Genomic DNA, 72,089 nt, shown 5'->3' with positions numbered 1-72,089 from the left:
TGCGCCGCCTTGTGATAGCGGTGAGGCCTTGGGTATCAAAGCTCCACTAAGCTTCCCTCGCCTCTATTCAACTTACTTTGACTCGGATTGATTCCAGAGGGGTTTGCTCAAATTGCGACGAATTCCCTTTCGAAAGATAGAAGCTGGTCTATAAACAATCTAAGTGGAGCCATCATGATTTTTGTTTGCTAGAATTTATAGGTTTGATTTGGTCGAGTCATCCTTGTTTGTGATTGTGTAGAATTCCTCTGTAGTTTGTGTTTCCTCGGTGATGAATCCTTTTCAGGAGACGCCACCTGAGATGACGTTACGAGAATATATGTCTAGAAATTATCGTTATCAAGAGACGTCTTCGGAAATGACTCTTGGTGAATATATGCGTGGGCAGCGATATATGGATACTCCAACTTTTATTGAGGAATCACCTCTAACGATCTATGATAAATATTATAAACATAGACCATGTAGTTGGGAACAAAGCTTGAGAATTCGTGAATATCAAAAATTATATTGTGATGATGATGAGGAGGAGGATGGTGATGATGATTATAATGATATTTCTAGTTCAAATCCAAATAATTTTAATAATTATTTACCTATTCAAAAGGACGAGGATTTGACTATAAATACCCCCGTTTTAGACGATGATTACGAAACCGATGATGGTTTAGAGAAACCAGTTTATCTTAAGAGTATTGTTTTCGAGTCAAACGATTTAGAAACAATAGTCTTAGATGAACTCGTAGAGATTAGCGGGGATGAACCTGACTTAGAAAAATCAATCGCCCACTTTCAGGAATCTGATGACCTATAAATTAGGGAGATTATGACCAGTCTACCTAGAGACGCCGAAAACTCTAAGTTTGGGGGTGATTATCATTCTCCATGTTCTTTAACTCTTACAAAAATCCCTCACGTGGGACTTGACATCAATGCCTCAACCATCTTACAAGACTATCTTCGTACTCGTTTTCCCGAACTTAATAATATTCAACACGAGTCTCAACTGTTAGAAACCCATCCTCTGGTTGATGAGGTTAGCCCAGGCAATAATACCAAGATTGACTTTGTCTTCCCACCAAAAAATTTTCTACCAATTGTGGGAACATATAAATTTCAGATGTGCCAATTATTAAGTTTTGAGACTAAACCTAATTACTTTAGGAGATTAGGTTCGACACATCTGTTTAAGGAAGACCACTACTCTCATTGTGGTCAATTATGTAAGTTAAATCTTATTGACTTAGAGGATCCTCAGTTATTTAGGTTATTATTTTGCGCTTCTAAGATCATATTTGAGTTTTTCCAGACTCTAGGACCTAATGATTCGGATCCCACCTATGAAGAAACGCAGCCAATGAAAATTTTCTATTTAGACCCTTTCATAGAACCTGAACCACAATTAGATATAAATTTCTTAATCAGGAAACTAGGTAAGGGGTTGCTAGTCTTGTTCATTTTCTTGGTTTATTGCAGTTTCCTTTGGTCATCTCTATTTGGTTTTGAAGACCCACAGTTATTTCGACTGTTACTATATGATTCGAGGTGACTAATCTTTCCTAAGTCTGGCTGAAGACATTAAACTTAGCACTTCTTGGGAGGTAACCCTATCTCATGCAACACGGTAATATCTTTCCTTATCTCTTTTGCTTCAAATGGTAACAGTTTCTCCTTGTTCATGCTTTTAATTTCATCTTTAGAACATTGAGGACAATGTTAGATTTAAGTTTGGGGGTATGGGAGAAACTTTTTAGTTGCAGTATGAATAAATAAACTCCAGAGCCTAGAAATTTATGCGTATTTAGGATGGCACTAACCAATCTAAGTGGATGGAAGCATTTTGGTTGTAGAAGTTGAGGAACCAATCTGAATAGATGGAAACATCTAAAGAGTCTATTCATAAAAGCACAGAGCTCAGGTGTTAGAAATAACATGATAGTTTCACCATATCTCGTTGAGTCCTTTTCACTTCTATTCTTATTTTATTTTATTTTTAAACCATGTTTCTCTAAGTGATAGGTGGGGCCCACGATTCAAGTTGTTACCAATGCTAGGATGAATTAGAGTGATTGACTTACAAAAAAAAAGTTGAAAAAAAAAAGTTGAAAAAAAAAAATTGAGACCAAACCATTTGACCAAAAGGAATAAATTTAATAAAGTCGACCACTGGTACCTTTTATATGCCAGTTGTGTTGACCTAGAGTTGGGTTATCGACCACTGGTTCCCTTGTATATGTCAGTGTGTTGATATTAGCCAGACTAGTACCTCAATCCATTAGGATAGGTTCATTTTGGCGGAGGCCTTCAGACAGATATGGGAAACGCCGTTCACTTAGTAAACATCAAAACCATTTATGTTTTTCTATATCAATCTCTTAATCTTTCCATGTGATTAGTTTGACTCCGAATATGATGTTCATAGTGCAACTATCTGAGTAGAGCTCTGTCACTTATATATGAATTTTAGTATGCTTGAGTGCAAACTCGTGTACATCAATTGGAATTTCGCATCAGGGTACTTCCTCTTGTAGTCAATAAGTATGCCAACTAAGGAGATTCGTTAGTGCCTTCCAAGGTTCGTTGTAGATAGCTAGGGTCTGGAGTATTAAGGTTTCGTGGTAATATCTCTTGTAAGCCCTCCCGAGACTATAACTCGGCCACTAGGGCCACCTAGGAGTTTAAAGGCTTGTTGCATACGCTAAATGCAATCGACGATGCCTGCGACAGTGAGTTAGGATTTTATTCTCTATTTGATTTGCTCGGGACTAGCAAATAATAAGTTTGGGGGTATTTGATAGACGCATTTATGTGTCTAATATATCTCAATTGTATATAGTGTTAGTGCTCGATTTTATACTTATTTGGTTATTTTATTTATTTGTAGGTGTTTTTGGAAAAATAAGGTTTTGCGGCGAAATTGGCTAAAAAAAACGTGGCGTTTGGACCTCCGTTGATAACATACCGGAAGCGCCCCAGAAGTGTACCGGAAGTACCCCAGCAATACCCCGGAGGAACCCCGAAAAGTGCGGAAAACATCCCAGAAAAATTTCTAAAGGAATTCAAGTTTTGGTTATTTCCACCTAAGAATTTTATTTCAACCCCACTTGCTATTCGTACCCCTGAACTGGATAGGGGGCATTCCTTCTCAAATTCGAATTATGAAAATTGGCGGAAAGAACCATGCACGCAACAGATTTGGGTTTTGATTTATGGATCGATCATATTGGGCTAGAATAGCCAGACTAAGTCGAACAGGAAAGAGAGATATTTTGGAAACAGAGAGAATATCGAGTTGTGTTTTTGGAAGATACTCGAGTAAAGAGGGAATATATTGTACCTATGAGGATATATATCGATCCTAGAAGATTGAATAACAAAATATCGATTATTAACGCGTAAACAGAGTCCACAGGGAAAGAAATTTCGGACGTAGCCGTGATGAATAAAAGAAGATATTGGGAGATATTCCGTGAGATTTGGTGGGGTTGTTACGTATAAATAAGCTTCCTTTGAGTCAGAGAAAATTTTCATCAAGAGTTTGGAGAGCTTTGGTACGCAGCAGGAGCAAAGAAGAAGAACCAGCAGCAATGTCCACCTGCTGCTGTTGAAGAGGAAGAAGGAGCTTAAGAACACGAAGAACGGACCAGCCAGGTCCGTCGTTTTTCAGCAGCGTCAACAGCACAGCGAAAGTGTCGCTGTTTACAGCGCTGAGGTGGTATCGTTTGTTTGCTACACATCAGTTTTGTTTTATACAGCGAACTGTAACGCTTATAACTGTTGCGAATCTCTGTTTTAGCATTTTCTCATCTTTTAATCAACTTTTTGAGCTATAAAAATGTATTTTGAGAACATGATTAATATGAGTAGCTAAATCCCAACAATGGGATGATGGAGGAAGCCGTTCTTTACGCATACAATAATTATATTTAATTCTTTTTTTGACTACTTGCACTTTTTATAAATTGTTTTATGATTTTTCTTAATTAGTTGTGATATCGTATGATGATGTATGCTTGGTCTTAGTGCTTTTGATGCGTCATGCTAGTGATATACAATAAATCTTCTAAAAATCTACTTTGGCAAGAATAAGAGTCGATATCATTCAAGCTATAATTGTTTGGAATAAATATATGAATTGTGTGAATGATTAATGGTGGAATCCTGAGTCCTAGTGTCTCTTGACCCTGTGACAAATATTGTGTATATATTTTTATTTATAAATCTTTTCAAGTCCGAGCAACGAACTATTATTTACCGCACGAAAAATACTACAACAGTAGCGGATATCTCTTTATCTAGCAGTGTTGCGGATGTGTCTCCCCTTTTGTTTAGTCAGCCTTAGAGCTGGCACCTTTAATTTCTCTAGTATTCTAGTTACTTGGAGATAGGTTGAGAATATGTATGTCCTCATAGCTCTTTGGATACTTGTGACTAAGTAGAAGTCATGGTTTTGTGGGTACACCTCTGGTAAACCCTCCCGAGATTAACTCGGTTTTATTTTTATTAGTTTTGCTCGAGGACTAGCAAATAATAAGTTTGGGGGTATTTGATAGACGCATTTATGTGTCTAATTTGTCCTCGATGTTTCGTATTGTTAGTACTCGTTTTCGTCCTTATTATGGTGTTTTGTGTGTTTATAGGTATTTTTTGGAAATAAATATTGTTGGAAAATTCGGCTCGAAAAGTTGCTCGGAGCATCCCCAGAGGACAATCGCTATACGGACCCCCACTTTTGTTAAGGGGAACCCACGGCTATGTGTAGCCCATTTGTCTATAGCACCCACTGTTTTATCCGGCACCCTGGATGTTGGATAAGGGCACCCATCTCCTTCCTCGTTTGAATGTTGTTTTGGCGGGAAAATGATGCAGTTCACTGCGTTATTTTCTGTTGGATTTGTTTTAGGAGTTTCAACGAGACTCAACATCTGAAATCATGTGGGGAGGTTGTGTTTGGCTTAACAGGCGTGGTATAGGTGTTCGTTTCAGTCCAGCGTGGCCATATTTTCCGCGAGAAGAAAACAGAGCAAGCACGGTTCAAAGGAAATATTCACGGGATTACAACGTGGATACGTGTGTTTGGATAGAGACTGGCCGCTGCAGAAGCGTGAAGTAGTTAAAAAAGGAAGATTCATAACTATTCAGCAGTCGTTAACAGCGTGGGAAGTTAATTCAGGGAAGAATCTCGTGGCCAGCAAGAAAAATATTTCCGAGTAAATGAAGAATTTCTGAGAGTTATGACGCGTGATTCTTGTGCCTGGAGTAGTATTTATAGGCTGTTGGGATTACATGGAGGGAGGACGGATAGTTTGGGAGAGTTTTAGAGCACCATAAAGTCGAAAAAAATCAAGTTACACAGCTGCCATTTTTCTGCTGCTGCTGAAGAACACGAAGAACATAAGACGCACACCCTTGTGTCGTTTATGCTACAATGATTTGCGACTGTTACAGAACAGTCTTAAAAGCTACAGTTTCAGCGACTGTCGCAAGACAGTCTTATTTGTTACAGTGACATCGACAGTCAACATATATCGTTCTCTGTAACTTTAATTATTTTCACACTTTTATCATTTGTAAACCCATCTTTGAGCATAAATGAAATCAACTTTTGAGCGTGTTTCCAACATGATGAGAGGCTAAATTCTCCCACAACCAAGGCAATGAGGAAGCTATTTACGCATGAATAATTGGTAACTATTTTATTTTCTCTAATATTTAATTATAATTCACTCAATCACTGCTTTTGCAGAGTTTTAAATTGTTTGCTTAATTTTCCTAATCAGTTGTGATTCAATTAGATAGGTTATGCTTTGTTTAGATAATATATGCTTAAGGGATACAATTGATGTTTGAGAATTTGCTTGATTATTAGTGAGTTAAGATATAAAGGACTTAAAAGATAATTAGAGTTTTGGATTATTTACCATCATTAATTCATGTGTAATAGTGGGATCAGTGTCTTGGTTATTTTCTCATATCTTGAAGTCAATTTTGTAATAAGTTTTGTTTGTTTTTAAATTTTTATTAAGTCTAAAAATCCATTGCTTTCACAAGCCTCAACGAACCTTTTTACTACAACATTATTGAGATCACATCAGATCTCTTTCTGATCTTTGCTCTTTCTATTGGGAACCTTCTTCGACTTCGGTTATCTTTTGAAGGGGAACAAGCCCAAATAAGATAGGTACAACATCTGGTGAATTCAGGGCCGTTACCAGACGGAATGGATCTAGGAACAAGAGGACCTTATAGGAGAGGCCTTCCCTTCTATCTCTGTCCAAGCATCCAAATTTGGAGATGCAGCAAAAGATGGACAGGGCCCTAACTCGCCTTGACTAGTTTTGTATTATTAGGATCCCTTTGTATCTGACAGCGGCGCCTTGGGAGACGAGTGGCACTTGAAATAACGGAGATTCCTTGGCTCTTACTGGGCGGCGCTTATAATAGAAGCGGCAAGACAGAAGATTTTGGAGTTAAGTCCAACCTGTCTCTCTTTAGGATTGATTTCTCCATGAAATTATCATCAAAGAGACCGCCCATACCAAAATGGAATATCAAGTTTGGTCACTTTGAACCAGTTTCGTTACATAGATTGGCTTGTTCAGGCGATCTAACATCGGGATAAGAGCAAAGAAGGGTTTGAGATGGGTAGAGAGATGTATAGCCCCGCTCTAACCGCTGATTCAAGTAGGTTCTTAGTCTAAAGTCGAGAACATAAAACGAAGCATAGACCGACCCTTTTTTGGTCGAGTTGGGTTCCTGAGCCCTCAATATTAACACGAAGGAAACAGGGCTGCTAACCGCACCGAATGAACTTTTTCATTTTCTTTTATTCCACCATTTATCTTGTTGGATTCGTGCAGATAAATGTTTTCCCGGGGAGATTGGTGCTCCTTGAGGTATGCCTTTCCCGATGGGTTTTTCTCTTATCTGTCTTTTCTATCCAGTTCCTGCCATATGGAGAATACAGTCAGAAAAATCTGCGTCTTCGCAACGCAATAAAGAAGTTTCATAATTTATCTCGTCTCATGTGGTCATTGATTCAGTCAGGGAGGGGGTTGCGTTCACTATTAAGCCTACGCCCTCATTCCTCTTGATCTCGCCCCTCGTTACGGTATTCGGGGATGTAGGTCGGAATCCGGTTCGAGAAAGAGATCTTTTTAGATACAAGTCATCGCCAGGAAACTTTTCTTATCCTTGGTGTAAAAGGGAGAGTTCCTTTTTGGTCTTGCCCAAAGTCTTAATTCTCATTTGAGATCTCCCGCGACAAAAGTGAAAGCAGCTGCTTTCTTTATCTCGCTTGTCGTTAGTCCGTCTAGCGCTTTTTGGTTGGGGTCCATTAAACCGCTTAGATAATATTTGATAGTCTCGAAGGCAGCCAACGTTTCCGCTATTCTTTCCATTAGACTTATTTGTAAATCCTTTGCTCTTTTTTCCTCTCTCTTCCAGTTCTCTCCCTCTACTTTATTTGAAAGGGGCGGAGAAGACTACTATATAAATAATAAAAAAAAACAATTAACTTTGAAAGGGTTTGAGCTCGGAAGCAACCTGTTATCTATCAATAGGAGAGAAAAGACTGTTATTGGATGCTTCGCTTATATATTCTATTATGGCCGGCTTGGAGACATCAGAGGTTCATAGCTTCATTCATTCGTTGAACCTTGGGAGATAACCATTAGCATTAAGATCAATTACCACGCCACCTCTATCATACATATGACATTGCACGACGCGAGAGTGGATGGTCAATACACCGCCTACGTTGCGCTTGCAGCCAACACAACCACAACCGGTACTTGCACGAGATTCAACAAACGAAACTACTGGTAGTCCCGAGGGGACGACATCCTCCTAGCAAAGTTAGCAGTACTGAACAACCGATGACTCGGTTGTTCAGAACTCGGAGATGACATTATAGACTTTTTGAAGAGAAAAGTATTATATTGCTATCCATGCACCAATGTCAAAATAGGAAATTTCCTTTTCTATATAATAAGGTTAGTCATTCAAAAGGCTGTCAGTGCCCAGCTAGTGGCCAAACTCCCGGTAAACTTCTTGTAATTTTTTTTTATTAACTAAAAATAAAAATTCAAGACTTACATGGGTTTTAAAAAAAAAAAAATTCAAATCCATCAGTATCTCTGGTCAACGCTTTGTTTTGAAACCAAATGAATCAAAAAAGAAAAAGACGAAGTAAATTGATTAAACCAGTGGATATTCACATGGATGCATATGGAGGAGTTTTACTTAATTAAATCAATGAAAACAAACCAAAATTAGTATTTTTCTTAGCAATTAAACAAAGATAACTCACTGAAGACATGATAAAAAAAAATTCACAAAAATTTAACAAGTAACAACGTATTATATGAAAATCAATCGGTAGACACAAAGTCAATTTTTAATAAGAGAAGAAAAATCCCTACCTTAATAGCAGCTAGTATTTCAAGAATGGATCAACAACAACAAAAGGGGGCGTTTCTTGCGATGGTCTTGATAATCATTAGTATAAGTTGGATTGGAAAAGAAGGAATGCCGGAAACAGCAAGGAAAAGAGTTGGTATCTCTGTTAAATTTGGTTTAGAATGAAAAAGGACTAAAATACCCTTGGCTGCTCTCATGTTAGACTCGTGGAACCATGCTCAAAATCTCTAGAATTTTCCATAGATCATACTAACCAATCATCCTAATTCTACTAAGGGATATTTTATTTATTTAAAAACACCCACGTTGGATTAAAGGCACTCGTCATGGCTATACGCATCGAATACTCGTATACTATAAAATTCTAGCTTTTCGGCCCATATGAGTCGAATTTGGGCTAAACAACGAACATAAATTTAGTGGTGTTTTCAACCCCTAAAAAAAAGAATTTATTCCAAAATTCCAATACAAACAAAAGAGCAATGAAGATTACCATCGATCACAACGTCCTTCGTTTTTTCTTTAGTCTCGATGAATTGGTTCAACTTCCCTTGCACAATCCCTTGTATATTAGATTGACGTTGTCCTTGCTGGAATGGTGTAGCATTTCCTCGTGGATGATGTTGCTGCTTCCCATCGAGGTTCTGCCTTTGAGCATGTTGGTTGTGAAGCTGGTTCACATTTTGCGGCTTTGAATCTGTTGATAGAGGGCAATCTCTAACATAATGACCATATGCTCTGCAAAGATAACATTAAGTCCACGTGCCTCTCCTGGAAGCGCTATAATTTCATAGGCATTTCCTTTATCGTGGCGAATTTATATCTTGCTCCTTCATCTTCTACATATCAAGCTAGCCTCAACATCTAACGCAGAATCAAGAACCTATGCACATGTCATGTGTCTAAGTGCGACAACTCTATCAAGAATCATAGCCTTCAAAGAACCCCTCGGGTTTTCGAGCCTCTAACTCTTTTGTTTCGAATAAATGCCTCGTAACGTTCTAACTGACTAAATTCCTTACAACTGTAATCGATATATTACCTTTCTCCAACTTTGCAACCTTGGCACACTTCAGGGATCTTGTTGTAGGCGGAAAATACTTATTAAGAAACAACGTTTCAAACTGCTTCAGCGACATACCGGCCACGTTTCCCATTCACTTGACTGAATTCCACCAATAGCTCACAACTGGATTCTTAGGTCATTTTCACAAACACGTGATAGGGTAGTTTAGTACAAATCAATTCAAGACTTACATACGTTTTAAAAAAAAAATGCAAATCCATCAGTATCTCTAGTCAATGCTTTGTTTTGAAACCAAAAGAATCAAAGGAGAAAAATACGAAGTAGATTGATTAAACCAGCGGATATTCACATGGATGCATATGGAGAAGTTTTACTTAATTAAATCAATGTAAACAAACCAAGAGTAGTATTTTTCTTAGCAATTAAACAGAGATAACTAACTGAAGAAATGATAAAACAATCCACATAAATTTAACAAATAACAACGTATGATATGAAAATCAATCAGTAGACACAAAATCAGTTTTTAATAAGAGAAGAAAAACCTGTTACCTCAATCACAGCTAGTATTCCAATAATGGATCAGCAAAAGCAAAAAGGGTCGTATGAAATTGTTCTTCTTTTCTTGCGATGGTCTTGATAATAATAATATAAGTTGGATGGGAAAAGAAGGAATGCCGGAAACAACAAGGAAAAGAGTTGGTCTCTCTGTTAAATTTGGCTTAGAATGAAAAAGGACTAAAACACCCTTGGATGTTTTCATGTTAGACTCGTGGCAACCATGCTCAAATTCTCTAGACTTTACCATAGATCATACTAACCAAGCACCCTAATTCTACTAAAGGATATTTTATTTATTTAAAAACACTCACCTTGGATTAAAGACACTCATCATGGCTATATACATCGAATACTCGTATACTACAAAATTCTAGCTTTTCAACCCATATGAGTCGAATTCGGGCTAAAAACCAAACAAAAATTTAGTGGTGTTTTCAAGCCCTAAAATAAAAAGAATTTCTTCCAAAATTTCAATACAAACAAAAGAGCAATGAAGATTACCATTGATGTGATTTGTAGATAGTGGTAAAAAGAGATTTGATTCTCGAACTTGTGAAGGATTTTTCTATACTTAAATTCAAAAACTAAATAGAAACTCAAACAAAGATGTTATCAAGATTAAAAGAACACTGAGGCTAAGATTCCACTATTTTCCAAGTTTAAAGTGCTTTAATCCAAAATTTATATTCATGCAATTTTTTTGTTCAATTTGATTCTAAACTATTGCAACATGTAGATTTTCAAAATAACAAGTGTAAATCCGAAGCATAGAACATCAAAAACCTAGGTCCAAGTATGCTATATCAAAAGAAATAACAATTGCTTAACAAAAATCGTTCAAACAATTTTCGATCAAGGAAAATAATCATATAATAATTGCAAATAAATAGATAAAATAAAATATACCACTTTTTGTTGGGAAAATAGCTTCCTCTATCGCCTCAGCAATGGGGTTTATCTCCTCATATTAATCACTTGCTCAAAATATATGTTTATAACCCAAAAGTTGATTAAGAATGATGAAAAGGTATAAAGCAGTGTGTTTGTAACAGATATAATTGTTACGAAACCACTGTTGCAGAGCACTCTAACAGAACTGTTGCGAACTGGAATTAATTGTTACATAAATTGTGACAAATGGTATTGAGTTTGAAAGAAAAGGCCACGGGTTCTGCGACTTTCCTTAAGTGATGTTCTATGTTGTTCTTCCTCCTCTCGCCTGTGTTCTCTGCAACTCGACTGTGTCTCTCTGCAAGCTTCTAAAATCTTCCCAAAGTGTATGTAATCCCTCCTGTGACTAGACCCATCCTTTATATAGCCAACAGGGTCGAAAATACGTCGAAAATCTTGGTTTAACCTAATTTTTTCTTCCTCCATAAGTCTCGGACTTTCCTTGCCTCTGTTTCACCTCTACGCGTCTTTCTGAGCCGTACAGGTCATTCCAGTCCCTCTATTAGATTGATACAGATCTCAGGAAAGGTTATCTTGCCTTAAATATCCTGTAACCTCCAAATATAGTCAAAAGAAATACCGAGAACTTCCTTCACCTTTGTTTCGCTCCACACAGTTATACAACCCAATATGTTCGCTGCAAACACACATATCATCACTATTAAGCTCTAACAGGTCCGGCCCAGGCCAAAACAGCGATTGAATCTTCATCGGAATCTAATCCTTTAAAATCCTAACCAATGGAGCCCCCACGTTGAATGGTGAGCGTCACCGTTGAATTCCTACAATCGCTCAGAGAAGAGGGCCGCAGTCGCTTAGAGAAGAGGGTCGCGGTCGCTTAGAAAAGAGTTCTCACGTTAAACCTGGAGATGACACTTGGCGAGACCCTATTGGTCATGGGGTTAAATCCTTTTTTCCTCACGAAATTAACAAAAAAAAACAACACTTAAACCTAAAATTATTTCCGTCTCTCTTCCTCTCGGTGTTCTCCTATCGAACCCCTAACTGGCGTTCTCTCTTTTTCTTCGTTGATTTACCTTCAGGTATCACATCTATCTCATCCTAATCGATTATTTTGATTAACCAAGGTTTTTTATCTGTTGCAGGTAATAGGTTTTTAAGTTTGCTTTTTAGGGTTTAAAGCTCAGCATTCTACCGTTGCCAGAGATTGAGATTTTTTGATCAACTAAAGAGATTTTGTTCTCCTTTGTTTGATTTAATTTTGCAGGTGCGATTTTTCTTTGATAAACAAATAAGCCCATTTTGTGTGTAAACCCGAACCCTAAGGTGCGATTTTTCTTTGCTCTTGATAAATGATAAATAACAAAAATCCATTTCACAATACTCATGGAAACTGGAGTTCTGTGTCATAAATTGATTTTTCGTGTTTGTAATACTACTTTTTCAGGCAGTGATTATGATCCTATACACTCTTCAATGACTTCAGAATAAGTAGTAGTAGTTTAGGGTTCTTGGATAAATTCGTTAAACATACATTCTGGTATGTACTATAATAACCAACTCTTTTCCTATATGCAGGTGCATCAAGGTTCTTTTGCCCACACTACAGACTGGAGGTACAACCAGATGCGAATAAGTTGGTAAGTAAATTGATGTTCTTCTGATTGATGTGATGCCGTGATTTTTTTCTATTTTTGGGAGAAGCTGAAAAATTTTGTTCTTGCGTAATTGAGTTGTGGTCAAGCTTAAATTTATGATATTTAGATATAATTGTGTGGAATGGTGCTTTTCGCTGATGTACTTGGAAGGGCAGTTAGTACTGTCCTTTGTGGTCTACTAAAAGGTTTAGGGATGAATCCCATGGTACCATGTGAAGTAGGTTATCATCAGGCTCTTTTTGTATCCTTTGTTAAGTTGTGTAGCCTAGAAATGAAAGTTTATGAATCCAATTGTTAAATGTTTATTATAAAATCTTAACAGGTCGATCCGTTTTGTGGTACATGAATTATTTTCTCTTTTCAGAACCATAGTTGAGAGTTTTCTGATCTAAGTAACTAAATTTTCTCTTTTGATTGCTGCAGAGATCAGTGTGGTTCTTATCTAAGTTTTGTGCATCAAGGCGTTTGGTATATCCTAACCCTATTTTTTCATTCTATTTCATCTGCATGATTTTTTGTTATTAACAAGAATTTTTTATTAATTTAGGATTTCTACAGGATCATCATCTACTTCTGCCTGAGAGCCTATATTTGGAATAACTGATTTTTGGTTTGTCTCATTGCAGGATTGTGATCTCGATCCCTTTTCTTTTGCGGGAAGAGAAACCAAGAAGGTACATGAGTGGGCCTACTATTTTTACTTTGCAATTCATGGGATTGTGTAGGTAGCCTTATTTAACTTTTGATTGTTGTCAGTGCATGTTGCTAGGTAAGCCATTTAACAATAGGGATTATATGGTGCAGAAGAAGGCGGATTTGAAAAGAACGCCAATTAGGAAAGAAGGCTGCCACAAAGTCAAATACTCGGTGAGAGTTTAAATAGGCATATAAGTCTACAATTTTTTTTATTATCTCTTAGAAATCTTAGCCTATGAAATATGGCCTTTTCTTAGCCTATGAAGCCTGCATTCTTTTTCATTTTTTGATTGTCGGCTTGGTGCAGGATTAATGCGCGGATGTTCAATGAATATGGTTTTAGAGTCGAGGAAAGCTCACAGCAGAACTTTGTAAACAGGTTAAGTATGAGGTATTATTGTCAGGGTTGAGTCCAGGATATGCATGGGGTGATGTCTCTACTTGAAGGTTTTTCGTATTTAAATTTGCCTCCTACCTTAGCTACTCCTAACATTCATACTCTAGGGTCTGTAGTGTAAATTTCGAGAATGACTGGGACCATGAAAAAGAACTGGAAGTTGGGAAAAAAAAGGAAGTGGTTGGACCAAATATTTACAAGTTTAGCTTTGGATGAGTATTGGTGAGTTTTAATTAATTAAATGGGTTTTGTTGTTATGACATTGGTAGTTAATTGAAAGCAAGAAGGTCGAAACTTGGTAAGAGTATTGGATGACAACAGTTTAATTATTGTCAGTAATTATGTACTTCCTTTTCGTTGTTCGGTACTTACTCATGCTCTTCTGAGTAATAAGTCTTTCTTCATTGCAGGATAGGATGAGAGTCACAGTTACTAAATTAATTATATCAACATTTGACCCTAAATCTGCTGAATGGAGTGTGATGGTTAGCTACCCATTGCATGTCTCTCTATTGGTTTAGGAAATGTATGGGTTTGTGATTTACTTCTATTGAACCCCTAAGATACGACTTTTGAAACTGTCTTGCGTTTACAAATCAAAACAGGAACTCCCTGCAGAAGTGGACAATTACCCAAGTATAATCAGGTGATGCTTTTTCTGTTCTTGATTTTTCGTTAGCTTACTTAGCAAGGATAATCATGACACCTTGGAATTTTAGACCACTATTTGTGGCGCTACATCAGGGCAAGCTACAAAATTTTTGTTGTCATTCTCAGAACAATGATGGGCTGCAGACATATAATAGGATAACTTTTTCGTTAGCTACCACTTCTTGGAGAGGGTCTTTTAGTTCCGATTGTTTATGGCCTTATTCTTACTTACTAATTTAGTTTTCTCATTTGAAATAACAATCTTGGTTTTTTACCAGTCGATCACCAGTTCGCCGCTCATCTAATAGCTTCTCACCAGTTCACTGCTCAACTGTTTTCCGTACACGTTCCAATGCTGGCAGCTCACCTGTTCAGCTGTTCTTCTAGCTACTGTTTTCTGTTCCAGTTATAGTCATTCACCTGTTAGTCACTTTCTAGATGGTCGTTTTACAAATGACCGCTCCCCTGATTGAAGATCAAGGACTTGAATATTGGGTTGGAGGGTTACTGGGTTATCTATAAATTAGTTATTAGTTTTGACTTTTATATTGTTAATGTGACAGTTGCATGTCAGAATAAAAAGGACTGGATGCTTACATTTTGAAGCGAATTAAATTGTTGACATCTTTGTTAAGGGTGTTGAATGGTAGCAACTTTATGTAAGAGAATGACTCAGATTCATGAAGTAGGTGAATCCCAAGTCTTGCAGTGTACCAAGTCTGGAAGTGTTATCTACTTTCAAAAAGAAATTTGCAGTGTACCAACCTTTAATAGATTTATGTATATTATTTAAAATAAAACTTACAGGTGTAAAATTTGTATTCGGCATTCTGTCCATCCTTGCACCTCCGTTGCATGGATTCTTTGCTACACACTTTTGAATATTGTTCAACCAATTTTACAATGTTTAGTAAGTTTTTATTAATATTTGCACATTTATTAGCCCGTCCATCATTTCTATGTACGGCCAAAAGGATAAATTTTAATATAAATTAATATGAAGTAGGGTTAAGGGTGGAGGTAAAGCCCAAGCAACATGTTAGCCTATTGTGGTGAGAGCATCATACCCCTCTTGGCCTTCCGGGTCAAATATAATGGTACATCCTATTTGGGTTAAATCTTTTCTCCTATATTGAGTACTTGCTATCTTAGCTCAAATGGAAGAGTACATGGTTTTCCATCATGTAGATGTGCGGTTCGACCCCCACATATGCTATTTTTATTTAAGTAGGCTAAAACCTTACATGATTACGATAACAAAATAGAAAGCCAAAGACATCAATCCATATCAAGCATAGGGATTCTATCAATTCTGACACCTTTAGCTTCGTCGACTTAATTGTAGGACAAAAACTTGGCGGCACCAAATAAAAAAAGTATCGGGACGGGGGCGAGGCGAAGCCGAGCCACACCAAATAAAAAATGCATCAGAACGGGGGACGCGAAGCCGAGCCATACCAAATCATTAAATACATCGCTACGGGGGCGAGGCGAAGCCGAGCCACACCCAATCAAAAATGCATCGCGATGGGGCGAGGCAAAGCCGAGCCACACCATATCAAAAATGCATCGGGACGGGCGAGGCGAAGCCGAACCACACCACAAAATATGGTTAGAAAAAAAGATGAATTGGCGAAGCAAGTTTGCGGAGCCGCCCGGGCGTAGCATGGGCACAAAATCTAGTATCCCAAAAGAGTCCAAACATCGTGATAAACTATCCTCCCCTGATTGTCCTGAACCGAAGATTAATCCCTATATTTTCGAAACTAATCACCATACACTCCCTGTTTAGTCGTAACAGGTTGTATCCAACCCAAATCAGCGATTAAATCCGCCCAAAACACGTCCAAATCACAAACCCTAAATTCTGTCGTGAGAACCAAAAATTCCAGCCAGTTTGAATTTCAAACGGTGAAGATGATGGTCGCCTCTATCCAGAGTGGGGTGCGAATAGCAGCTGCCTTAGGGGTGTGCTGGGGGTGCCCCTTATCCAAACTGTGGGTTCCAATAACAACTCCTTCGGAGTGCATTTAACAACTTTTCGAGCCGATTTTTCCAAAAATGTTTGTTGGCCAAAAATACCTACACACACATAAAACACCATAATAAGTACAAAAAATGAGCACTATTAATATGTCTATCAACCATCGATCACAGCGTCCTTCGTTTCTTCTTGAGTCTCGATGAAATGGTTCAACTTCCCTTGCACAATCTCTTGTGTATTGGATTGACGTTGTCCTGGCTGGAATAGTGTAGCATTTCCTCGTGGATTATGTTGCTACTTACCATCGAGGTTCTGCCTTTGAGCATGTTGGTTGTGAAATTGGTTCACATTTTGCGGCTTTGAATCTGCTGACATGAAGCAATCTCTAACATAATGACTATGTGCTCTGCAACAATAATATTCATTCCCCTTGTCTCTCCTGGAAGGGTTGTAATTTCATAGGCATTTCCTTTATCGTGACGAATTTATATCTTGCTCCTTCGTCTTCTACAGATCAAGCTAGCCTCAACCTCTAACGCAGAATCAAGAACCTACGCACATGTCTTGTGTCGAAGTGCGATAACTCTATCAAAAATTATAGCCTTCAAAGCACCCCTCGGGTTTTCGAGCCTTTAACTCTTTCGTTTCGACTAAATGCCTCGTAACGTTCTAACTGACTAAATTCCTTACAACTCTAATCGTCACATTAGCTTTCTCCAACGTTGCAATCTCGTCACACTTCAGGGATCTTGCTGTAGGCGGAAAATACTTATTAAGAAACAACGTTTCAAACTGTTTCAATGACATACCAACCACGTTTCCCATTTACTTGACTGAATTCCACCAATAGCTCACAACTGGATTCTCGGACGTTTCGTTATAGCAGTAAGATTCTCGGCTTTATCGTTTCTCACGAAAGTAACATTTTTTAGTTTCTTAATCTTCAGAGGTATCTTCACAACAAAAAAACACTTACATAAGTTAAAAATTACTAGTAGCGTTCATTATTAACAAACGCATTAATATGTATATCACGATTTCTGGCTAGTTTTCCCCGATCCCCAAAACAAAATAACTCGCAGAAACAACAAATGTGAAAAACTCTTCATAAAATTTCCTTGGGAAAAATCATTATGGTACATCAATTAAATAAAAGTTTCATAACAAGGGCATGCTTACACAAATAAAATGAAATAGTTATCGAAATCAAACACTTAAATACAAACTCAAGTGCGACAAATCAGAAATGTAATTAAATCATTTGGAAAACCGATAATTTAGCAAACAAGAAAACTATAAGTCCCGGTAAGTCGGAACATGTGCTCTGATACCAATTGTAACCGACCAGGAAATTTCCCTTCTAATGGGTTGGATTCCAACCCAAATAGCAAGGTGAAACCTGAAAACCCCTGGGATACCAAAATACACCACCAACTTTTTCTTAGGAAATCTGTATGGACAAACATAACACAACTCCTAGAGTAAAAACTCAATCAAGGAAAGTGCCTAGAGTTATATCTCCCACTCTCTTGTTGTTAGAATGTTTACAAAATTGAATCCGTAAACCTAACTACAAAGAGAGTTCTTGGACGGTACCAAAGACTAATACCCAAGGATCAATCAAGTCTTATCTAACTAACAAGGTTGGACCTAGACATTGTGATTGATCAACACACAACATGTGATATTTTAATTATAAAGATAAACAATATAATGCGGAAAAAGAAATAACACAGACACCAGAAATTTTGTTAACGAGGAAACCGCAAATGCAGAAAAAACTCGGGACCTAGTCCAGATTAAACACCAAACTTTATTAAGCTGCTACAGACACTAGTTTACTACCAGTTAACTTCGGTCTAGAATGTGGTTGATCTCGGACTCAGTCTCCCAATGATTCATGTACAGTTGCGCTCCTTACGCCTCTTGAATCCCAGCAGAACTCCGCTCAATTGATCCCTTTAGACGGTATCACACCAACTAAGAGTTGCTTCAAATCAATTGAAGACTTTAAACCAAATCTAACTCCCACAGATTAATCCTATTATTGATTTCCTGATTTACGATCTAAACGGATGATCAGATCAAACGATAGATCCAGGTGATGTAAATCGATAGCAACTAAGGCAAAAGTATGGTTATCCTCAAAATTCGGACTTATGCAACCCGAAGTGCAGCCTAGATTATTATTCACCTCACAAGTATAAAACTTGCGGAGTCAACAAAATATGAGATGAAGAGACTTTGTGTCGTGTACCTGATTGTACAACGACAAGGTTGGATCGAGACTTTAGAGAAATCTGATTCAGAGAACCAACCTAAGAGGAGGAAGAAGGATAACCTAAATTCTTTCATTAATTCATAAGTTGGATAATCCTTTCAATACAAACACTAGAGCATAAATAACTCATCTTTATACCCTAGCATCTAACGACCGACATTAACCCAAGTGGTTCTCATCTAACCATTCCTTATATGGATAAATACACTCACTCATACACTAAATACTACCATTATTACTAAAGACAGATGTTAGAGCATTGCTCGGTCGAACTCGCATGCGTTGCTATCTCAAGCTTGTTTGTCAATATTAGTGATCAAAACTATAAGTCTTGATTACTAGCCTATTAGATCTAAGGTCTTGGATTAGGATAGAAAGTGTAGTTGAGCTCAAGACTCCATGGCAATCATCATACAAGACGAAGGACTACTCAAGGAACTGGTGGATCTTCATCGACTAAAAGGTATGTGGATACTTGAACTTATCTGTCACTCAAAAGTCTATTTACTTTATCTCCTACTCTTGAGACAAAAGTCGTTTTGATATATAGACTTTCATTATACACATTTGCTATTTCAAGCCGAGTTTATCTCGCCTATCTATTTCTCGAAATATGTGTTGGTAAGCTTTCGCTTTAGCCGAATTCATCTTTATGGGTTTACTTGTGATTAATCTAATTGAGCGCTCTTAAGTCTCCATAGGTTTACTTGTGTTGAGCATTTTCGGTTAAATTAATCATGAACTTATTGTGGTTAATTTAATATTTTGGATTCAAATTCATACTTGTATGTGATTTGTTATGTCCAAATAAATCCTTATTTTCTCTTTCGAAATTAAGGTCGCTCTTGTTGTTCTCTTGGGAATGAGATATTATGGGGGAGAGTTCTTTTGAACTTGCGTTTAATTGCCATATCTTTGTGGGGAGTGCGGCTGAGGAATATTATAGGGGTTATCTTGTATCTTTATAAACTCCTTGATGAATGCATTTAGCTTCGGCTTTATGATTGCATCTAAAGAACAAGTTGATATTTTTGCTTTCTTTTGGTCATGGAATGTCTCTTTCGGAAATTTCATTAGGATCCCATTCTTGTACCTTTGCCAATTTTATTGACAAAAAGGGGGAGAATTAATATGTAGTTCACACTAAAAATACATATGGTTTTCAGATCATTATGTAAGGGGGAGTGGTTTCCATGTGAGATGGAGTATTGACTAAGGGGGAGTGATACATATCACCATAGTATTGTTGTTGAAGTTGTGATACAATTGAACTTTGACGCTGTATAATGATACTATGACACTGTATAACAACGATTAAGAACTATTATTTTCTTGTTGTTATAGCTACGGATTTTCAACAACGATGATGCTAAACTTACAACCTTTGGGATCATTGGAGTACTTGGAAGTGACGAAGATTTCGAGTAATGTTGAAGATAGGCATGTGGAATGGGAGCTACAAAAGTTGATTTATTTATTTTTTTGTATTCCATATGTATTAATAGTTTTGCCACTAAAATTGACAAAGGGGGAGATTGTTAGAGCATTGCTCGGTCGAACTCGCATGAGTTGCTATCTCAAGCATGTTTGTCAATATTAGTGATCAAAACTATAAGTTTTGATTACTAGCCTATTAGAGCTAAGGTCTTGGATTAGGATAGAAAGTGTAGTTGAGCTCAAGACTCCATGGAAATCATCATACAAGACGAAGGACTACTCAAGGAACTGGTGGATCTTCATCGACTAAAAGGTATGTGGAGACTTGAACTTATCTGTTACTCAAAAGTCTATTTACTCTATCTCCTACTCTTGAGACAAAAGTCGTTTGGATATATAGACTTTCATTATACACATTTGCTATTTCAAGCCGAGTTTATCTCGCCTATCTATTTCTCGAATTATGTGTTGGTAAGCTCTCGCTTTAGCCGAATTCATCTTTACCAAGTGACGAAAGTCATGTTATGTTTCAATCATTTTGAAAATTTCTCTGGCGAAAAATGGTCTTTGAATAACGGTTATATAACGTTCTCTGAGAATGTTTCAATGATTGAAATGAGAGTTTAGATTACATAACCATTGGTGGATATAAGCATTGTTGTGGAAACACATATATGCATAAGTCATATTCTTTGAACCAAAGTTTGCTAAACTTTGTTGATCAAGAGAAGTTGGAAGTGGCGTGAGCCAAGTCCGTGAGCCAAGTCCGCGAACTAAGTCTGCGAACTTGCGGAACTTCTCGACCCGAGATTTTCTGCTGGAGTTCGTGTACTCCTTCCATGAGCTTAAGTCCGCGAACTTGAGCAGGCTATATCTAAAGTCGGTTGTTCTTGAACTAATGCTTAAATAAACTAAGGAATGCTTTTGCAAACCGTGGCTATAAAGTTCATGAACTGAGTCGAATGAATCAAACCGATTTTGCTTCAATTGTGTCTTGTATAGTTACATAAGATTTCCTTCCAATTGAACAAATCTCAAACTAGTTCATTTGAGTCATTTGAACTAGTTATGGTGAAGAAGAATAAGGTTGATATGAGAGTAGTCATATGGCTAACCATTTGGTTGACTTGTTGAACCAACAAATGTTAATGTTTGGGTACGGTTCATAAACCCAAAATTGGACATTTCATTTGTATGTGACAAGCTAAGTTTTCAATCTAACGGTTGAGAAATATTAGCTTGAATCTAATCAGGTTTTCATCTAACGGTGAATATTGAATGCTTTGTTACTAAGCTAACATTGATTGCAAACCCTGATTTGAAAGTGTATATAAGGGAGAACTCCAGCAACTGGGAAACCTAATCCCCACACATTATGTGTGATACTAGTTGTGCTAATCTAGAGTCGATTGTCCTTTAACCTTTGGTTTCTTCTTCTAAACCAGGTTAACGACTTAAAGACTTCATTGGGATTGTGAAGCCAGACTGATACTCCTTTTCTTGTAGTTGTGTGATCTGATCTTGCATCTTCTATCGTACGAGTAAATTTGAAATAATTGGCTTGAGATTTTATATATCTGATAGGCAAGATAGAAAAGTAATCACAAACAAACTTCGTCTCATCGTTTGTGATTCCACAATATCTTTTTTCGTTGCGTCGATTAAAATTATTGTGAGGTGAAATACTAAGTTGTTCTTCGGGAATATAAGTCTGGCATTATTGATTGGTTCATGTTCACCTTGATTTATCAAAAGACGGAACAAAACTCGTAGGTATATTCGTGGGAGACGGATTTATCTATTATCGTAGACTTTTCTGTGTGATACAGATTTTTTTATTAAAGTCTTCGACTTTGGGTCGTAGCAACTCTTAGTTGTGGGTGAGATCAGCTAAGGGAATCAAGTGCGCAGTATCCTGCTGGGATCAGAGGCGTAAGAGCATAATTGTACCTTGGATCAGTGTGAGATTGATTGGGGTTCAACTACAGTCCAGACCGAAGTTAATTTGGAGTAGGCTAGTGTCTGTAGCGGCTTAATACAGTGTGTGTTCAATCTGGACTAGGTCCCGAGGTTTTTCTGCATTTGTGGTTTCCTCGTTAACAAAATTCTGGTGTTGTGTTATTTTATATTCCGCATTATATTTTTTTTTATAATTGAAATATCACAGGTTATGCGTTGTTCAATCAATTAGAATATCCGACCTTTTTGGTTGTTGATTTAAATTGATTGACACTTGGATATTGGTCTTTGGTACCACCCAAGTTATCTTTCTTTGATAAAAACTCGCAGATTTCTATTTGCTTGAGTAAAGATCAAATCGAGAAATTGAGATATAAACTCTTTGATATACTTTTCATTGATTAAGTCTAACTGTCTAGTTGATTCTCATAAAAGTATACTGGAGTTTGTCCATACATATTGCTAAGCGAAATATTGGGTGTGGTTGTTAGACCCCCACTTTTTCAACAAACACATATAGGATATGGGCACTCCCTTACCATACCGGGTACATGACATTCCACTCCCCTTGAAACATCCTTGTCCTCAAGGATGAAGGTCAAGGATAAGGGGAACATGATTATTCGGGTGAACAACCACTCCCTTACCATACCGAGTACATGACATGAGTCCACTGCGATTAAATACCCTGGAAAGACTTTTAAGTACTTTATTTGCATGCCCAGCAACAACCATTCTCCTCCCTGCAGACTACATGGATCTATGAAATATATGGTTACCCCCTCTAGATGGACAAGAGAATAAAACTCATGAGTACTTAGTATGTCAAAATATGTTGGCCCCATGTCATCAAAGCTCATTGTTGTGTATGCACTGATAGATCCGCAAGGCTGACCATTGCGTATGGGTTGACGCAGCTATTCTATCTAGACTCGAACTGCAGGATGGGTGTGCACCTCATAGATGAACATAAGGACAAAAGAGACGACATAAACTTCAGTGAAAAAGTGCCTTGCGTAAATCCATGTAAAATTCGAACCCCGGTAGAAATCCCAACCAGCACATAATTGAGTATAGCATCATTAATTATTGCAAATGTCATCGCTACGCTGTCAAGCTTTTTACCTTTATCTAAACGACCAAAACCCAAAGAGATAGGAGTTTCAAGTAAGTCAATGAAAAGCCATAGCGTACCACTAGTATTCCGTGTACTCCATAAACCTTTCAGGAACAAATTACTCCTCCCAAGAGTTGCTGCAATTTGATGATGGACCTCGGCTTCGTAAAACCAAGTGCTTTTACAATTCCATTTTATGTCAAGGCACCTCACGGATATAAAAACATTATCAATCCAGCTAATGTTTCTCACACTACACAACTCAGCTGAAACCAAGTTGAACTTCACCTCAAGTATCTTACCCACAACAACATTTAAGAAGCTGACATACCACCACTAAGGTCTGAGTTCCCATTATAACACCCACTAGCACAGACAACTCCCTTCTGAAAATGCTGAACTCACTATGTAGAGAATTCCAATTAAAATACGCCACTATTAGTAGATCCCTCTCTTGGATCACAAAACATTCAACTTGCGCACCACTTTGGGTACTAAACTGGTTATAGAACATATAACTGTTTTGGCTCGCATACCAGTTTGATTATTTTAACCTGGTTCCCTTACCACAGTTCCACAATGGTATGTATACGAATATACATACCTATCTGGATCAAGAAACAAATATATTTTCCCATGATGTACATACGAGTATGCAAATCACACAAATCTGAAAGTCGATATATAACTACTCCTCCCAAATACATGTAATACGACTTCAGACATATAAAAGTTTTCTCAATTTGTAAGATTGATAACACTATCTTGTATTCCGAATATAGTAGTATATTTCTCTAAATTGATTCGAAACATTCCTAAATAACATAAATGACACATATCACTGTTCCAAGCTATTTTCGAATGATAAACTTGTATCATGATTTGGTACCGAATAATAAATTGTTCTCCACCGAATTTGATCAAGTATGAACAAATGCTCATTAAGCTTAGTCATTATATTTCGAAAAATTCGTAAACTAAATAATTAGTTCTCGACTCGAAATTATTGTTTATGCAAGCTAGTCTAATTAGTTATGCAACAATCGTTTCAAGGATAAAAAAGTGAATATAACTTGAGAAATAGGTGGTTCAGTCTTCACTTATCTTTTGTTTATGAAGTTCTCCAAAAGCTTCGGTTGATCTTCGCCTTCAAACGATATAACGCAAATGATGACTGGGTCGTTTCTCAACTCCACTATCCTAGACCGAGACTTGACTAATTGTAGACTAGAAATAAAGATATAGTTTTGCAACAAGCTTGATATAGCAACACTTGTGAGTTCGACTGAGCAATGCTCTAACAATCTCCCCCTTTTTCAATTTTAGTGACAAAACTATTTAATACATATGGATAACAAAAATAAAATTTTGAAATAACTCCTCGATCCACCATGTCTTCTTGATTTCCTTGGTTTCTCCAACTCTTTATTTCAAGTTACAATGACTCTGAACATGTTCAACTCAGCATCGTTGTTTTTGAAGAACCAATTCCATAGTGATAACAACATTTTGAAAACAAATATTCTAAATCGTTGTTATACATAAACATAGTATTATTATTTTCTCTCCAAAGTTCAATTGTATCTCATAGGAAAATTTGAAGGCAAAGAAGAAGCTAAACAAAGGAAACTCTGTTCATGAGCGCATTGATTGGAATTTAGGTAAAATGAAGAAGATAAACAAGATGAAGAACATTGTCCCTGATTTTTATTTTTAAAGTCTTTATTGTAAGTTATGAATGTCTAGTTTATATCTTATTATCTAGATTTATGAAAGAGGCACTAATGTAAATTAATTCGAAAATTAGATTATGAAACTTAATGAAAGATGCACTAGTTTATATCTTAATAATTTTTTTTAAATTAAACTAAACTTAATTAAGATTCGATAATAACTTTAAATCTTGATTAAATGCATCATACAAACATTAATCTATATGCATCATACTTGGGCAACACTCTCAAGATTTAATATCAACTATCGAATTGAAAAACTTTTTCCGCTCTATTGCGCCATTCAGCCTGACACATTCGCTCCACATCAAATTCGTTTTGACTATTTACTCGGTTTCTGTAGATGGTGAAATTTGGATAAAGGGCTAAAGTGTCATTTCAACCCTATAAATAGAATTCAACTCTCACGGGAGAGATTAATCCCTTGGTCCTCAAGGCATCCTTATCCACGATTTTTAGTATACATCCCCGCGAGACACTGTTGGTCATGATGCCGTGACTCCTAGAGCACATCCTCAACGAGATGCTGCTGGTCACATAGGTTCTGTAGAGCGTAAAACGTCCCGACAGACTTATGAACCAGAACATCCACAATTCCAGCATGTTTTCACGAGACGCATCTGATTGTGATGCCATGATTCCTAGTATACGTCCTCAACGAGATGTTGCTGGTCATGAAGGCTCCGTAGATGCGTAAATACGTCCTCGATGGACTTATGACCCAGAGTGGAGATTTGTATATCTCCTGTAAGCACGACTCATCCTATTTGAGATCAAAGACTGGTTCCTAGTACATCATCGCGAGATACACTATTCATGTCTGCTCTAGGCTCTGACTCGACTTACTGAGGTTTCCGGATAACTCCTAGGACATCCCCGCGAGATACGCTGGTTATTCTACCTCTGAGCCTTTTTGACAGACTCCTAGAACATCCTTTCGAGATACACTGGTCTTGTTGGCTCATCATATGGACACACAGTTGATGCCTAACACATCTCTGCAAGATACGCTGGTCAAAGACGAGTAAGCCAAAGTCTCGCCGAGACATTAAGTCGGGCGTACAAGCCTTTTCTCTCTCTAGGACGAGTCCCAGTTGGCCGCAAAAAGATACGGATCCGTTAAGAAAATCTTCGGAGAGATTTTTGAGCCGTCTGCAAAAATCTCAGAGAGATTCAAATCTCTCTGCAAAAATCACAGAGAGATTTTTATCTGCAAAAATCACAAAGAGATTTTTGAGTTGTATGCAAAAATCTCAGAGAGATTCAAATCTCTCTACAAAATTCACAGAGAGATTTTTGAGCTGTCCGCAAAAATCTCTGAGAGATTCAAAATCTCTCTGCAAAAATCACAGAGAGATTTTTGAGCTGTCTGCAAAAATCTCTGAGAGATTTTTGAGATGTCTATAAAAAGCTCTGAGAGATTCAAATCTCTTTGCAAAATTCACAAAGAGTTTTGAGTTGTCCGCAAAAATATATGAGAGATTCAAAATCTCTCAACAAAAATCACAGAGAGATTTTTTTTGAGAGGCGAACGCCTTACCTAGCACTCAAAGCCTATTTCTCAGCCTCTCAAATACGCTCACGGCTAGTAAAATTGAGCCTGAATTATACATGGCTATCCAAAAACGTGGATAGGCTCTCTTGAGCACCGCATGCTTAACAAAGAGACCTATAAACAATAATATGGTTTTCACATGACATGTGTGACCGGCCACGGAAAGAGGGAGATCCGCCTCAGCTCATCTCACACTCTGCACACGATTCCTAAGGAATTTCATTGCTTTTCACGTGACTCATCCTAGTCATTCTCACAAATCAGAGAGATATCTCTCTATCTTGGCCAACTCGGCTAAAGAGAATATTTCTCTCTCAAATATGTCATCACGAAGGCTGATTGACTTTCACACAAATGGGGGGATATCAATTAGGATTTTGGTATGGCGGTCTATGGCACATGTGAGAAATATCCGGCTTATTTCTCACCACAGAAGATAATAAAGGAGGTGGAATAATGAGATAAACTCAACCTAATTTATCCTTATTCCTGAAAAACAGGAGAATTGTTCCGCACGGCACGGAAAGCAATCCTTATCTTCACTGACTTGAGATTAGAAAATCCAGCTATAAATAGGTCATCTATTTTTCAAGCTACGATCATATTTCTCATAACCTCTCAGAGCGATAACTTGTTCTCTGATCTCCCTCTCCATCTGCTTCCCTCCCTAAGACCAGCCCTAATCCTTCTTCCCTGTGACTGAAGCAGCCTTTGAACGACCATTGTGCATGGTTTAGGCAAAGACTGTTCGTGCTCAACCTCCCGAAACTCACTTTCAAAACCCTAGAATCCCATATCTAACCTCTCACCGATTTTAGGTAACTACATTTTGGCGACCACAGTGGGAGGTTGTCCACTCAGTCACAGTTCCAAATCAATCTCAGATCGTATTCATCAATCTTAATCATGGTCACTATCAACATAGAAAGCTTTACCAATTCTAATGGAAAAAGATTTATGGAAACTAAATCTGATCAAGACAAGGAAAAGTGAGGCCCCCGTCCCAGATTCCCTGACCAACCCCATAATCTAGAAGAGGACGAGATCCAGGAAGCAGCTCCCCAACTGCAAGATGGTACGACGTCCACAACAAATACTCTTGAAATAATAAACGTCGGGACTGAGGAATCTCCCAGACCTATACCTATCAGTGCGTCCCTGTCACCAGAAGAACGTGTATTATTGGCAGTCTTGCTCAAGGAATACCAAGATATTTTTGCCTGGACTTACGAAGAAATTCCAGGGTTAGACGAAAAATTGGTAATGCATCATCTTCATATAATTCCTGGATCTAAACCAGTGAAGCAGAATCCGAGGCACTTCAGACATGAAATAGAAGAGAAAATAAAGATTGAAATACAAAAGCTTCTCACAGCCGGGTTTATCAAACCTATCCAACATCCTACCTGGTTAGCGAATGTTGTACCAGTCAAGAAAAAAAATGGGTAGATCAGGTGTTGTGTGGATTTTCGGGATCTAAATAAATGCTTCCCAAAAGACGATTTTCCATTACCAAATATCGACATGTTGGTGGATTCTACTAGCGGACATGCCATGTTCTCTTTTATGGACGGCTATAGCGGATATAATCAAATAAAAATGTTTGAGGGAGATGCCGAAAAGACTGCATTCCGTACTCCAATTGGGAATTTTTATTACACCGTCATGCCTTTTGGACTTAAAATGCGGGAGCCACTTACCAAAGAGCAATGACGGCAATTTTTCACGACATGATGCATACACAAATTGAATATTATGTTGACGATGTAGGTGTCAAGTTAAGAACTAGAGCGTCCCATTTTGAAGTTCTCCAACGGGTTTTTGAAAGATGCAGGAAGTACAATCTTCGGATGAAGCCCTTAAAATGCGCTTTCGGGGTCTCTTCTGAAAAGTTTTTGGGGTTTCATGTGACAGAGGAAGGAATTAAAGTGGATCCCAGTAAAGCTCAAGTGATAGCTACCATGACTCCGCCACAAACATCGAGAGAGCTTAAAAGTTTCATGGGGAAAGTTTCATACATTCGGCGATTCATTCCAGGCTTGGCTCAGTTTGTAGATGTCTTTGTTCCTCTTCTTAAAAAGGATGCTCAATTCAGACGGACTTCATCTCAACAACACTCCTTCGAACAGATTCAACGATTGTTGCTCTCACCAAATGTTATGAAAGCCCCACTGTAGGGACGGCCATTACTCCTATATACGGCTTCGAGTGATGCAGCAATTGGCACCTTACTCGCTCAAGAGGATGATGACGGGATCGAACACCCAGTTTATTACATCAATCGTACATTGAAATAGGCATAGCTAAGATATCCGAAAGTAGAAAAGGCGTGTCTATCCCTGGTGTTCGTTATCCAAAAGCTCAGACACTATTTATTGGCAAATAAGGTCACGCTAATTACCAAAACATATCCCATAAGATTTCTATTAGCAAAAGCTCTCTGGGAGGACGGCCCGATGGTTGTTACAAATGTATGAATTTGACATAGATTGCGTTAACCCGAAGGCAATAAAAGGGAAAGCCGTAGCAGATCTTCTAGCATCTTTTCCAGGACAGGATACTACCTCGCTTCATGAAGACGTACCCGGAGAATTCCCAGAGATTTCTTTAGTAAAGGGTGATGAATGGCTCCTTTACTTTGATGGTTCAGCCACCCCTAGCACTGGAACATGAGGAGCTGGTATCGTTTTGGTATCTCCAACTGGAGAGGTATTTTCTCACTCATTCAAACTCGACTTTAAATGTACCAACAATTCGGCCGAATATGAAGCATTCCTGATAGGATTATCATTAGCCAAGCAAACTGGGGCTTCACGCCTCGAAGTCAGAGGAGATTCTAAATTATTGATAAACCAAATGAATGGGTTGTACTCGTTAAAGGAGATTACATTGGCACCATACAGAGCCGAGGCACAAAAGCTCCTTTCACATTTTTCTGAAACAATTATGATTCACATGGGGCGAACAGGTAATAGTCATGCTGACTGTCTTGCTACCTTGGCATCAAAACTCAAATTTGAAGGAGCTGAGAAGACTTTCACTTTTCAGAGGCAATACTCTCCCTTCAACATGGCTTGAGCAGGCCATTGATGAGAATAACAACTGGAAGTCCTCAATAATTAAGGAACTTAACGACCCAATGTGTGAGAAAAAGGTTTATCTCAAAGACCTGAAGAATTTCTTCGCGCATCACGGCGTATTATATCGCAGGAATCCTGACTTGTCTTTATCAAGATGTGTTGGAGAAACAGAAGCACAAAAACGATTAGAGATGGTTCACAAGGAAATATGTGGTCAGACATTAGATATTACCCTATATAGAAGGCTTCAACGTCTAGGTTACTACTGGCCTACCATGGAAGTTCAGGCCCGAGCACTCCAAGGGGGATGCCCTGATTGTCAGGCGCCTCCACATCAAGCCGAAGCGTTTGTTATCGGTGACAATGAAGATTGGATGAATCCCTTTATCCTTTATCTCCGTGATAATGTCTTACTTCAGACAAACGGGCGGCCGCTAAACTTTCTATGAGGGCCAAGATATTTCTTTATCATGAGGGGATTCTGTATCGAAGAAGTTTCGGAGGGGTTTTATTACGTTACTTGGGAAAAGCTGAAGCGGATACTGTCCTCAAGGAAGTTCACGAGAAGGAACATCAGGGAAAGAGAAGGTTGTTTCTTCAGGTGCACGAGAAGGAACATCAGGGAAAGAGAAGGTTGTTTCTTCAGGTGCACGAAAAGTATTATTGGCCCACAATGGAAGATGACGCCGCGTCTTTCGTTCGAAAGTGTCTCATGCGGATTTGATCCATGCACCGAGTGTTCCTCTACATTCCGTCAGTAGTCCTTGGACATTTTATAGTTGGGGACTTGATTTAATTGGTAAGATTAATCCGCCTTCTTTGTAGCAGCATGAGTACATAATAACAGCTACGAAATACTTTACCAAATGGGTAGAATCTAACCCTCTTAAAAGTACAAAAGGGGTTACAATTGCAGAGTTCATCAAGGAGCACATAATTTGCAGGTTTGGTGTTCTTAAGTATATCATATTGGATAATGTAACCCCGTTCACTAATCAAAAGGTTTATGATATGCTTCAGGGATATGGTATAAAGCATATATTTTCCACCCCTTACTATCCCTAAGGAAATGGATTGGCCGAAAGTACTAACAAGACATTGATTCGTATTCTTAGTCGAACCGTGCATGATAATCCTAGGTCTTGGCATGAGCAGTTACCGATGGAATTATGGGCATATCGGGTTGTGCCTAGGACTTCTACAGGCATGTCTCCTTATTCCTTAGTTTACAGAACAGATGCAATTCTACCTGTGGAAATTAAGATTCGGTCAGCTCGAGTTGCTATGGCAAGCGGAGTTCAGTGAGACGCGACTGAGGCATCACTTTCCCGAATAGCGGATTTGGATACGGTGGAAGCCAGGCGTGCTAAGGCAGAAGAGCACCTTGCTGTCTACAAGCAACGACTTTCGCGGAAGTATAATAAAACACTAAGGTCAAGAATTTTTCAGGTTGGGGACTTAGTTTTAATGACAACAAAGCATATCCGACAAAATCAATCAGCTCCGAAGTTTTCCCCTAACTGGGAAGGGCCATTTATCATCTCGAAGGCTACAACTAGTGGGTACTACGAGATAGTAGACATGAACGACAAGCAGGAAGGTATGACAATCAATGGAAAGTGGCTCAAGGCATATTTCGTTTAGAAATTAAACACCTCCTTTCTTAATAAAGTGTAATATTGCAATACCTCATAGAAGTTTTAAGTAGTGTTATTTCGAATTAAAAACTATTAGGGAATTCAGATCATTCGAAAAAAGAAAAAAAACTCTTTAGAGGAAATCTCCCTGCACTTTCTTCTCCCTGCGTGACCATGTTCCAACCTTTTGTAAATAAGTTGAGACTTTATTGTCAAAATTCTCTTTCATACGTCCAAGAGCTAATCCTTCCTCAACCAGTTTTTGTTCTTCCAATACCAAGACATTATATGAAATATCAGGGAACTCTTGAAGAGCCGCATACTCTTTTTGAATGGACTCAAGCTCCGAACGCAACCATCCCATGTTGAAGCGAACGCCTTCGCAAGAGGAGATCATCTTTTCCCACCTGGATATCGATTCTTTGGTAATCTCGTTGAATGATTTTGAACGCATTTCCTCCATAGTGGACAGAAGTTCGTCCGCAGATGTAACAAAAAGGGGTCCATGTTTCAAAACCTCGGTAGTAGCAACATGACCAAAATTTTCCCATATTTCTGAATATAGCAAGGCATGACGGCTGGAAAAGCTGAAGCCACCTATAATTTCATAACCAGGGTAAGCATCTTCCATGCTTGGCACGAAGTGAAGACCACCTGTCAAACTATCACTGGACGACTTGGTGGGTACGGTTGTAAGTGAAGGAGAAATCGGAGCTTCCACGTTAGATTCAGTGTATTTCATAAGGTGAGGGTTGCGCTCTATGATATGATTCGAATTCACGGTAATTCCTATTCCACTACAAGTTTTAATTCTCTCCTTTGCATTGGAAACCTGGTGTTATGAAGAGTATTAGAGTTCATGATAAAAAAGTATAAACGGAAAATCAATTGAAAGGCATGTTTCCGATTAATTTAAGGAGATTTACTGAGGCCATCATACTCAGGGGATGATGTTTAAACATTGGGTCATGTCAGCAGTCCAAATAATACAGGGACTCACTTCAGCTCGGAATACTACACAATGAGGAGCAAGGAGTTGAAAAACTGAAATCAAGAGTGCACGCCTAATTGGTTAACCTAATTGAATCAGAATCAAGTTATCTCTTTTGCGTCGGTTAGATTTTCTATTCCTTTCCATAGATGGGGATGGGGTTTCAAAGCCGAATATGAGCGGACAACTATTTTGAGTATTTTAAATCAGGTTTTACCACTGAAGAACTAAACTTGAGCTCTAATGAAGCAAGTGCTCGTGAACAAAATCGCAAGACCAACATGGAGTTTATCGTAGCATTCTCCCAAAATAGCTTGGCAAGAGAGAGTTCTGTTTTTTCCCGCTCGGGGACTCCAGCGTGTGTTTAGGATCACTTGCTTGAGCATTATGTAGTTTTCCAGAAATACATTTCTGTCAGAACGTGAAGCAATAAAACGAGAAATAATGAATTAAGAGTAGGGATGTATACCTGCTAGAAAATTTGCGTTTTACAGCTGAAGGAACGGAGTTCACGGGCTTCATTGAACTCTGATAAGAATGAGCAGAGTCGCTGCTACTGTTAACATCACTGGAGGCCATAACGGTGAGGGTGTTTGAAGACATATGGAGGTTTTAGTCAAAAGGAGAGATAATGTGAATGAAGTTTGCTATTCTATGAAAGAAGAAAACAAAACTGATTCACGAAATCCAATTACACGTGTATATATATGCATGCCATAGCCAAAGATATGGAATTCTAATGGAGATAGAATTCGTGAAAGATGGTGGATCGGTTTCCATGTGTTGTTGTGCACCATAATATTTCTTTTTTTTATTAAGAAAAAAAAAAGGAAGCCTTGAAGCAAAAGGAAAAGAAGTTAGAGCTAAAAGAGGAAATCAAAGGAATTTGGCTCAAATAAGAAAACCAAGGTCTTTTTTACTTCCAAAACTCTTCCAAGTCGTGTCTAAGACCCTTTTCACGAGTGAGGATTCTCTCCTAGGCCAGTGGGACGTGATATATTCTCTTGGAATTATTTTCAGAGGGATCGAAAGCCGAAGAGAATTAGGGTTTTATCGAAGAGGCCTAATTTCAAGAATTTTGTGAAAAGAGGTTTATTCTAAAAAGAGAGGGGACCGAGCCTCTCCCATTACCTTGGACGGTTCTATAAGCCTATCTCAATCCCTTCTAGCTCACATCTCTTCAACAAAAACGAGCTCATAAGGGATTTTGACCAAAATACCCTTATATTGCAATTTTGAGTATTTTCAAAGAAGAAAGCCTAGATACGGCTAGAGATTGACCTAGCTCTCATCTACTCCTTCCAAATGCCTCATGAACGTGAATATTGGGTTCTCTAAGTATTCAAAGAAGAATGGGGTTCCAGAAAAACAGAATTATAGAGAAAACGAAGGGAATCTAGCTCAAAACAGGGAATTCAGGTTCATGAATTCCAAAACCAGGATCAGAGGCGTGCCAATTCCTATTTAAAGACGTGTCTATTCTTAGGGAGGCTCCATATCTCTTTCATGCCAAAGGAAAATCAGTCTCATATTGTTTTCTTTTGACGAAAATACCCTTGGTTTCAAAAAGGCATTTTCTATCAGAAAAGGGGTGTCTATTTGGTACAAGGAATTGAAAAAGTTCTCAACATGCAAGGTGCTGACTCCACAAGAAATATGCATGCTTACCAAGACTCTTCGAGTATCTCCAGAGTGTCTGAAGGAGTTACACTCGACGAAAGAGAAATTAGGGTTTAGATGAAGTACAAGTCTGAATCCAAAATTTGCCCGAGATAGGTATTCCGAAACTTAAAAAGGTAGATGCATGTCTTTGCTCACGCTCTTCACCAACGTCAAGGTCATCCAGGAAACCGTTTAGAAACTCTCTCTTCACCACATACTCGCCTATACATGTTCAGAAACTCAAGGATGCACAAAGAGGGAAAATTAGGGTTTTGGTCGAGTAAACCCTAATTAACGAATTTTATCCTTCCAAGACGGAAATTTTGTCCCATCAAGACTTCGGTATTACTTCATTGACGTTCAAAGCAAAGTCCCAGGGAATTCCAAGGTCCGGAATCAATTTTAAGATCAAAGTCGTAACGATCGAAGGCTAAACATCAATTCAGGGACTCTGCAAGACCAAAAGGATGAATGAATTGTAATTGCGTACGAATGACTTGTTACCATCTATATACTCATCATAGAACAATCAAGGTTCTACTCTGAGCAGGGGACTTAATGTAGATGGTGAAATTTGGATAAAGGGCTAAAGTGTCATTTCAACCCTATAAACAGAATTCAACTCTCACGGGAGATATTAAGCCCTTGGTCCTCAAGGCATCCTTAGCCACGATTTTTAGTATACGTCCCCACGAGATACTGATGGTCGTGATGCCGTGACTCCTAGCGCACATCCTCAACGAGATGTCGCTGGTCACGTAGGTTGTGTAGAGCGTAAAACGTCCCCGACATACTTATGAACCAGAACATCCACAATTCCAGCATGTTTTCGCGAGACGTAGCTGATTGTGATGCCATGATTCCTAGTATACATCCTCAACGAGATACTGCTGGTCATGTAGGCTCCGTAGATGCGTAAATACGTTCTCGATGAACTTACGACCCAGAGCGGAGATTTGCATATCTCCCGTAAGCACAACTCGCCCTATTTGAGATTAAAGACTGATTCCTAGTACATCATCACGAGATACACTGGTCATGTCTGCTCTAGGCTCTGACTCGACTTACTGAGGTTTCCGTATAACTCCTAGGACATCCCCGCGAGATACGTTGGTTATTCTACCTCTGAGCCTTTTTGACAAACTCCTAGAACATCCTTTCGAGATACACTGGTCTTTTTGGCTCATCATATGGACACACAGTTGATTCCTAGCACATCTCTGCAATATACGCTGGTCAAAGACGAGTAAGCCAAAGTATCGCAGAAACATTAATTCGGGCGTACAAAGCCTTTTCTCTCTCTAGGCCGAGTCTCAGTTGGCCGCAAAGAGATAAAGATTCGTTAAGAAAATCTTCGGAGAGATTTTTGAGTCGTCTGCAAAAATCACAAAGAGATTTTTGAGCTGTTTGCAAAAATCTCTGAGAAATTCAAAATCTCTCTGCAAAAATCACAGAGAGAATTTTGAGTTGTCTGCAAAAATCTCAGAGAGATTCAAATCTCTCTGCAAAATTCACATAGATATTTTTGAGTTGTACGCAAAAATCTCTCTGCAAAAATCACAGAGAGATTTTTGAGTTGTCTGCAAAAATCTCAGAGAGATTCAAATCTCTCTGCAAAATTCACAGAGAGATTTTTGAGCTGTCCACAAAAATCTCTGAGAGATTCAAGATCTCTCAGCAAAAATCACAGAGAGATTTTTTTTGAGAGGCGCACGCCTTACCTAGTACTCAAAGCCTATTTCTCAGCCTCTCAAATACGCTCACAACTAGAAAAATTGAGCCTGAATTATACATGGCTATCCAAAAACGTGGATAGGATCTCTTGAGCACCGCACGCTTAACAAAGAGACCTATAAACAATAATATGGTTTTCACATGACATGTGTGACCGGCCACGGAGAGAGGGAGATCCGCCTCAGCTCCTCTCACACTCTGCACACGATTCCTAAGGAATTTCATTCCTTTTCACGTGACTCATCCTAGTCATTCTCACAAATCAGAGAGATATCTCTCTATCTTGGCCAACTCGGCTAAAGAGAATATTTCTCTCTCAAATACGACATCACGAAGGCTGATTTAACTTCACACAAATGGGGGGATATCAATTAGGATTTTTGTCTGGTGGTCTATGACACGTGTGAGAAATATCCGGCTTATTTATCACTGCAGAAGAGAATAAAAGCGGTAGAATAATGAGATAAACTCAACCTAGTTTATCCTTATTCCTGAAGAAACGGGGGAATTGTTCCGCATAGCACGTAAAGCAATCCTTATCTTCACCGACTTGAGATTAGAGAATCCAGCTATAAATAGGTCATCTATTTTCCAAGCTACGATCATCTTTCTCATAACCTCTCAGAGCAATAACTTGTTCTCTGATCTCTCTCTTCATCTGCTTCCCTCCCTAAGACCAGCCGTAATCCTTCTTCCCTGTGACTGAAGCAGCCTTTGAACGGTCACTGTGCGTGGTTTAGGCAAAGACTTTTTGTGCTCAACCTCCCGAAACTCACTTTCAAAACCCTAGAATCCAATATCTAGCCTCTCACCGATTTTAGGTAACTACAGTTTCGATGCCTTGAATAAGCGCAACAACAAACAAGTTCAGATCCTTGTTGATTACTTGGAAGTGACAACAAAAAGAATGTGCATCTCGATTATTAAGGTTCAATGTTTCTTCTTGAATTGATGTTCAACGTTTCTTCTTGAAATTTCTAAAATATGTTTTTCCATACAGTAAGTTGTTGTTGTGCACCATTGATTTGATCTTGTGTAACAAAAACATAATTCCTGCAAATGCATTCATCTTTAGCTAAGCTAAATTTGCGACCGCGGACTGCCATATTGAATTTGTAGAGTAAAAAAATGAAAAAAATTGAAACGATATTAGAATTGGGTACTTATAGGGTGATGGATTTATGGATGTTAGATCAGAGATACTGGTCGATGTAGTCTTCAAAGGTAACATAAACTTGACCGTTTGGTCTAGTGTCCACCAAGCGTCGAGACTCCACCACTCGACAGCGACTACACCTCGCATGGCTAAGCCAAGTCAGTTTGTTGGGTTGCCATCTCTACCATGGGTAGGGGTGTGCAACGGACGGGCGAATGCGGATTAGGGGTCACCCACGTCCAAACCGTAAAAGCTGCGGATTTGGAAAATCCAACCGTGTCCGGTCCAATCACCCGCGGATCAACGGGTGATACGGGCCAGATGCGGATTAACCGCGGATTTAGTAAAAAAAAAGTAAAAAAAAACCTAATTAAGAGATTGAAATGAATCTGAGCGTTATGTAAAACTTGGTTAAAATTTCTTCATCTCTTATTTTTTATATCTTCTCTTCGTTCCATTACTCTTTATATATTCCAATCAGCTCTTAGCTTTCAGGTTCAAGGATTTGACTTCACTATGGATCAGTTTCGAGTTAAACTTCTACCCTCTTGTTTTATATGTTGGATATTTTCAACATTTGCCGCTACGCAGAGTTATACGGTGATCGACCTGGTTTTACTTTGTAAAACCTAGAAGTTTCCATTCAAAATTGAACAGACGCGTCTCTTCCCATAAGCCACCATTAATGGATTTTGGAAGCGTCTGTTGGTGATGAAACGACACTACCAACATGCATGAATATCACTATAACTAGCGAAGATGTTCTCCCATTCCAACACATCAAAAACAATCTGTTTTCTTCTTCTCTAAAAAGCATCATCAGAACCTTATACAGTGTGATTCTTGGTCGGGTCAAGGAAGTACAATCCTTGAATTCGATTACGGTGTTAGGGCTTCATTGAATCCTGAAGGCATAATTCGAGAGACCGTTTGTACTCGCCAAATTTATTGGGAAAGGTCGAATTATTGTCTAAAAGAATCGAAAGAGCCTTGAAGTCAGGGGTACGCCATTTTCTGTTTTTGTTTTCATCCTCTTGTTTAACCCAAAATTTCCAACATTATATTCAACTCCCCCTCCTTCATTCCTTGGTGCAATTTACTTCATGACCAGACCAAGAAAAGTCTACTTAGTGGATTTTGCATGTTATAAACCAAAGCAAAATTTAAAATGTAGCAGAGAAAGATTCATTGAATTATCATCTTTGCTAGGTACTTTTAAGGAACATAACTTGGATTTTCAAAGGAAATTTATTGAAAGATCGGGGTTAGGGCAGATGACGTACTTGCCGGAAGCTGTGTTACGGGTACCTCCTAATCCGTGTCTCACAGAAGCGAGAAAAGAAGCTGAAATGGTTATGTTTGGAGCTTTGGATGAGTTGTTTAAGAAAGCAGGAGTGAATGTCAAAGATACGTATTGGGATTTTAGGTACGGTCCGGGTGAATCCGCGGATTTCGAAGTCCAACCGTAACCAAACCGCTAAAAGTGCGGATTTGTGAATCCCACCCGTGTCCGGCCCATAGATCTTGCGGATTGGATTTCACCTGTAATTTTACGGACGAATACGGGTGAAATCTGCGGTTCCGGATATAACCATGGGTGCAAAACTGGCAAACTAACCAGGTTGCTATGTTCATAGGGACCGGCCCAATAACGATAGTTTTTCCTTTCTTTTGAACGATTTTTTGGGGACCATGGTTTTTTTGGGGGGACCATGGTTTTATTTTGGGTAAAGGCATTAGAAGTAATTTTAGGTCACCCCATATCTAGTTATTTATTTAATACCTAATCTATCCTCTTAATTAATTTTAGGTTATGATTAGTGAATTATTTAGTTAAAAACAATTAGTGAGATTAAATTAAAAGATGTGTTTATTATTAGTTGAGTAGAATTATTGAGAGAGTAGAGTTAGAGAAGATGAAGGAGAAAAACATGGAAAATATTTTTTTTTTCCAATTCACTAAGGTTGAGTATTCAAATGATGAAAACTCATCTGATTCTTCATTTCCATCCTCTCCTAGAATATTTGTTAATCTTCAAAATGATCCGTATTTGAACTGGATTTTCAACAGTTCGGTTACTTTATATGAAGAACAAGTAACCGAACTCATCTGAAACTGTAGTTCGGTTACTTGTTCCAAACACGCAGGTTACCGAACTCTCAAATAATAGAATTTCTAGGAGTTACAACGTTATGTTCGGTTGGTTCTCAACTAACCGAACTTTGGTGTACAAAGTTCGGTTGGTTCGCACACTGCATGCACTTTTGATCTAACCGAAGTTTACGTAATATAAGAGTATATAAGTTTACAAAGTTCGGTTCTTTCGCAAACTTGAACCTAACAGCTAACCAACCGAACTCTGAGTTCGGTTTCTGCGATAAAATTGTGAAGTTACCGAACTTAACAAACAAAAAAAATGTGAAGTTCCAGCGTCTATTGGCTAAGTTCGGTTACTTTGTAGTTTTAAAAGTTTTTGCGAACAAACCGAACTCTATTGGCTAAGTTCGGTTATTTTGGAACTCAACATAGTGGCCACAATAGCACAGTTCGGTTAGATTGGATTTGTTTTTTTCGGTTCTAAGGGTGGAGTTCGGTTACTTTGTAGTTTTAAAATTTTTTGCGAAACAACCGAACAGAGAGTTCGTTGACTTAGTTTTAAATCCAATATAACCGAACTGTTCTTCGTGTTCTTCATTTTCAAGAAATTCGGTTAGTAAACTAGGGTTTTTGGAAAATCGGCCTAACCGAACATGGCTCTGTAACTCCTATTAAAACCCTATTTTGATGATTTCTATTCGATTGAAGCAATCAAAATAAAATTAAAGTGAAGGGTTTGTTGGAAAATACCTCCGGAGTGGTCCCATGACAGAATCAGGTTGCGGCTGACGTCTTTTATACTCTATATAATTATTATGTAACCGAACTTAATTGTGATTGCATTGATGTTGTTACATTTCTTAAATAGGCGGTGGCGGTGGTGGTGGTAACCGGTGGTTGGTGGTGGTGATAATCGGAGGTGGTGGTGGTGATAATCGGCGGTGGTGGGCGGTGGTTGGTGGTGGTGATAATCAGAGGTGGTGGTGGTAATCGGCGGTAATGGGCGGAGGTGGTGGTTATATATAGGTGGTTATCAGGTTGGTTTTAAATTAAATTAGGTTAGTCATTTCAACGTTTTAGGACACCCTTATCACTATAGAGAAGGTGGCCTAATAAAATCATGGTCCCCTCACAAAAAAAAAAACCATGGTCCCTCAAAAATCATTCTTTCTTTTCAGCATTTCAGGTTTAAAGATTGTGATGATGAATTAATCAGTGCTGGAACGAAAATGGATGATAACGAAGAAGTTAGTTCAGCATCGACATCATCGAATATGAAGAGATGCGGCGAAGAAGAAACTACTTCGTTTCCAGAGCTTCTAAACTTCACTTGTAGAGTCGAAACCCTCATTTCACAACTCTTACTCTTATCTACTCGCATTCCTCCTCATTTCCTCGATGCTCGATATGATCCAATACTGTTTGATCTCAGGTTAATCACTAAGTTTCTAGGGTTTCGCCTATTTATTTCGTTTTTCTTTCTTGAAATTTTACTTACTGTTTTTCTGATAATCAGGTACTTTGATTCACCTAGTGAATTTGAAGCAAAAATTGATGGAAATAAAAAATTGGAAGAACTCGAAGACGAGCTTCGAGAATCCTGTTCCGAGTATATGCAAAGATTCTTTCAATTGGTGAGTGGAATTGTAGTTTACCATCAACAACTCTTTGAATACATTGGAGGATGAGTTAGGACGACAGTTGATTACAGAATCATTAGCGTTGTTTGGATGTTTGTTATTACTTATGGAACATCATATGAGTGGATATTTAAGAGAGAAGTTGCTTGTTGCTTATCTGCGCCATAAACGTTCTTTCAGTGTTGGTAATTTAGAAGGCATTTGCTTACTTTGTCGTGCTCATACGGTGACTGCATTTCGTCCAATTGAATCTTCTGTGATGGTGTCAGTTCAGAAGCCTGAAGAGCTCTTTATCAGATTTGCTTTCCCGAAACAAGTTGTGGGTCGTGTTATTAGTTGCTTAAAGTACTGTGATTTGTACAACCGTGTAAGGTACTACCCTGATAGTGAACACCGCTCTGTGGCATTGGCATCTCAGGCTGGATATATGTATGTTATGTTGTTTTATTCGGTAGAGATGCTTCATGATGGGGTTGCAATGCGAGAAATTGTTGATCGATTCTTTAAAGATTCACTAGTAGTTCCAATATATATGCATTTTACTGTGGATTTGTCATTGTCTTGGGATGTGTACAAAGGAGCAAAATCATCCCTTTCATCGTTTCTTCTGCCATCGTATATTGGGGATCAGAGCCAGCTTCACTATGTGAAGGTTTGTTTTATTACTGGAGGATAGTTCTCGTTTGTTGCTATTTAGTCTGCCTTACATAACTATGTATCACCATTCATTTTAGGCTTAAACAATTCCAAAATTGCCAAATAACCACTAAACAACAATATGAAACATGGTTAGACATTTTTGTAAAATAACTGAGTTACAGGAACAACCCTATAGAGTTTTGAGGAAGTAACTAAGCATAATTATTAAATGCCAACTTATACCAAACTTCCCAAAATCTGATGAAATGTGCATTTAAAAGTTTCTGCGCTAGATAAAAAACAAGTTCAAAATCACATTCTGTTCCCAAATAACTTCACCAAGCTTACTATGTTTTATTCTTCATTTAGAAAAATCTTATTCATGATGGTGATGGATTGTGGATATACGTTAGTATTTCAGGTTAAAGACCTCATGTCCGAGCTATGTTCAGTTCAGTTAAGTGGTATGAAAAGCTCAGATGCCTTGTTAAGTGACTCCCAGTTGCTTTTCTCTTTGCTTAGAAACTGCAACGTTTCCCTGAGGTGGCTTTTGCTCCATAGATCTGTAAGCTTCCTGAAACAAAATAATTGGCATCTTCTTTTTGATCCACTCATTTCATTTGCTTTTGTTACCTCTTTAGTTTACCCACTTCTCCTTATTGTGTTGTATATGGTTATCAGTAAGTATTTCCTATTTTCTACTACTTGTAGTCGGCTGACAAGAAAACAAAGGAGATAGCAGTGTCTGCTGGAACTGCTCATCAGATCGAGGAAGACGCTCTTTTATCATTTCTACTGAAGACGTCCCAAGTAATTGTTGTCACCTGTAAGCATAGCACCTTGTATTTTTGTTTGTCCAATGTATTCATATCACAGAAACGCATGTTTCAGGTTGAATTTGAGTTAAAACAACTGTATACTGAGCTTATTGAGAGCAGAAGAACTCTGTGGGAAGAGAACAAAGGACGCACTTCCCATTCTATCCGACAGTTATCTGAGTATCTCTTTGGAACTCAAGTACGTATGAGCTTACGTTCGTTAGTTTATTCGCCAGTCTCATTTTCTTCCCTCCTGTAAATCATATTTTGCCTGTGAGCATTCTTGAGTTTCTTTTTTAATTTTGACCATTTCTAGGCTATTTTTCTTTTTTAAAGTAATTAATCTCGACGATTTTCTTGGCAGCACATATGCTGATAGAGGTTGAGTTGCAAATACATGAAGCGACAACCATATCTTTGTGGGATTTTGTCTGTTCACTATCTGAACTTCTTATCCACTATCTTGCAGACTTTGTCGCCAAAGATAAAAGATGGAAAGTTGATGGATGTGTTTAAGAATATCTCAAAACAAGTAAGTGGTCTGGCATGTACCTACTAAATATTCACCAGGAGAGATATACAGTTCTGTTTACGTGAATTGTTGTTTTCGTTTTCTCTTTTTTCTGGTCATTTTCTCGTCTCCAGGTTGCACATATATTAGTTTTCCTTTTTTCCTGACGACTGTCTAAATTTCGTACTAGATTGATATTCTGATGATGGGAACTTTGTATTACAAAAAATGAAAATAAAAAGTGTGGGTTCAAAAGAGAAACGAGAAAAGAGAAAATTTTACTTTGGTATGTGATTATGTTAATTGCTTATTTGCTTCATCCAGATTAGCAGATGTCATCCAGTGCCGCACGTGTTGTAGTATCTATCTAACTTAGGGTATTACGACTTTTGTGAACTCTGACTCTAAGTTTTCTGATCTGGGCAGGTTTATTCATTGGACTATAAGGACATTGTTAATTCTGGCAAGAAATTGTATCACATGATTTCCTCTGTAAGAGAAATCGAACAACTTGACAAGGTATTTTTTTTATAGTGGAGGTTTCTAATAGCAGATCCTTGTAATTTTGTAAATTAAACTCCGCTAAGAACATACCCTGTTTTCCTTTTTTCTTTTTGGATGTGTGTACTTGCCTATTCTAACCATTGAGTTTTCTTTTTTTTCAAATTCTTCAGCTTAAAGAATGTTTGCAAATCAAGGAGCGGATATCTATCGTACAGAAGTACTTGCAGAATATGCTCCAAGCTCTCAATTTACAGGATGAAACAGTCACGACCTTATCTGTGGTATTGTAAAGCTTTTAAAAAATTATTTCTCATATACGACTTCAGAACTGTGTGGAAACTTGTCACCAGAACTTGCTATGTTCAATCCTATCAGTTGCCCAAGTATGTAAGCATAGGAGGATGTTGCTCTAGGCAGAATTGAATGGTGAAATATGATTATCTGTCAAATGAACGTTGTAAAAAGTTAATTATTATATGGATGATGGTGATCAAGTTTACTGAAAGAAAAACAAAAGATGCATTTAGAACATCTTCTATTTATGCAGTCACATTTCTTTTAATTTTCGGCTGTTAATTACATCTTACAAGTTATACTCGACATATGCATGCAGATTACAGATGCTGTCTACTTGTGGGGGTTTCTGGACAAATTTACTCGTAGATTGCAGAAGAAAATCAAACAAGATTCATCCGTGGTTCTCAATTTGCATTGTTTATTTCTCAAATTTCGAACAATGGTGGATGCACCCATTATCCGGCTTTCACAAAACCAAAGGTTGAATTTGCTGGTTCTACTTGTTATTATTTTGTAGTTATTTATTGTATTGTTTCCTTTTGCTCTTCTAAAGATAAAAGTTTTGGATTACGCAAAGTGGATAGTGGGGTGTGCTAAGAGTTTTAAATGAAACTAAGTTCTGTAAGATTAAAATTCATCTGTAGTTATATCATAGTCGGCTCTCTTGAAGCCTGTTGTGAACTTTAGACTACACGAGAATGGTGAATTGCGTAGAACAAAGCATGTAACCGTTTTTTATGTGTCTGATAACCTAAACATACTTACTATTGACGCAGTTTCCTTAACTTTTCATTTGTGCTAGTATTGTGATAAAAAGCTTTCTCTAATTTTCTAGTTTCTTGTATTTGTTACCTAATTTGCATGGTGCACGTCCTATCGTCCTGACTGTTCAATCTTTTCATGCTTATATGCAGTCCTGACCTTCCATTTGTCTCTGCGTATTACTCCTCTGAGTATGTGGCGCATATAAGTGCTATATTAGAGATCATACCAGTGAGTAATCTACTAATCTTTAACCTCAAGCACTAACAAGTACAATGTTTTTTTTCTTTCTCCCAATCAGTGTTATTTTCTTGTTGTTTCATTTAGTATAATTTCAGTAATGCTTTTGTGGAAAACTTTCACACAGGTTACGAAAACAAAGGATTTTTTTTCTTCAAGTATTAGGAAAGAATTAAAGGATAATGTTACTGAATTCAACTAGGAATACTTAGTATTTTTTACTTTGATTATGTTGTTCTATTCAGCTTCTCCTGTGGCATGAGCATCTTGTTGTCTTACTGTTTTTCTCCTTGTAGGTAATGCTGTTTACAATACTTAGTGATGATGTAGTTTCTACGCTACGTCCGAACTGCCTAGAAAGACGAATAGAAACAGATAATGTTCAGAATTTTCAGAAGGTAAGAAGTAAGAACTAAAAACTTGTAAAAAATGTGAGATGTGCTTTTATCCCAACAGATTACTACTGTCAAATTGGTTACAAATATAGAATTGTAGTTCCAATGAGATTGTGATGCTTGTACCAAGAATACGCTGGTTAATGGCAATAGAGAATATTGAATCTAATGGATAGTCCATTTTGTTGATTTTGTGGCAAGTCTATCTTTATGATTTTTTATATCCTATTAATTACCCTCAGAAAGCTTATATATATTTCTGGTGCTGTAGCCAGGTTCACAGTATCATTTAACAAAGGCACTTGCTCAAATATCCATAATCTCTCAGGTCTGGGTTGACAGATGATTTATCTGGAAAATTCTATCGACATATAACGACACAAACCCACATATTCCATTGATTCTTCTTTCTCTGAACTCTGCTAGTGCCGATGCAGGGAATAAAAGGAATCTCTGAAGCTCCCTTTGGGCTCATGGACCTGGTATATTCCACTGAGGCGTCTTCCTTCTGCTTTTGTCCTCTGACCATGTTTCTTGATCTATATCCTAGTTTCTTCCTTGTTACTTTTCTCTGCAATTCATTTTGATCCTCTCACATCTGTCTTCCTGTTATTATTTTGCAATCCAGAGTGTGAAAAACTGGATAGAGGACAAACTCCGGAAGGAGCTTTCCAAAAGATTTAAGGAGGCGTCAAAGTCCTTCCTTGTGTATCGTAATGGTATTGCATTTCTTCTTCAGCTTAGATAGAGTACTTACTTGGACCCATGCTTATATTTGGTACCTGTACAAGATTGTCGTATCATGATTCTTTCCCATATTCCAGTTGATTTTCTTAACTTGAAGGCCAAGTATTTAAAAAACTGGTTATAAATTGTTATTCTTATAATTTATCTGATTTCTGTTGAAGTGGAGAGATATTGGCATCCTTATCCTTACTTAAGCTTTAAGTGTTGCCATGACTTTCTACAGGTGGACTGGAAGAATTGGAAAAGAACTTGCAGAAATTAACAACATATTTTCTGTCTCAATTGCATGTCATGGAGTGCCTTCAGGTCATAATTTTTCTTAAACTGTGTTTCTAATGTTCCTTAATTCTTGATATAATGTTTAAACTTTGAAGTTTTCTATCCGTACATTCCGTTAGTACACACCACTTCCCTTTTATGGGTATCACGCTTCGTGAGTCTCAAGTGCTAAGTATTATGTTCTATTATCTTTAGGATCTAATGGATATACAAGGAACTCGTCTTTGGGAGGAAGAGTTTTCCTGCTTTTTGAAGCACTCTGCACAGAAAGTGAGTTGAGACTTATCATAAATTTGTAGTTTATTGCTTGATTTGACGTTTCTAATAGAATAATGACTACTTATTGAAGTTTATTTTCGCTTTTTATCTCTCAAGGAATATGATGATTTTGTAAGTCGACGAGATAAAAACTCAGCTGTCATTGTGCCTGTAGAAATGAACGAGTTCTCAAATGCACAGACATTTTTAGGTAAAAATTCCATTTGATGGGTGTAAGCTAATGCAGCCGCTTAAAGGTTAAATGTTGGACTGAATTCAAATGATCTGACCCCGCAACATTATAAGTGGGCATATTTTTGTTGTTCATGTGGAAAGTCTAACTAGCTTTGTCTTGTCTACTTGGAACTTTCTTAATGTTTGCAGGTGATCTACTGACCCAAATCCTGAAGCTGACAAAGCCTTCTCTATCGATGTATATAGAGCCTATGAGTGGTTGGTGAGTTTACATCTCTATTTTTGGAGACAGCCTACCTTCAATAATTCTTTATTTTATTTTTGGCGAGTTCCCCTAACAGCTTATTTGTTAGAAAATCTGAGTATGCTCCTGTCAATAATAAATTAAAAAATGCCAGTGTGCTGTAATACCTCTGTTAGATTCGGATCCAGCTAACTTTCCAGAGAGTTGTTGGATTTCCCAGTAGGCTTGTTAAATTTGTACCTATAGGGTTGCTGAATGCCTGAAAAGAATTCTACCTTGTTACCATACTAAAGAAATTTTGGCCAGTTGATTCACTTTGTTGTGGATATTTGAAGAAATTTTGGCCAGTTGATTCACTTTATTGTGGATCTTTGAAGAAATTTTGGCTTGTTGATTAACTTTATTATGGATCTTTGACTTCAGGTTTGATGCAGAAGGATGTGAATTACTGGGCATGCGTTTCTTTGAGCTATTGGAATCATGGTATAACTGCAATTTTTCTCTAGCTTTCAACTTTGATGTTTAATATATATAGCCAAAATCTGGGAATCTTTGATCACCATAGTTTGGTAGCCATCACGACTAGTGATCATGATATGCTGAGCTGACATGGGTTCCATTTGAACTAAATTGATTTGTTGTTTCACTTGTATTATATCAACACCAAAGACGAAAAGGTCAACCCTTCTGACAAAGTGCAATCTTGTTAGGACTTCTTTTTATGGTCTAGGAGATTTCCCTTCTTGGTCTTCTCTAGTTTGTGGTCAGTGTTGACACTTAGGCTTAAATATACTTCTGTTCAGAAGATAAATTAGCACTCATTTATCTTAACAAGTCAAGAAAAAAATGTTTCTCTTTGAGAAAAGATTGTGTTTCTTCAGTGTAGGACCTGTTGGAATGGCCAGCTTGGATTCTCTATTAGTTAAAATTATCACGGAGAACTTGAAGCTTGCATTCAAGGGTTTGAAAATTCTGGTGAGAATTATAATAATTAACTTGAAATGTCCTCAAATCTTATATGTGAATAAAGCGAGAGTCAATTTATCTGGAACCGCTAGTAATAGTGATGAGAATGTGGAAGATAATTGTTTCGATATTTTGAAAAGATTGAAACATATTATTCTGCACATTACCAACTAAACATAAACAAGAAGATCAGCACAATTATGATACTGTAATGAACTCTTGTCTTCTGAGTTCTCAAGTTAGTGTATGATTGCATGCAGATGGATGCAAGATGCTTGGAACAGATAGAAATGTTGAATACTGCTTTAGGTCCTCCATCATCCCTACCTCTATTCAGATGGTCTTCTTATCAGTTTATGGTATGAAGTTGCTGATTTTAGATTCCTACATAAAGCTATTCATTGTATTTTTTTTCTCTTAATTTGATACATCCGGTACTCGTCCCTACTATTAGTGACAATCCTCTGATTTTTGTGACAATGCTTTAATGGAAATTTTTATAACTGATATAGGAAGTCTTTCTGTTGTTCAGGCTAAGTTGCCGGGCATGTTATGGGAGCCATGGGTTGAATCTTGTATTGGCCAACTGCAAATACTACGATGTCTGATCAACTTAAAGCTTAACTCTGCATGTAAGGTAATTAAGTAGAAACCTATGCTAATATTCAGTGGACTATGTGTTAGCTTAGTTTGTAGGCAGTAATTATTGCAGGAAGTACCAGAGTTTGTGATTTAGCTTACTCGAGCATGAAGAAGAAGACCTCAAGTTCCCTATTCTGCAATATTCATTTTTGCTGATAATCCAATTTTCTCTTGTAAGGTTAAAGCACGGGCTGTGTGTCCAGCTCTTGATGGTATATTTACTTTAGTTTCCTCTCAAAGGGACAAGATGTTGATGGCAAGTTGGTGAAAAAGGTTGAGTCATGAGTGGACTTCTCTACGTATATGAGCATTTCCAGTTCATTGACTTTATTTGCAAGTAAAACAGGGCAATGCCAAGGAGAACTGTGCCACAACAGAACATTTTCTTCACGAGTTGAGCAAGCAGGGTGCCCTGTGTGGCTTTTGTGTCCCTCTTCGGACAACGTACCTTATCGAAGACCCCCCTCATTTTCTGGGTAGATGTGCGTCCATGGTAACAATCTCACAGGTAACCTCATTATCTTCCCTTCTCGCATGAATTCAGTTATCTGAATTGGTAGACACATACAACATAGTCATTCACAATTTGGACCTTACTAGTATGAGAATCTGGGTAAACCAGTCTGGCATTTATGATAGTATTGTGAACGTGTGCTGGTGGACCACCTCTTGGAAGCAATGGTTATTCTTTATAAATACGTAATGGAAGTCAAGTTAAGATATTTGCTTGAAATATACTTTTGAAGCTGAAATTTTCAACATGTGTGACGTCAGATTTTTTAAAATATAATGACCTGGTTACTGGTCCTAGATAATATTTTCTATATGCATTATCTTTCAACTTCTCACCATCTATTCCACTTATTTTCTCTGTTTGCAGTTGCCGCGGTACGTGCTGAATACTCACTTGGGTACTCTAACAAGTCATCTGAAGACGGTCTCACTCGATTTTTCTCCTGTAGTAAGTCCAAATATTATATTGATGATTCTCCTTTCTGGTTGTTCAACCTATAAACTTTATCGACTAAAGTGTACATGGAAGAGTGTTGCTAACACATTCAAGTCACCGTGCAATACTTGAATTATTTTTATATCGAGTGTGTGATGGATTCTGCAATTTGGTTTGTTGTTAACATTGGAAACGTGGTCCTTGGCTTAGATAAAAATGCTCACTTGACTAAATTACCCTGATCCAATTTACACAAGCCATTTTCAGATTGTTATGTTTGCCCTCAGTAAGTAGGAACTAGTTCATCAAGGTCCTGTGCTCAATGTCAGGTTCTCATATTTATTCTTAAATTGCCTTCTTATTAGTTGTTTTGCTCAGGCAAAGTTAATGATACTTGTGATTAAGAGTTTTTTTGTGGATTCTATTGCTTGTTGATGTATTGGAGTACTTGCTTCGCTTTTAGGTCATCGGTCTCGGAACTTTCCTCAGGCAGTTTCATCCCTCCTATCTGATGGAGTATGTTCAGGTATGTATCTTCTTCCACTAGACAAGTCACCTTCCTCGATATTTTATCACAGGTATAGGTTCAGCTAATAAAAAAATATTAACTTGGAGAATAGAAAGTAATGGTTGCATATTATGTGCAGTACATGGGTCAATATGTGCGGATAACCACGGAAACATGTGGGGCAAATCATGAACATCAGAAAGGAGCTCCTGATCCAACATCAGAGGTTCGTATATTTAGAATCACATGAACCCAATTTCAGGGCAAATTATATGAATCATTAAAGTACCTCTTGGTTTCCTGGGTTTTATTACTTTCGTCAGAATGGCCCAGTCACATGCACTTCATGTCCATGATTAAAAATGTTGGCACCTATTTTTTCAGGCCTTGAAATCAGTATTATGGATGATGTTTTTCTGTAAGCATATGGAGATACCCAAGGACGTGGTAGATTCATGTATACCTCCATCGCTGATTGCCGTTCTTCAAGTTTAAGCACACCTGTGAGTAGTATCATCCTTTTCTTGATTATATTGTTCTATTTTATTGCATACAGATTGTATACAGAATTAGAAAAAAGAAAACCAGATCTAATGAACCATAGTTTGTGGTCTAACCACTGTTTCAAAGTAAACATTTGTCCCGAATGGTTGTTTAGGCGTTGTTTCGAAGACAATGGTTTATGTATTATTATTCTGTCTCATTAACCTTAATGAGTTTGGCACTTATTAAAGTGATACAGAAGGCCTTCCATTACGAAAAACAAAGCATGTATTACCCATCATATGAACGAAGATTTGTTAAGGATGTAACACGTCTTTGGGAACAAATAGACAAACAGCAGAACGGTAGTAAACATTGTTTATTATTGGTTTTAGCTTTACATGAAAAGGGAATCATTTTAACTGTAAGTGACAAATATACATAGTACAACAGGAGAAGCATCAAATCAAAGAAACAAATGCTTTGTGACTTCGTCGGGTACACCTTATGTACCTGGTAGTTGCTAATATTACAGAAGTTGCATATAATTTTTATAAATAAACAAAACATAGGAGTACACACTATCATTTAAGAGTTGGGACCAGCTCATCTGGTACTGTTATTTGTGGTGCTTTGTTATCAAATGAACCTTTATCTTCTGCGTGTATCAATTAATATACCTGCAAAAAGAAAAAAATAATATGTGGTAGAATGTAAATATGATGATCTACCAACCAAATAAAAAACTAAAACTCTAAAAAATAGTGTCTGCATGAATTTCTTACAGGGAGTGATTGATATTTACCCTGAATAGGGGTTGTAGGTGAGCCTTCAAACTTTTATCGTTATCTTCGTCCCATTGGAGCTCTTCATCAAACCATCCTTGACCATCTCCAAGAATCACTTTCAGTTTAGGTGGGATATTGTTGTGATTACTCAATGGGAGTCTTTTAAGATTCTTACACCTGTCAACTTTCAGAACTTCTAAAGTTGGCCAAACCAAAATCCTTGACTGCTCCTCTGGCTGCTGAAAAATTGAAAGCTTTGGTAGCCGAACTAGATGAAGCTGCGTTAAGTGAGATAGTGGCACATCTGCATTTGATATGCCACCTGTCTTCTTATAGCCATCTTCGTAAAATTTAACCTCCATTTGGTTGCAATAGCTCACACAAAAAAAATTTAGTTTCGGTAGACCTCCATGAACCAGTAGAAGTCTGATAGGTAAGAGGTGCTCCATGCTGTGGCACCTATCCACAATGAGTTCCCTGAGGTTAGGGAAGACTATTTCATTAGGTGGCTGACAAGTATTACGGAGGTAGTGAGGAGGGATCTGACTTGAATCTTGGTCTATATCCAGTAACACCAAGTCTTGTTCATCATGCTTTAATGATTCTACAATTGTCACCATGCCACTGCATCTAGAAATCTTGAGCTTCTCTAACTTTTGAAGTGAAAGTAACATTGCTGGAGAGAAGAGATGTTTCAGCTCATAACATGCCTCCACTTCCAATACTTCTAACATTTGGAGGCTTTCAGCTGGACAGACCCCCTTCCATATACTCATGAGCTCTGGAAGTTCTATCAAATACATTTCTTCTAACCTAGGATAGGTGACAACAAGTGCATCCTCGTCAACGCTTCTTGTATCAACAACTTCCAAGTAGAATACCTCTTTCAACTTGCGACATTCTTCCACTCGGAGTACTCTTAGATTCTTTAGCTTCACAAATACATCAGAGTGAAAGATGCTATCCAACTATTTGCATTTCTGCAGTTGCAGTAGGTTTAATTTGTTGAAGAATCCTGATGGCATTGAGCCACGAAGAATCGATTTCAAATTACTCAATGAATGCAAATATAGTTTTTCTAGTGCAGTGAATGTAATTACGGGGATCTTCTCCATAGTCACTAGGTATTCCATTTGATGACATTCTCCCACAAAAAGAGACGCCATATGAGAAAAGCCAACATGTGTAACAAGTTGCCCCATGCTACTTAGGCCAGTACAATTTACCAGCATTAGATTATCTAATCTTGCCAGCAGTACTTTGATTGAGTTGTAAAACAGTTTTGATGTGGAAAGATAACAATCGAAGTGCAATGAAATATTGCAATAATATGGTACATAGTCCCTGTTGCTAGGCCAGCTACATCCCATGGATATGGACAAGCTTACCATTTTGTTGTTACGTGCATCCAGGTGGAGAGTGTTCAAGCAAGTCAAGGATGCGATCTCATCTAGACTGGCATTACTTCCATTTCGTGTTTGCCCAACTTCCCACTGACACGAGCTTCCTTTCATGTACAGTTCCTCCAAGTGAGATAATCTTGATATCACATTTGGTGGAATGGTAAGCTCATGATTGTCTGATAGATTTAATGACTTCAGATTTGATAAGCCCCCTATTTCTTCAGGCAATCTTAATATATAGCAATTTACAAAACTTAGTATTTCAAGTTTCTTCAGTTTTCCGATTACGGATAAACTTGTGCGATTATTGTAAAAGTTGCAACAATCTAAATGAAGTGACAGGAGGTTCACAAGGAAAGAAAGTGATGAAGGCAACGAGGAAATACCGGTATGGCTCAAGTCAAGAGCGACGAGAGCTATCATGCTTTGGAAAAAATTATCTGGGATTTTCTGCAATGAGCGATTCTTTTCCAGCGACAAGCTTAAGAGATGAGGGAGTTCAGGGTTGTCTGGTAGGGCACTGATTTTATTCTCCATAAGTGACAGTCGCAAGCATTTAGCAGCAGACAATAGTCTCCTTTCTGGCCAATCTTTCAAACCCACATCTGCCAGTACGAAAAATCCGTTGTCCTCTTCTGATGCAATTTTTATGGCCACATCTCGAACAATGTCATGCATTTTCACAGTATATATAGTACCATCATGTTTCTTTGCGTCTAATAGCAACAAACATGAAGCTATAAGTTTGTCCAACACTGTTTGCAGTCTACCCCTCACCTGCTTGATAGTCTCAAGATCTTCCATTATAGTCTGATCGCTCATAACATATATCATCAATTTATCAATGTTTATTTGGCAGTCTTCATGAAATAAGCTACAAAATAGGAAGCATCTTTTGATTATTTCGTTTCCCAGGTGATCATAACTCAGCCTTATCGAGGAAAAAACTTTGGAATTCATTCCATTAATATAAGTGAAGTTCGAGCTTCTTAGTTGAAGAACGGTATCATCCCACACAAGCTTGTCTTTGTTTCTCAATGCCCTACCAAGTGTAACAAGTGCTAAAGGCAAGCCACCACATTCTTTAACAATCTCTTCAGCCACTGTTTGTAGAGCGGAAGAATTGTCCATGTTACCAGCGCTTTTCTTGAACAGAAGCCATGAGTCTTCTTCTGTTAAGACTCCGACTTCGATATATTTTGGATTCAATAGAGAATTACATACTTCAAGGCTTCTTGTGGTGATTACAACTTTGCATACTTTGTGGCGGTTTTTCCCGTAAGGGATACCCACATCAGCCAATATATCTAGATCGTTAGTCCAGACATCATCAAAAATCACGAGAATCCTTTTCTCTTGCTTCAGTCGCTCTGATAGAAGTGCGGCTCTGGTGGATGTATCATCCAATTGTCGAAGTTGTAGCAAACCCAGCTTCTGTGCAATTTCATCTTGAATCCTTTTCAAGTCAGGGTTGTGTGTAACGGTTGTCATTATAACGACATTAAAAAGTTTCTGTTTCTTCACTTCTTTGCGTATGTGATTCACTAGCGTCGTCTTGCCTACTCCGCCCATTCCGTATATCCCGACTGAGTAGGTTTCTTCGTCCTTCAGTGCTGTCATGACTTGGTTCATGGTAGATTCTCTTGATGCGAGATCGGCAATATCTTCAGTACCTTTTGGCGTAAATGGCTTAACATCTGGAGGAGAATGATGTGAAACATCATGGCAGAAGCTTTTTGCTTCATTTAGGAACTCATCAATTGTTTCTATCTTCTTTTCGGCTGCTCTACCAATTTTACGGCGACTGTGACTAGAACACCAACACTGATTGTGATTGAAAATTTCCGCATCCTCACCATTAAGTAATTTCATTAATCCTATTGTTGGCTCATCCTGGATAATTTCCTTGTCCACCCTTCTCAGCCAAGCTTTTATGACTTTTCTGATTGATTCTAGATTCTTCTCAGCTGCAATGACTAGTTTGTATATCTGTTTTCATGTTGTTCAGATCTTCCATTTTTGTCTTAAACTTTTCCATGTTCTTCTTGTGATGAATGCAGTAGCCAATTTGACGCATGCTTGGAGTAATCGCCAGTGACGTGAAAACTTCCACCAAAGGTCCAACCAGACTCTCCATTTGTAATTTTAGATTAGATGAAATAATCAATGAATATACTGTAGTTCTGTAACTAATCTCTAGATTTTTTGTTCTTTGAGTGCTTGGGTGGTCTTAGAAGGTGGATGAATTTAAAAAATAACGCCTTTGATCTACTGATGTGTGCTGTCTCAGATTCAGAAAAGATCAAGAACTAGCAAAAGACTGGGAGATGTGCAATTTACTCTGTGCTACATAAAAGAGGAGCAGAAGACTGAGTCTGTTTTGGTTAGCTAGATGGTTCTAATGGATATTTGAATGCGCCCTTGATCAATCTTGGATAATGGTTCAGTTGCTTGCTGTTTGTACTTTGTTAGGTTTTCTTCTTAGTGTTGTTTTAATTTTTCTTCCTGAGTTTACTCGATTAGGTTAACAATCTTCAGGTTTTCTCATAGTCTGACAAGTGATGCTACTTCAGAATTTCCTGCTACTCATGCAGTTAGTATTTCGAATTAAGAATTCGGTGTTGACAACTTTGACATCTTTTGAAGTTTCCTACAAAAAACACTACCTTGTGGGATCTACCAACATATGGATGACGCCACTGCTGATTTATTTTTCATTTCCAGTCAGATCACTATCCTTTGTCGAAAATGATCATCACCGTTCAATGGTTGAAAATGGATTCTACTGCTATACTTGCCCATTCTTATTTGCTTGGGAAGTTCGTAGAGCTACAGATAAAAGTAATCTCACCGTGATTCCTTTGACTTAATCAAAGCCTCAAAGCTGAAGAAGTCCGTGGAAACGAATCAATAATCTTGCCGGTTAAGCAAATGATTTAAGAAAAGTCTTTAGGTTCATGACGTTGAGAGGATGATGGTGGTACGAAAATGATGTGTGGTAGTCTGATATCAAGGAAATATTATATGGCAGAAAATCCTAGGAAGAATCCAAGAAATGTCCGATTGTAAATGATGTCCAACAATTTTACCATTTTTTTACGGGCTATAATTGAGGCCCAACAAATATACCCTCCCCTAAAAAACCGGGATTGTCAGATTGCAGATATACCCTTGAATATATATCACTATTGTGAAAAGAGAAGGAGACAAAAAATGGGGAGAAAAGGTAGACAAAATTCTCATTAGATGTGTATCATAGACAAACATTAAAGCCTCTATTTATAGGGATAGACACAAGGGCATCCCAGTAATAAACGAGATTCACCCTAGATGTTTGTAACATAATTACACGTTATAACACTCCTCCTTATGACATTGTGTCTAAGCTAATTGCCTCATTAAAACCTTGTCAGAAAATTCCAAAAGGACAAAACCTGATCTAAGGGAAAAGAATACAATTGACAAAACTTTGGACACACAAACGTTGCCTCATTAAAATCTTGACAAGGAAAACCCAGTGGGAAAAACCTTGATGAAGGAAAAAGCGCACGACACGATAAGTCCAATAGAATGCACCTTATGTGATTGTGCTCCCCCTCATGAGTACTTCAGTAAATTCTTGGCTTGCAAATGTTTGAGTCGAGAGTTCCCAATTTCGGTGGACGAATTTCTTAAACGTCGGCGATAACAATGCTTTCGTGAAGAATCTGCTAGTTGATGAAATCTTCTTTTATGTAGACAAGCGGTATTTTTTCCAATAATAGTGTTCTCGAGTCTTCATGCTTCTTTAAACACATTGTGGACTTGTATCTTATTGCTAGATTTTCGGAGATGATTTGGAGTCGTAGTTGATGTAGTTTCTTTAACAACAGGCCAAGACGTAGATACATTTTCATAAGTGAACAAATTTTATTTGTGGTCATACCTTAAGTGAATAGCGTCCAAATTTCCAAGGGATTGTTATGCCAATTTTGTCTAAAAAAATGACATACTTAATGGTGGGAATCCACCAAACAAACAAAATTGATACAACTCTCCCTAGGATGACCACCATTTTGAAGTAAATTTCCTCACTAAAAACTTGCCAGTAAAACCCGATATGAAAAATTTAGGCGAAGGAAAAAGAGCACACATATCAACATTATGAGAAGAAAAAAAATTCAACGTCAGGGAGATGTTGCCTCGTTAAAACCTTTTTAGGAAAACCACATGAGACAAAATTTGTACGAAGGGAAAAGAGTACAACTTTTGATGTAAATATTGATGCTAACCCAACTATATGAGTTTTACAGAAGACAAGTATCAAAACAATAACTCTAGTCTATCTCAAAGACGAGTTTAAGCTGGCATAATTCTAACTGCAGATTTAAGAAAGTAAAAAAAAAAAATTATGCTGCTAAAGCGTGGATTTTTGTGTTTTTAAGGACTCCTCAAGAGACCTACAAAGTTGATATCATTAACCAATCCGGATTATGATCTTTTACGAATTTAAAAATAAACACAAATAAGATTGTTAAACCTGTTATAGTCGAGTCAGGTGGTTGTCTGAAATATAATTTGAATTCTCCAAGGATTACAAATTGAATATGTTCTCCGACCACAATTCTTGTGAGAATGCAATATGAGTCCTTGAAAGACTACCACGCCAAGTGCATTGTACAAATAAAATAATTATTGAATCAATCCTAGAGTCTGGAAAAATAAAATGAAAAAAATAAGACCCTCAAATCGTTTTCACAAAGGAATAAATTTCTCGTACGTATAACGACGCATTATGACTACACCAACCTGTAACTAATACGCTTGGCAATTTTAAGGTGTAAGTCTTGGATCCAAAATTGCGTTAATTAAGAAATTAATCCAATCTAATTTGGATTGTATGCCAACCAAACACATATGTCAATATTCCTCTGCAGAGGTCAGGGTTCACAACCACCATCATTTATTATTTCAGTAGCTACCATGTATGAATATTCGACAATCATATTAGCTAATCACGATCTCAGACAATTTCCAGTGTATGTATACTTTGAACAATTCAAAATTTACCGGTACCAGTGCCCACAAGCGTGATAATCTCCCACTATTCAAATAAGGAGATATGAATTTTGAAAATGTGAAACGTATTACGATAGACTCTGTTTGAGCTATATGTAGCCTATATAAAAAATGATACATGCTTGCTAGATGTGATTGGGTTTTCCTTTTCAAATGGCATAAACTATATGAGATATTTTCACGCCTACTAAATGACAGCCTTTTTCGATTTGATCATGATGGGAGAGAAATGATATAACCTTTGAGTTAATTAATGCCAACCTCGAATAGCATAGAGTCTCCCTTTGATTTTGGCGGAAATTGTCACCTCATATACGAAAACAAGTTTCGTAAAGTATTATCCGAATTATCCGAGGACATATACTTATTATAATTTCTGGATTTTATGTACCACAGACTGACTTTTCAATAGTCATGATAAACATTTATCATCAACCATGGACTACTTTTGGAACAATTTTTTTTTCTTATACGTTAAAACCAAAAGCTTTTAAAATATGCAAACAAATCTTCTATAATTTCGTGACCTCGAGGGCCAACGAGATAATGGTTCAGATTGAAGTTATTGGAAACTTTCTTTATCAAATGAAAATTAAATCAAGATCAATATAATCACTACAAGGACTAATGATATTGGCTAACAAGCCGGGTGCGTATCCTTTGATCTTTAACATCCAATTCCAACTACAATTAGAACGATTTCAAATTTTTGGAGATTAGTACTAGGAGGAAAAATAAAATTTCCCAATATCCCATAAGAATGAAAGCAAATATTCCTCACTTCGTTGGTGTTTGCAATTGTGAATAACATTATAACGATATTTTATCCCTTTAGTATCAATAAGGAAAAAACCAAATCTAGTTGGCTTTGCTCTTTTTTAAGAAAAATTAAGAAATTATTAACGTTATTCTTTGCATAGAAATATCCACCTAGTGGTTGATGAACAGTTTCTTCGAACGAATAGAAACTAGTGGTTTATTATGAGATAAAACCATATTCGTCGATAAAGGTTTCTTGTAAACCTATGTTCTGTGTCGTTATTTTAGAATCGACGAAAAACATCAAATCATATTGGATAACATAATAAATTATTAGGGAATGCCAATTCTACTCGCAAAATCGAGATAGAAAATCAATACCAAAGGATATGCCAAAATCGTTTAACGATAGGGTGAAAGCAAATCGTTTTAGTCATCGTATATGGAAAATCCATTTTGTAATTGACATATGGTTTCTTGTAAAAATAATGGAAACCATATATGTAAATCACGTGATCTTCATCCAATAGACAAAGATATCAAAATTAATTGGTCATAGGTTTCTCAATCATGCATGTGATTAGTTACCGTAAAGGTAACTAAATTGCGATAACACCAATTTTCGGTGACTACAATTTCATTAAAGAAACTATAAACCATCTTTCAATGGAGTTTTTTTTTCTTAATGAAAAATAGAGAAGAAAGAATATACCATTCTTTGGGGATTACAATTTCATTTGAGGAATAAAAACTGCAAACCCTCTTTGGATGGATTTGTTTTTTCTTTCTATATGGGAAAATTGGAGAACAAAAAAATACCAGCGGTTATACCAAAAAAAAAATATTCATAAGCCATATCCCATTAGTATAGACCATATCTAATATAAATGGATTTTAAAATCTCGCAGTTGCGAAACTATATATAAAATCCATAAGGGAGGAAAATACCGTGATACGTGATACACCGGAAAAAAGAGAACCCCTTACAGAAGGCTATTATTGGAGCGTCACATTTCATTAGAGGGGCGTCACCTAATAGGACAAAAACGGGTCACCCATAAGTACTATCAAAAACCCCTTATCTCAAATAATTTTGTAATGACTAAACAACCCTTATTTAGTTAATTTTAATTTAATTTAATTAGATAAAAACTAAATTAATGAATTTTGTTGTACACTTAGTGAATTCTGGGACAAAGTTTTTGTGGGAAGAAAAAACTGGCCGTAAAATAAACTTCTACGGTTGGAAATAATCCAAATCTAGACGTAAAATCACTTATACGGTTGGAAATATTCCAAACTTGGACGTAAAATCACTTCTACGGTTGGAATTAAAAGGAACCTGGACGTAAAATGAGCTTCTACTGTTGGAACTAATTTAACCTTGACGTAAAACTACATGTAAATAAAATTCTACGGTTGGAATTAATCCAAACCTGGACGTAAAATCACTTCTACGGTTGGAAATAATCTAAACCTGGACGTAGAATCACTTCTACGGTTGGAATTAAAAGAAAACTGGACGTAAAATCGGATTCTACGGTTGGAATTAAAAGAAACTTGGACGTAAAATGAGCTTCTACAGTTGGAACTAATCCAAACCTGGACGTAAAATTACATGCAAATAAAATTCTACGGTTGGAATTAATCCAAACCTGGACGTAAAATCACTTCTAGTTAAAGGATAATCTAGACATTATGTATATGTGTTAAGATATCTCATAACCACTTTTTGGACATTAAGAATCCAAGTGAATCCCCTCTATTGGAGTGTGACGCCCCAATAATAACCTTTAACATAGGTGGAATCATCCACCACTATCACCGTGTATGGATACACGTTAGATATAGCTGTCTGTTATTAATTTTTTACTAAAAGAAGTATAAGCCTTATTTATTCTGACCAAAACAAAACTTAACCAAAAGAATAAAAGAAGAAAAAAAATATATAAAAATATGAATAAGAACGCCATTAAGTGATTGTTATCACTTTAATTCATGTGATTCCCTTTTGTTGAGATCGGTTTACGACGTATACCTGGAATAAGATCATAAAACTTAGTTAGAATCATGTTAATAAAATAGATAATTAAAAAATTATCAAATCAATATAAAAGAAAGGGTTGAATATAAAATGGTAAGTAATCTTCTTTTGCTTGTATCTTTTGTTTGTATTTGTAGAACAACGTGCGTGATAATGTATTGTGAAAAGAGAAGGAGACACAAAATGGGGAGAAAAGGTAGATAGAATTCTCATTAGATGTGTATCATAGACAAACATTAGAGCCTCAATTTATAGGATAGACACAAGGGCATCCCAGTAATAAACGAGATTCACCCTAGATATTTTTAACATAATTACACGTTTATAACAATCAATATTATACTTTTACGGACATATTTATTATTTTGTCCGTTACTCATCATTTTCGTGTTCTCTCTCTCCTGTTACTCTTCTCTCTCATTCTGTAACTGCAGCTGAAAGAAATTTGAATCAAAAATCAAAAGAAAAACCGTCGATTTATATAAATCACAATAACAGATTTCATTAGAATCATTTTTAGTTTCAAGAATAAAAAAATCAGAGAAGAATAATAGAAAACTAGGTTTTACTGAGTTTGAAGATTCAAATACAAGATTCAAAAGGTAAACACGATTTTCATCTTTTATTTACTGTTATCGATGAAGATTTTGGTTTCGACTTTGATTTTTTAGGAATTTGATTTTGATTTCTTACGGATTTGATTTTGAGTTTGATTTTTTATTTATGATAAAAAGCGCTGCATGTATGATTTGTTGCCGATTAGTGCTACTAATGGTTTGATTTGGTTTGGTATCTAATTAGTTTTGTATTAATTGTTGTTGTTTGATTTTGATTTTGATTTTAGGTTAGTTGAGGTTGTTTTCAGAAGTTGCAGTTGCAGTTGCTAAAGGTAAGAAATGATTTCAAATTATTGTTCTGTGTGTGTTCTTCAATATTTGCATGTTAATTATATAGTACCAATCATGTATTTGCTAGAGGTAAGGAATGATGTTGAAAGTTGAGAATGATTCTGCAAAACAATCATGTTTCAGTTGATGTTGATGCTAATGTTGAAATGATTCTACACTATTGTTCTCTGTGTTGATCCCTTAAAATAGATTGGGATCAACAATAGGAGTTGATCCCTTAAAATGATTTTACACTATTGTTCTCTGTGTTGTTCTCTGAAATGATAATGATTATTGATTAATATGTTTCACCATGTTATTGTTCTCTGAGTTCTTCATAATAGCATGTTGATTCATATCTAGTTGTTGTTGATGTTAATGCTAATGTTACAACAAATATGGGATCAACAAATAGGAGTTGACCCATTTTCTTTTTGTTTGGTGGATATGCAGTTTTCTCTGTATATTTTAGTATGACAATACTTGTTGAATGCTTGAAACTAGATATCTGATGGTAGTTCAGTTTATGTTTTGGTTTTTCTAATTAGCACTATGCTTGAAACTCTGTGAAACTCATTTAGAACACAACGTATCTGCAGAATTTGTATCCAACTAAATCGGTTGTTAAGGATGACACTTTTAACACGATTTACTTGTATACATTGTCCTACGGATGCAATTCCGAAAATCGCAAATTTACAAAAGTCGAGTGGGTGTTAGACAAATATTGTAGATAGCAACACTTTCTAAATATGAATTCATGATTTGGATTTTGATTGTAAATGAATAAATGAATGAAAGACAAGCAATAAGTACATGGTGTCAACAATAGTAGTTGATCCCATAAAATGGGATCTACAACAGGAGTTGATCACAAAAATAAAATAAATGAAAACTAGGGATATATTATAACAGTAACATGACAACTAGGGACATATTATAAGAGTAACATGGTGTCAACTGAAAAAGCAGGGGTCTAACAACCACACCCAATATTTCGTTTGGCAATCTGAATAGACAAACTCCAATATACTTTCAAGAGAATCAACTAGATACTCAGACTCAATCTAGAGAAAAGTATATCAAAGAGTTTATATCTCAATTTTTCAATTCAATCTGCAATCAGTAAATAGGAATTTGCGAGCCCGATTGAGTAAGAGAAATAACTTGAACTGTACCAAAGACCAATGTTCAAGTGTCAATCAATTTATATCAACAACCAAAGGTTGGATTATCTAATTGATAGATCTTAACGCACAACCCTTGATATTTCTATTATATAACAAAATATAATGCGGAAAAGAAATAACACAGACACCATAATTTTGTTAACGAGGAAAACCGCGAATGCAGAAAAACCCCGGGACCTAGTCCAGCTTTGAACACCACACTGTATTAAGCCGCTACATACACTATCCTACTACCAATGAACTTCAGACTGGAATGTAGTTGAGCCCTAATCAATCTCACACTGATCAAGGTATAGTTACGCTCCTTACGTCTTTGAACCCCAGCAGGATTCTACGCACTTGATTCCCTTAGCTGATCTAACCCACAACCAAGAGTTGCTACGACCCAAAGTCGAAGACTTGATAAACAAATCTGTCTCAACAGAAAATTCTATTGGAATAGATAAATCTGTCTCCCACAGAAATACCTATGAGTTTTATTCCATCTTTTGATAAATCAAGGTGTACAGGAACCAATTGATAAACCAGACTTATATTCCCGAAGAACATCCTAGAATTATCAATCACCTCACAATAATCTTAATCGTATGGTTGTGAAACAAGATATTGTGGAATCACAAACGATGAGACGAAGATGTTTGTGACTACTTCTAATCTTGCCTATCGGATAATCAATCTCGACCAAATCTTAGAGAAGATAGTACTCAATACGATAGAACATGGCAAGATCAGAACACGCAACTACAGAGAAAATAGTTGGGTCTGGATTCACAATCCCAATGAAGTCTTTAAGTCGTTAACCTTCAGGGTTTCATGAAATACCTAAGGTTAAAGGAGAATCGACTCTAGCCGCAACTAGTATCACACATGAGGTGTGGGGATTAGGTTTCCCAGTTGCGAGAGTTCTCCCTTATATAATTTTCAAATCAAGGTTTGCAATCTTAGTTACCTTGGTAACAAAGCATTCAATATTCATCGTTAGATGAAAACCTGATTAGACTCAAGCTAATATGTTTCAACCGTTAGATCGAACTTAGCTTGTTATACACAAATTAAATGTACCCTCATTTAGGTTCGAGTAACCGTACCTAAACGTGTACATTATGTTGGCTCAATAGTAGTTAACCGAGGTTAGCTATATGAACACTCTCATATAAACCTTATTCATCTTAACCACAACTAGTTCAAATGACTCAAATGAAACTAGTTATAAAGTTGTTCAATTGCTATATTCTCATAGAAGTATACAAGAATACAATTGAAGCAAAATCGGTTTGACTCACTCGAATAAATTCATGAACATTATAGACATGGTTTGCAAAGAATGCATTCCTTAATATATAAATGTATTAGTTCATGAACAAACCGATTTTAGAACTTTAACTACTCAAGTATGCAAACGGGTACACATACTTAAGTACCCCGTCTGAGTTTGGGTTTCGCCAGTATGCAAACGGGTGCGCATATTTCCAAACACAGCAGAAATTTCCGGACCCAAACCCTTCGCCAGTATGCGTACGGGTATGTGTACTTAGGTACTCGGAATTTCACAACTAACAGGTACGCATACGGGTATGCATACTCTAGTTCCGGTCATGGATCACATACATGCAAGAATGCATACTATGTTCATAATCCAATGATGGTTAAGTATTCTAAACTCTATTTCAATCATTGAAACTTTCTTAGAGGATGACAATAGTTGTTTTCACACGCTAATAGCATCAAAGCAATTTTCAAGTTATTGAAATAATCATAACGAAACACTCCAAGTCTACACCAAATGATTATACCACACAAACCATGTAAGATGTTACTCGGCGATTTTCACATGATCATCTTTTGACTTTCGTCAAGAATATAAGATGAACTTGGTTGAAGCGAAAGATTATCAATACATATTTCGAGAAATATGTAAGCGAGTTAAACTCATCTCAAAATCTCATATGTGTATAATCGAATACTATATAGTAATACGACTTTTGTCTCAATATAGGAGATAGAGAAGTAATAGACTTTCCAAGTGATAGATGAGTTTTAGTCTCCACATACCTTTTTTGATGAAGTTCCACAAGCTCTCCTTAGTAGCTCTTCGTCTTCAATTGATGAATGTCACGAAGTCTAATGCTCAACTACACAATCTATCCTAGTCCGAGACATCACTATAAGTAGACTAGAAATCAAGAGTTATAGTTTTGATCACTAACATTGACAAACAAGCTTGAGATAACAACGCTTGCGAGTTCGACCGAGCAATGCTCTAACATCAACAACAGAAGTTGATCCCAACAACAGGAGTTTATCCCATAAATACTGAAAACCAAGAACATTTATACCAGTAAAATGGTGTCAACGACAGGAGTTGATCCCATTTTATTAACTGTTATTATTATGTTATTCAATGAATAAAAATGCTGACTAGATTATTGTTATTTGAAATAGATGAAAGAAATGAAAAGATCATCACGGTTAAATGCGAAAAGTAAAGAAGAAGATCAATTACAACAGATTCAAGAAAATGTAGCAACTAAACAGAAGAGGGTGAACAAGAAGATATTGGAGGAAGAACAACAACAGATTGAAAGAAGAACAACAACAGATTGAAAGAAGAACAAAGCAGAAAATGAACAACCAGAAGAATAAGAAGAATCACAACGGACTGAAAAAGTTAGAGAAACAAAAAGAAAAGGGGAGAACAAGAAAGAAAAATGATGATGAACAAAAAGCAAAGGTGGAGAAGAAGAAGAAAAATGAAGAAGAACCATTGCAGAAAGGAAAGAAGAAGATCATAATTGAAGAATCAGATGAAGAATAACAACAAGAAGGAGAATCGGAAGAAGAAGAAGAAGAAGAAGAAGAAGAATCAGAGGAAGAAGAAAAAGAAACAGAAGAAGAAGAAGAAGAAGTGGTCGCAGATGGCAAACCAGAGAAAGTCCTCAAAGGTAAAAAAAAAAAAAAACACTGTTTTATGTTGCTATATAGTTAAGTTGATTATTAAAAAAAAATAAAAATAAATGAGTTGCATGTATGCAGGAAGGTCAAGAGCAAAAGAAACCAAGTTCAAATCATGTCTGATGCCGCTGACCGAAATTGGTACTTGAAAAAGTGGGGGTCTAACAACCTCACCCAATATTTCTCTTAGCAATCTGTATGGACTAACTCCAATATACTTTCAAGAGAATCAACTAGACAGTCAGACTCAATCTTAATAAAGAGTATATCAAAGAGTTATATCTCAATCTCCCAATTCAATCCGCAATCAAACAAATAATAATTTGCGAGCCTGATTGAATATAAGAGAGATAACTTGAAGGGTACCAAAGACCAATGTTCAAGGATCAATCAATTTCAATCAACAACCAAAGGTTGGATTTATCAATTGATCGATTCAACCTGTGATATTTCAATTCTATAACAAAATATAATGCGGAAAAGAAATAACACAGACACCAGGAGTTTTGTTAACGAGGAAACCGCAAATGCAGAAAAACCCCGGGACCTAGTCCAGATTTGAACACCACACTGTATTAAGACGCTACAGACACTATCCTACTACAAAGCTAACTTCGGTCTGGAATGTAGTTGAACCCTAATCAATCTCACACTGATTCAAGGTACAGTCGTGCTCCTTACATATATGATCCCAGCAGGATACTACGCACTTGATTCCCTTAGCTGATCTCACCCACAACTAAGAGTTGCTACGACCCAAAGTCGAAGACTTGATAAACAAATCTGTATCACACAGAAAAGTCTATAGGAATAGATAAATCTGACTCCCACAGATATACCTACGAGTTTTTGTTCCGTCTTATGATAAATCAAGGTGAACAGGAACCAATTGATAACCCGAACTTATATTTCCGAAGAACAACCTAAAATTATCAATCACCTCACAATAATATTAATCGATTAACAAAACAAGATATTGTGGAATCACAAACGATGAGACGAAGGTGTTTGTGACTACTTTTCTATCTTGCCCGTCAGAGATATAAATCTCAAGCCAATCTTATCTTACAATTATACTCAATCACGATAGAAACATCAAGATCAGATCACGCAACAACAGAGAAAATAGTTGGGTCTGGCTTCACAATCCCAATGAAGTCTTTAAGTCGTTAACATACAGGGTTTCGTGAAAAACATAAGGTTAAAGGAGAATCGACTCTAGCTTATACAACTAGTATCACACAGGAGGTATGGGGATTAGGTTTCCAAGTTTCTAGAGTTCTCCTTTATATAAATTTCAAATCAGGGTTTGCAATCTTAGTTACCTTGGTAACAAAGCATTCAATATTCACCGTTAGATGAAAACCTGATTAGATTCAAGCTAATATCTTTCAACCGCTAGATCGAACTTAGATTGTTATACACAAATGAAATGTAACTTCATTTAGGTTTGAGTAACCGTACCTAAACGTGTTCACTTAGTTGGTTCAACAATAGTTAACCAATGGTTATCCATATGAGCACTTTCATATCAACCTTATTCATGTTCACCATAACTAGTTCGAATGACTCAAATGAACTAGTTAGAGAGTTGTTCAATTGCTTAAATCTTATAGCAGTATACAAGACACAATTGAAGCAAAATCGGTTTGATTCACTTGAATCAATTCATGAACATTATAGCCACGGTTTGCAAAGATTGCATTCCTTATTATTTAAATGTTTTAGTTCATGAACAAACCGATTTTAGAAAGTAACCTACTTAAGTATGCAAACGGGTACGCGTACTTAAGTAACCAGATTGAGTTTAACTTTCAAACTCCAGCAGAAATTCACGGACGTGAACCTTCCGCCAGTATGCGTACGAGTACGCATACTTACTCGGATTTCCAACAACCGCCGGTACGCGTACGGGTACGCATACTTTGGGTTCCCGGTTTTGGACTTTTACACAAATGTGATAACATACTATGTTTATATCCAAACATGGTTACTTTTTCTAAACTCTCATTCCAATCATTGAAACTTTCTTAGAGGAGTTTAAAATAATTGTTATTCACAAACTATTTTCAACAAAGCGATTTTCAAGTTATTGAGATAATCAACATGATTTTCGTCACGAGTAAAGATAAACTTGGATAAAGCGAAAGCTTACCAACACATATTTCGATAAATAGATAAGCGAGATAAACTCGTCTCGAAATAGCAAATGTGTATAATTGAAGTCTATATAGCAATACGACTTTTGTCTCAAATGTCTCAAATAGGAGATAGAGTAGATAGACTTTTGAGTGATAGATAAGTTCAAGTTTCCACATACCTTTTGTTGATGAAGTTCCACAAGTTCCCTTGAGTAGTTCTTCGTCTTCAATTGATATAATCGCCGTGGAGTCTAAGGCTCAACTACACTTACTTTCCTAATCTGAGACTTAGTTATAAGTAGACTAGAAATCAAGACTTATATTTTTGGCAACTAAACTTGACAAACAAGCTTGAGATAGCAATGCTTGCGAGTTCGACCGAGCAATGCTCTAACAATCTTCCCCTTTCACAATTTTTGTGACAAAACTATCAATACATATGGAATACAAAATAAATAAACTTTGTAGCTTCTCATCCAAATGCTTGATATCCTTGGTTCTTCAATATTACTCGAAATCTTCGTCACTTCCAAGTACTCCAATCATTCTAAAGGTATTCAATTCAACATCATCGTTGTTGAATATCCGTAGCTATAACAATGAGAAAACAATAACTCTCAATCATTGTTATACAATGTCATAGTATTATTACACAGCATCAAAGTTCAATTGTATCACAACTTCGACAACAATGCTATGGTGATATGTATCACTCCCCCTTAGTCAATACTTCATCTCACATGAAAACCACTCCCCCTTACATAATGATCCGAAAACCATATGTATTTGTAGTGTGAACTACACATTAATTCTCCCCATTTTTGTCAATAAAATTTGCAAAGGTACGAAAATTAGTGGGATACTAATGAAATTTTCATAGTGATACTTCATGACCAAAAGAAAGGCACATATCAACTTTTTTTTAGATGCAATCATATAGTCGAAACTAAATGCATTCATCAAGAAGTTTATGAAGATACAAGATAACCCCCTACAATATTCCACAGCCGCACTCCCCACAAAGATTTGGCAACTAAGCACAAGTTCAATTAAGAACTCTCCCCCATAAAATGTCATTCCCGAAAGAACAACAAGAGCGACCTTACTTTTACAAGAAAAGAAGGATTTCTTTGGACATTAACAAATCACATAAGAATATGAATTTGTATCAAAAAATCTCAATTAAATTAACCACAAGAGAACCCATGATTAATTTAATCGGAAATGCTCACATAAGAAAACTTACGGAGCCGCACAATATTTACATAAAGATATGGATTAGGGAAGATCAATACTGCGAAATAAACAAAGATTCATTATATTTTTCATCACTATTTGCACAATGACATATAATAGACTTTAATCTTTGTAAACAAAAGTTCATCCTATCTTCCATCAATATTTGCATAATGACATAATAGGCTTAACTTTTGTTTGTCAAAAGTTCATTCAATCTTTTATCAATACTTGCATACCGACATATGAAAGACTTAAATTTTGAGAAACCTTATCTGTACTTCGTATGGACCTAACACATGTAGCAATTCTAATTGAAAGATAAAATCATTCAAGGCTAAACATAGAAGTTATTACAACCATTAAGGCAATGGTTAAAGTAGATCAACATAAGAAGTTCAACAGACAAAGTAAATAACAGTATTGCAAATACAGAGATTAATCACTCAACTCATAATAATCTCTTGCAATCCCATAAAACTTCTCACCCAGTTCAGGATGAGCAGTCTGAGCATAGTCCAGCTGCTCTCTCAAAATCTCATTTTCTTGCTGAAGACGGATGAGATCAGAGTTGGGTATTGCAGTGGTCCTGGCCATCTTTCTGACGTTGTTCATGGTAAAGACTTTTGGTCCTCCAAGATCGGTTCCGACAGCCACAATACCGAATTGACTGCAAATCCTTGAGATAAGACAAGGAAAACCAGGAGTCTTCTTCGAAATTTTTCTGACACTTATCATTTATCGAACAATAAGGCCACAAAAATCAATATTCCTCCCTTCCACAACAAAGTAAACCAGTTCTGCAAGAGGTCTGGTCCACAATTATCTGTCAATTATGGTGGGAATCAGGTTAGCTACCATAAGTTTTCCAACAACATTGAGGAACAAATTAGCATCATGAACATCAATTTTTCCCTCGTGCCGAGGAGAATCCTTACCAAAAAGAAGGTCCGAGAGCGCCTTCGAAGAAGGTCTCAAGTGCTCAGGAGGAGGCAGGAGAAAATCACCAGTTAGCGGCAGACTCAACAGTTCAGAAGTTATTTTTCGGTTTACAATAAAAGTTTTTCCCTCGATAATAGTTTTGAAGGAGCAGTTGATAGAATCAGGCTCATGCAGGTTTGCATAAAATTGAGCAGTTAGCTCCATGTAGGCATTTCCCATGGGACGATGAATAATACCCTATTCATGATTTTCAAAGAACCCAAACAGACCATCTACCTTAAGAACAGAGGGTTTGTAAACCCTTTCCATGATAGGTTTCTTAGTTCTATATTCCACATAGTAATTACGAGCCTTAGTATTAACGAACCTGATTCTCAAGCTTGGGTCATAAAATTCTTCTTCACGGTTTTGAGTACCCGAACTCTCACCGCGATTAACTCTCTTCCTATAAGACATCTTCTGGAAAAAAATATGAACGAAAAAGTTTGAAGAACTTACTTGGTTCGCAAACTGATAACAATGGTGAAGTTCCAAAACGAAGGTATAAACAGAGAAGGTTCTCGACCCAACGTGCAAAATCTTCTTCTGATTCTAATGGTGCAAACAAAACACGAAATGGTTAAGAAATTAGAGAGAGAAGAGGAATTAGGACATGAACTGATGGGTTTCTCTCGAGTACATGAACCGAGGAAGAAAGGTGAAGTGAACGAGGAGAAAACTTTCTCTTTTTAAGTGACAAGCGGTGGTACTCGAACCGGATATGAATGAACTGGAACGAGATCCATTCACATGAGTTCAGGGTACATGAACTCCACGTGTGAAATAAGGGCATGTTTGTTTTGTGCATTATTGAAGAAATCACAAACAGGCTTGGAGCAGAGCTCTACAATATTGTATCAGTGATTCACAAGAACAACACCCTGTTGTTTGAGGGTGAAAACGGTTTCTGCTGATTTTGGTAATTTCGGGTGTGTGGGTGAGAAACGAGTTTAAACCCTAAACAATGTACTGCAAGGGAGTACTTTAGATTCGAGAGATCAATCTGTACAAATCTGGCCTAAACCAAGAAATGGCCGTTCCAGACTTGCTTCGGTCACAAAGTGAAGGAGAAGGGTTGGTTTTGGAGAGGAAACCGAAGAGAGTGTTGAGACCAGAATGATTGATTCTGGAAGAGTAGTTTTTTCACGACTTGTATCAGAAAGTGGGAAGCTAACAAATGGAAAGCTAGCAAATATTTTCCGAGTGTTGTGTGCTCCTGACCTGAACTTGTTGTTCGGTGGAAATAGGTAAGACCTATTTATACAAGTCGAAGTGAAACGTAATCTGGTCTCATAAGGAATGGAAACGGATGAGTAAATGGGAGGAGGTGGTAACTGGTAACGTATGGAATTGATGTTCCATAATGAAGGAAAGTGTTTCACCATTACTCCCTGTATTTACTAACCGCCTCATCCTTATGACACTTTTCTGTAACGGGCGTAGTGTACGCCGCACGCTGTAAACCGCCAAACCAATACCCAATGAGCATCCCCCAGTTTATGACATGTGTTGATGTCTCGAGTGTTTTCGTGGAAAACATATAACATGTTGTTGTTGTTTGGAAAGTTGAGCTTGGGAGACTTGCCGGCTCGGTGGTGACCTTCGACGGTCGAGATTTTGCATCTTGAGAGGAAAGGTAGCCGTCGATTATTGTAACCCTACGTTTGGTAGCCAGTGGCATGAAAGCATTGTCGGCATGGCTTTAATATGGCATAGTTTAGGCGCGGCCAAAGTTAGGGTTTTTGGCATTGTTTGGGCGCGACCAAAACTATGGCTTGGTGTCGGGCCAAAAGTTGCCATGCGTTGGTTGGTAACCTTGTGATCGAATTTTATATAGTGGTAAGTAAGGTTTGTCGTTCACTCGGACTTGTTGAAATTGATTCTAGGATTAAATATAAAAATACTAAAAATAAGAAATTATATACAAAATATGTCACGAGATAAAGAATTCACTGGGACTCAGGATTTCACTGCTTTCATATTCAAGTGGTTCAAAAATTAATCCTAGACATTTATCGCTCAAACAAAAGAAATATCAACTCTAATATTTTTCCAAGGATAGATTTCGTAAAACATCAATTGTAAATTACAAGCATAGTGTATCTAAAGCACCTAAGACTAAGCATACACTATCTAACAAGATGACAATTGATTAGTAGAAATCATAAATCATTTAAAATCGGTGCAAAAAGTAAATAAAAGAATTAATCAAATTACCACATTGATGAAATCCAACTTCCTCCGTCATCCCAATGTTGGGTTTAGCTCATTAGGTTGGAAACACGCTCGAAATATAATTTCATTGCTCAAAGTGTTTACAAATAATGAAAATGGGAGAAAATTATTAACGCAATGATTTTATTTTCTCTCCCCAACTCTCCCCCTCAAATATGCTCTCTAGCTCTCTATTTATACACACAAATACACATTACTCAAATATATTCTTCCATAACTCCAAAATCTTCTTTTTTTTTTAATTAAAAATATCTTCAGGAATTTTTCCTTCTCTTTATTCTCCATATTTGTCTACTAAACTCATATCTTCTTTAATTCGCAGAATAAAATCCAAGATAAAATCTTCCAAGGATATCTCTCTTGTTTAATACAAGATAACTTCCTTTTTCTTCAAATTCTTCCTGTTTATAAGGCAAGAAGATATTCTTATCTTAAAGATAATAAATCCTTTACCGGTGGAACCAAATTTCCCGCAAATATTCTTTTTGAATGTTGAAGATGAAGGGTGCCTCTTATCCTTCTGTTGGGGTGCCGATAGTAATTTGGGTGCTGAGAACAAATTTGAGCTGCACATAACCGCGGATTCCCCTT

The 72,089-nt window shown here is 37.1% G+C and overlaps 1 protein-coding gene, 1 long non-coding RNA gene and 1 pseudogene across 7 annotated transcripts; 2 read left to right on the top strand and 1 right to left on the bottom strand.

Moving 5' to 3' along the window:
- Window positions 1-11,905: 11,905 nt before the first annotated feature.
- On the top strand, window positions 11,906-15,207 carry LOC113297096. 6 transcript variants are annotated; one of them, XR_003333280.1, is made up of 8 exons: window positions 11,906-12,003; window positions 12,189-12,247; window positions 12,500-12,561; window positions 13,003-13,047; window positions 13,206-13,253; window positions 13,336-13,446; window positions 13,583-14,318; window positions 14,887-15,207. It is a non-coding gene; the product is annotated as an uncharacterized LOC113297096 (long non-coding RNA). The 6 variants fall into 6 exon arrangements; XR_003333278.1 differs by having other exon boundaries at window positions 13,583-13,894; window positions 14,083-14,938; XR_003333276.1 differs by having other exon boundaries at window positions 14,602-14,938.
- Window positions 15,208-39,917: 24,710 nt separating this feature from the next.
- Window positions 39,918-54,742, top strand: LOC113297094 (WASH complex subunit 5-like). Its single transcript, XM_026545495.1, is given in 30 exon segments — window positions 39,918-40,179; window positions 40,264-40,422; window positions 40,424-41,039; window positions 41,448-41,591; window positions 41,738-41,836; window positions 41,918-42,043; window positions 42,314-42,376; window positions 42,782-42,874; window positions 43,030-43,140; window positions 43,473-43,636; window positions 44,071-44,149; window positions 44,455-44,556; window positions 44,825-44,881; window positions 44,991-45,035; window positions 45,182-45,272; window positions 45,524-45,606; window positions 45,775-45,849; window positions 45,955-46,048; window positions 46,222-46,294; window positions 46,700-46,759; window positions 47,158-47,251; window positions 47,503-47,601; window positions 47,775-47,879; window positions 48,063-48,392; window positions 48,765-48,845; window positions 49,297-49,359; window positions 49,481-49,567; window positions 49,726-49,844; window positions 54,076-54,133; window positions 54,306-54,742. Coding segments are annotated over 24 exon segments (2,925 nt in total). The 5' UTR covers window positions 39,918-39,976; the 3' UTR covers window positions 48,153-48,392; window positions 48,765-48,845; window positions 49,297-49,359; window positions 49,481-49,567; window positions 49,726-49,844; window positions 54,076-54,133; window positions 54,306-54,742.
- LOC113297095 lies at window positions 50,199-54,309 on the bottom strand (annotated as a pseudogene).
- Window positions 54,743-72,089: the final 17,347 nt, after the last annotated feature.

This window comes from Papaver somniferum, chromosome 7, assembly GCF_003573695.1.
Source record: "Papaver somniferum cultivar HN1 chromosome 7, ASM357369v1, whole genome shotgun sequence".
NCBI lineage: Eukaryota > Viridiplantae > Streptophyta > Magnoliopsida > Ranunculales > Papaveraceae > Papaver > Papaver somniferum.
This window is presented reverse-complemented; position numbering and strand designations above follow the sequence as displayed.